The 72089-nt window shown below is 39.4% G+C and overlaps 1 protein-coding gene across 4 annotated transcripts; it reads right to left on the bottom strand.

Annotated features, from left to right (window-relative positions):
• Positions 1 to 25370: 25370 nt before the first annotated feature.
• On the bottom strand, positions 25371 to 59736 carry PHF6 (PHD finger protein 6). 4 transcript variants are annotated; one of them, XM_043974214.1, is made up of 11 exons: positions 59550 to 59736; positions 55105 to 55288; positions 54799 to 54900; positions 42110 to 42243; positions 41795 to 41838; positions 34416 to 34585; positions 34115 to 34258; positions 33248 to 33352; positions 31029 to 31162; positions 28862 to 28991; positions 25371 to 28569 (listed from the first exon to the last, which is right to left on the bottom strand). In XM_043974214.1, the coding sequence occupies exons 2-10, from the start codon at positions 55240 to 55242 to the stop codon at positions 28862 to 28864; spliced, it is 1101 nt and encodes a 366-aa protein (XP_043830149.1). In that variant the 5' UTR covers positions 55243 to 55288; positions 59550 to 59736; the 3' UTR covers positions 25371 to 28569. The 4 variants fall into 4 exon arrangements, with proteins under 4 accessions (XP_043830149.1, XP_043830151.1, XP_043830150.1 ...); XM_043974216.1 differs by lacking the exon at positions 59550 to 59736 and adding an exon at positions 59401 to 59422; XM_043974215.1 differs by lacking the exon at positions 59550 to 59736 and adding an exon at positions 58072 to 58133.
• Between the last annotated feature and the right edge of the window lie 12353 nt (positions 59737 to 72089).

Below are 72089 nucleotides of genomic sequence, written 5' to 3'. Positions count from 1 at the left end.
TGGGGAACACTACATATAAAAAGGAGCAGAGGGGCAGCTAGGTGGCACAGTGGATAAAGCACCGGCCCTGGAGTCAGGAGGACCTGAGTTCAAATCCGGCCTCAGACATTTGACACTAGCTGTGTGACCCTGGGCAAGTCACTTAACCCTCATTGTCCCACACCAAAAATAAATAAATAAATAAAATTAAAAAAAAAAAAAGGAGCAGAGAAGAGGGGAGAAGCTTTCAGGGATATAGTTAAGAAAGTCTCATGAGTTGAAAGTGGAGCTGCAGGTTTTAAAATGGAGGTTCTGGGAATTACCAACCAGAGGAAGGGGCAACTATTGGACTTCCAATTTGAGAAGGCCAAAGGGAGGAGTGAACTTCTAGGATGAGGAGGCTGCTGAGCACATACTAAGAAAATGAACAGTGTTAAAGCCGTCCATAATCTCTTTTCTTTTAGATCTTTTTTTTAATTGTCGGAATTTCTGATAAGACTGTGCAGAAGGGTTTTATAATTTCCACAATTCTGATTTCCATGGCAGCAGCATCAAAGAGGACCCAGAGACAAGGGGTCTCCTTGTGCTGCCTTCCTCTTTGTCCATTCTTCTTTTGGGACTATTTGTTCATATTATTTGAAAGATTTTTTTGGGCGTGAGGCAATTGGGGTTAAGTAATTGCCCAGGGTCACACAGCTAGTAAGTGTCAAGTATCTGAGGCCGGATTTGAACTTGGGGAGTAACTTTTGGTCTTATATATTTCTATTATTTGCTTCTGTATCTTGGATACTAAGCTTTTATTTGAGAAATTTAGTACAACAATTTTCCCCACTTGTCTACTTTCTTTCTTGTCCTACATGTATTGATTTTGTAGGTGCAGGTGCTATTCAATTTCACACAAGGCAGGGAACTCATTGCCACCAATAATGCGAGAGTCCCATGCCAATGGGCTTTGGGACAGAGGTTACATTCAATTTATCTTTCGTAATTGCTTCTATCTCTTATGCTCTGGGCAACTTTAAAAGAGATATAATCTGCTTGTCTTCTAATTTTCTTATGGTATGATCTTTAATATTTAGGTTCAGTCACCAAACAAGCATTTATTAAACATCTACTATGTGGCAGACACCGTGCTTAGAGCTGGGAATACAAAGAAAGGCAAAAGACAGTCTCTTTCTTCAAGGAGCTCACAGTCTAATGGGGGAGAGAACATGCAAAAAACTATGCACAAACACACTATACATAGAATAAATTGGAAATAATCAATAAAGGGAAGGGGTTAGGGAAGGCTTCCTATAGATTTGCACATACATTTTCAGTTTATTGTGGAGGAATAGAGGATTTTCAAGCATTCTTTTTTTTTTGGGTGGGGCAATGAGGGTTAAGTGGCTTGGCCAGGGTGACACAGCTAGTAAGTGTTAATTGTCTGAGGTCACATTTGAACTCAGGTCCTCCTGAATCCAGGGCCGGTGCTTTATCCACTGTGCCACCTAGCTGCCCCTGGTTTTCAAGCATTCTTTTTTTTTTTTTTTTGGGTGAGGCAATTGGGGTTAAGTGATTTGCCCAGGGTCACACAGCTAGTAAGTGTCAAAGGTCTGAGGCTGGATTTGAACTCAGGTCCTCCTGAATCCAGGGCCAGTGCTCTATCCATTGCACCACCTAGCTGCCCCATTTTCAAGCATTCTTGATGAAAAAACCAGAATTGAGTAGGAACTTTAAAATGTAAGCACAAGCAGCAGCTAGGTGGTGCAGTGGATAGAGCACTGGCCCTGGATTCAGGAGGACCTGAGTTTAAATGCGACCTCAGACACTTGACACTTACTAGCTGTGTGACCCTGGGCAAGTCACTTAACCCCAATTGCCTCACAAAAAAAAATGCAAGCACAAGAGTCTGGAGAAATCTAGAAAGCTATTTTTCTGAGCAATTTGTAAAGGTTGTACTAAATTTCTCAAATTCTAAAGGGGAGAAGAAATAGGTGTCCTTTCCTTACCATAATATCTTTAAAGGGTAATGAAGATGTCAAAAAAAAAATAGAGGTGGAGGTGAGAAAGGAAAGGAATTGTTATTGATCTGAACTTTTTGTGGAAAGGAAAGCAAAGGAAAGTAAAAAGAATAAAGTAGTATAGAAAGGAAGAAGGGGTGGGATATTTGTGAAATGCATAGCACAGTGCCTGGCCCATAGTAGGTGTTTAATAAATGCTTATTCCCCTCCACATCCCTTCCCTCTCTCCCCCAGCCCTATTTCTTATAATCAGGGTGCTTGAGAAGAAGATTATAGCAGTATGGAGGAAGGGGTAGCAAAGGGAATCTGTCACTTATCTGAAATGGACAAAGGAAGGTAGAACACAGTTTGTTAGTAGAAAAACATCAAACTTAATGGGGAAAGAAACAGGAAGGAGGAAGTGCTAAGAGAGAGGAGAATACCGGGGAGGAGATAATCACAAGCAAAACAAACTTCTTAATCCTGAAGAGGGGAGGGGCCTGGGATTGAAAGGAAAAAGAAAAAGAAAAGCAAAGAACTAGAATTTAAGGCGATAGCCAGAGAATGGAGAATATTTGAAACATGTTAGTTAGAGAATAACTCAATGTAATGCAATGTAGTAACATTACTATATAAAAATTACATATAAAAAGGAGCAGAGAAGAGGGGAGAAGCTTTAAGGGGAGAGCATAAGAAATGATGAGACAGGTCTAGAACATCCTGAATAATAGGAACATCCTGGATAATAGTAGATTAAAGTTGCAGAACCAGCAAACATTTTATATAACAACAAAATTACAAAGAAAAACAATTTTGAAAGAATTATATAAACTTTGATAAATGCAACAAACAACCACGATTCCAGAGGACACAAGCATGTTCCTTACCTCCTGATAAGGGATGGACTCAGGGTACAGAATGAGACGTAGTTTTTTTTAGACATGGCCACTCAGTAATGTTTTGATACATATTTGTTACAAGAGTTTATTTTTATTTTTTTTTAAGGAGAGGGGGAAGTGTGTGTGTGGGAAAGAGAAAATAGATGTATGTTAAGTGAAAAAATGACATTGACTTTTTTTTTGCGGGGCAATGAGGGTTAAGTGACTTGCCCAGGGTCACACAGCTAGTATCCCAGTTACAGTTTTTTTTGGGGGGAGGGCAGGACAATGAGGGTTAAGTGACTGGCCCAGGGTCACACAGCTAGTTAAGTGTCAAGTGTCTGAGGCTGGATTTGAACTCAGGTCCTCCTGACTCCAAGGCCAGTGCTTTATCCACTGTGCCACCTAGCTGCTCCCATCCCAGTTACATTTTAATCTAGTTCCGGCTGCCCTGGGAAATTTTGGAGGCCTCAACTGCTGGATGCTGAATTTGAGACATGTCTAGAGGACATATGATGAAGCATGATTTTCATCGCCTGACAAAGGTGGTGGACTCAGGGAACAGAATGATTCATACGTTTTTTGACATAGCCACTGTGACTATACTTATCCATTCATAAGAGGCTTTTTTTCTTTCTTTATCTCACTTAATTGGGGGAGCCAGGGGTTGGCAAGGGGGAAGACAGGGGATTTTAGCAATAGTAATGCAAAAAAAGGTCATTGAAATAGTTTTAAAAATGCACAAAATAGAACAAAAGAAAGCACATAAACGATAGTTTGAAAGTAGTGTGTAGATGTAAAACTTTTTTTGGGGGGGTGGGGCAATGAGGGTTAAGTGACTTGCCCAGGGTCACACAGCTAGTAAGTTGTCAAGTGTCTGAGGCCGGATTTGAACTCAGGTCCTCCTGAATCCAGGGCCAGTGCTTTATCCACTGAACCACCTAGCTGCCCCTGATGTAAAACTTTTTTTTTTTTTTTGGTGAGGCAATTGGGGTTAAGTGACTTGCCCAGGGTCACACAACTAGTAAGTTGTCAAGTGTCTGAGGTCGGATTTGAACTCAGGTCCTCCTGAATCCAGGGCCGGTGCTCTATCCACTGCGCCACCTAGCTGCCCCTAGATGTAAAACTTTTTAAAGGTAAAATATATGAAATAGAGATTTACAGTTTCACATACAATTCTATTTTTCTGTTCTGCTGTATATATGGAAATGATCTCTTTTTTTTAAAAGGGGGCATTTAGGTGCAGGATTTTTTTTTAAAAACCCTCTGCAATTTTGCTACAATTTACTTTTCCAGCGTCATTTCATATTACTCCCCTTTGCTAATTCTCTGAATTATCAACTGTCTCTGAGACTCAACATTCCATATCCCCCCACCTTTGTGAATTCACATAAGCCATAGAATTTTCTCTCTGCTTTTCTGTACCCTTATCTTCATTCAAGATGGCACCTTGCATACCATTCTTTGTGAAGCTCTTCTTGATCCTAATGGTTTCTCTATCCCCAAATTACTTTTTTTGGGGGGTGGGGTGGGGCAATGAAGGTTAAGTGACTTGCCCAGGGTCATACAACTAGTAAGTGTCAAGGGTGTATATGTTCTAAATCTTCCTATATCTCCCCTAGAATTGAAGCTTTTTGAGGAAAGATATTGTTTCATTCTTACATTGGTACCCCCAGTGCCTAGTGTAGGCCTTGCATGTAATAAATGCATAATAAATTTTGGGTTGAATCATTAAGTAGCAGAATCAGAATCCCTGGACTCCCTTTCTCCCAGGGCTAATGGAAAGAAAGTGCTTTAGCAATGGGTCTGACTATTCCTAAAGGTGAAGCTATTTATTTAGCCTTCTTTACCTATGACCAAATAAATATAAAGGTCATTTTCACTACAAGAGATGATGGATGAGTCCCAGTATTTCTATCCCTCTCCTAGGGAGTCAGCTGTCTCTGTCAAGTCCAGGCCCTGCCAGATGTGCTCTTTGGTAAAGTCACTAGATCTCTTAGCAGCTGTGGCATGCATATTATTTGCCAAGTTTCATATGACACTCCCAAGGCCCTAATATCAAGGAAAATATATCAAGTAAACCAAGTAAATGAGCTTATGGCAAATGTTCAGAAAAGTAAAATTCTAAGCATGAAATACAAGACATCTAATTGACTTTTATGTCCATTTAAATGTATGTTGTACTCCAAAGCTTGACAGCAAAGGGCCATAGATATCTTCTCCTCCCGTTTCTTCTCTTTTCATCTCTTATCTTGTGCATATGCTGATATTCAAATGCATGGAAATGTTCACAATTTCCCCAGCTTCAAGCTACAGATGCACTTAAGATCCCTTCCTTTTCTCCTGGGATCACCATCACCTGGTTCCAGCTCTTAGTCTTGAGAAGGAAGAACACTTCTTCAATGCCAGGCTGAGCAGAAGCTGTCCCATGAGCTCAGTTCACAAAATTTCCAAAGTTCTTTAGATGTCATCTGGCCCAACCTTGAACCTTTTACATTATCTCTCTCTCTCTCTTTTTTTTTTTTACATCATCTCTTACAAGTAGTCATTCCATCTTTGCTTGAACCCAGTCAGTGATGGGGAACTCACTACTTAGTGAGGTAGCCCATTTCAATTGCTGAATAGTTCCTCCTTCTTGCCTGCCTAGTTACAACCCAGTAGAGCTGTTCTCTAGAACTTCACAGAATAAGAATAATCCCTCTTTCACATTAAGCATTTTGTTAAGAAATAACGCTGGGGCAGCTAGGAGGTGCAGTGGATAAAGCGCTGGCCTTGGATTCGGGAAGGTCTGAGTTCAAATCCAGCCTCACACTTGACACTTAACTAGCTGTGTGACCCTGGGCAAGTCACTTAACCCTCATTGCCCTGCAAAAATAAAACAAAAACAAAAGAAATAATGCTAAGACCTCCCTTGAGTTGTCTTTTTGTCAAGTTACACGGTTCCCTCAACCATTTATCATAGGGCAAGGTTTCTAGACCTTTCAATATTTGGATATTTTCATATGGACATGCTTGAGTGTGTCACTTAAATACTCCAAGGATCTATGACGTTGGGGCAGGCACCTTCTCCACCAAAACAGGTTTTTTAAAATCTTTTTTGTGTCATGAACCCCTTTATCAGTCTGCCTGGTTAAGCCTATGTATGGACCCCTTTTTAGAATCATGTTTTTAAATGCAGAAAATAAAATACATAGGATTATAAAACTATTTTCTTTCTTTTTTGGTGAGGCAATTGGTGTTAAGTGACTTGCCCAGGGTCACACAGCTAGTAAATTGTCAAGTGTCTGAGGCTGGATTTGAACTCAGGTCCTCCTGACTTCAGGGCCAGTGCTCTATCCACTGCGCCACCTAGCTGCCCCCAGGATTATAAAACTCGTAAGGAGGTTGTAGCTTCCAATCTCCATCTAAACCCAAAGGACAAACATTGAGGAAAAGAACTGAGGTCCATATTCACTGGCCACATGTTAGCTTAGGATGGGGAGGGCCTTCTTCTTTTATATTATTGCCTCTCTTTTCTCACCTGGCAGGAAGAAGACAAACCAAAAAAAGGAAAAGGTTCTATTTCACTAATGTCTTTTGAATGCATCCTAGTTCTGCCTACACAATTGCACCCACTTAAAGAGGCTCCTTTTTACCACATGATTAGCAGACTGTAACTAGTTACAGAAATTCTACTCCAAAGACCATGTGAGGAAGGACTGTGCTAATGGCCAGTCCCGTCCCAAAAAAGATTCCCATGATCTGACATATGGAACAGATTCACAGTTGGTTGGCATGCATAGGTTTTATTTAAACATATAAGGAGATGGAAATGTTAGTCTCCTGATGACACTAAGCTGTAATAACTGCTCTGAAAGGCTCCCCTATTGTTGGTGCCAGGAGTCTGCTCCTCAAGGGTTGGACCTTTTATTAGAGTTGAGGAACTTGCCCTTTTGGAAGGGTGTGCAGCTAAATAGGGATCTTACACTAAGCATCACATGCAAAGGAGGCTTAGATTGAGTTTAACCTGATCCAGGTGCTGTTAATCCCACAGTATCTTCTCTGCTCTGAGTTCAAGTACCAGGCATGTTCCAAGGCTTGGGCAACATGGGGAAACTGCCATGGCCCCCAACCTGTACCTACTTCTACAACAGCCCATAATAGATTTTTGTTTGATTGAAATGTTCCTTAGTGAAATGAAAAATCAAGAGACATGAATTTGAAAAAAAAAGAAACATGAATTTGTGTCCTGTGCTTCATATCAAGGACTATGAGTTGTAAGTTCATTTTTTAGTACCTTGGTTCTTCTGCGGAACTGGTGAGAGGGAACCTGACAAAAAATGTTTTTGTAAACTGGTTTTTGATACAGATTATTTACAAGGGGCTAACCAGGAGATTTGAACATCAAATTGTACTGTGGAAGGGCCAAGGAGAAAATGGCTAGGATTTTCTTACAGGGAATTTTACATTATCTCTTTTGATAGTTATATCTTAATTCTTTAAAAAAAGATGGTTTTCAATTTTTCTTTTCTTTGTTTATTTTGAAAATTTTCTTTTCTTAAAATTGCCATCCAATAGCATTACATGTAGGGGAGGCTCTTAGGAATTTTAATTTGTCTCTTGATTTCATATGTGCCAAGTATTCAGGCTTCAAGGACTTAGGATTTGTCCTTTTTGTTGAACAATTAATTGTCTTGCTGTTTGTGCCAAATGATGTATATTCAGATCCTCATTTTGCTCGCTAGAATACTCAAAAGCATCTGTCTGTGTCTAAGTCTGGAACCATGGTTGGTACTGAGTTCCACAGAAAAGTTTAAAACATCAATTTTCATATCAGTGATAATTTTTTTTTCTTGTACAATGATGGATGTTGTATTAGGATGTTCAAAAATTAATGGCAAAGGACAAAATGTCCTTTACCAAATGTTTACAAAACCTTTCTGGGTTGGGTCTCACTTTATAAAAATAATAATAGTTCGAGCATTTACATAGCATTTTAAGGTTCACTGAGCACTTTACATGTTATTTCATTTGATCCTACCAACAACCCTGTGGAGGAGCTATTATTATCCCACATTTTTACAGTTGAGGAAACTGAGGCACAGATAAGTTTATCAACTTGCCCAGGGTCACATAGCTAGTAGATGTCTGTGGCAGATTTGAACTCCAGTCTTCCTGACTTGCTTTATAAGTAGTTTCAACCTCAAAGATCAATTGAACATTTCCTATATATTTCCCTTACAAACTTTCATTTCTTAGACAAACTTATAAAGTTGTTACTCTAATACAAGAGTTTTTAAGCTGGGGTCCTTGAACTGGTTTATAAAATACTCTGATAAACATATTTCCATATACTGTAGTTGCTTTTCTTTGTAATTCCGTGTGTTTTATTTTATGCAATGAAAAACCCTATTCTGAGAAGGGGTCCATAAGCTTCCCCAGCCTGCCAAAGGGGTTCGGGACTCCAAAAAAAGCTAAAGACCTCTTCCTTAAAAGCTAAAGGGTCCAAAAGAGGGATTATTTTGTCATTTAAAGACCATTCTTTATACCAAGTAAACAGTATAGAATTTCACGTTTTTTGAGCAGCTACAATTTCCTTGAGCAGTAGGTTTCCAACTGGGGTTTGCATTTTCACACTCCATAGGAGGGAGAGGTCACTCCCCAGTGCCCCAGACCGCAGATGCTATTGCAGGGATTGCCCTAAGCCTCCTGCCTTTGCCCTGCAGTCCCCCTAGCAGAAATGAATAGAAATCTTCTAATCTTCTGCTTTCCCATAACTGTTGCCTCAGACCTCCTCACCCCTTGGCCTGCCCCCTCCTTGCTTTTTGGGCAGGGGGAAGGAGATGAAATGCCTGAGAAAAACCCTGCCAAATTGCCATTTTTTTTGGTAAACAGTTTCTTCTTTCACAACATGATTAATATGGAAATAGGTTTTACATGATTGCACATATATAACCTATGTTAAATTGCTTACCGTCTGAGGAAGGGGAAAGGGGAGGGAGAGAAAAAATTTAGAATTCAAAATTATATAAAAAATAAATGTTAAAAATTATCTTTACACATAATTGGAAAAAATAAAATACTATCAATTGGAGAAAAAAACCAACAACTTGCTAGGTAGAGGACTGTTGATGAGATTTTTGAGCAGAGCACAAAAATCTTAGCCCCCTTCCCAGCAAACGTTAAGAAAATACTCTTCTTTCTTCAGTTCCCTAACCAAGAATCCATGGAGATGAGGGCTTAAAGAAATGTTTTCTGCTAATGCTAAATCAAAACTCAATTTATAACCTATGCCTGCTATGCAGGACTTAAAAATAGGCCTCTTTATTGAGGGTGTAGTGGAAAGAACATTGGCCTAAGAGTCAGTCAATGGCACTTTGAGATGAATCACTTTCCAACTCTGAAAAATAGGCAAATAATCTTTTATTACCTAATGTATAAGGTGATTGCAAGAAAAGCACCCTGTAAGCAAGCCCCAAAGTGCTCTGTAAAGGTGAGCTCTATGAACCTTCTTAAAGAATAGGAATATTGGGGCAGCTAGGTGGCGCAGTGGATAGAGCACCGGGCCTGGATTCAGGAGGACCTGAGTTCAAATCTGGCCTCAGACACTTAACACTTACTAGCTGTGTGACCCTGGGCAAGTCACTTAACCCCAATTGCCTCACTTAAAAAAAAAAGAATAGGAATATTTGGAAAGCAGCTTTTTTAGGGAGCCATCTAGGTAGGCACCTTTAGCATCATATCACTTAAGAAATACAGCAGAACAGTTATACTGGGAAGATTTGTTGCCTATTGCTTTAAGAAATGAAGCATTAAAAAAGGCTACATAATCAATCAGCTCCAAAGATTCATTTGGGGGAGAATTGGGAAAAAAAACCCAAATGCTGATTAGGAAGGTGTGAAATTGTCTCCGATGCCATCCTATTATTCTTGAATTTGAAATATGCTCACTATGGAATATGGGTAATTTTGTATAAATTAGACCTTTGTTTCTGTCTGACTTTCTTGGAGGGGGGGTGGTGTAAGCTGGGTAGTAGGATTGCTGGGTCAAAAGGGTTAGACAGTTTAGTCATTTATCTTGCATATTTCCAAACAGATATCCAGAACAGTTAGACCAATCGAGAGCTCCACAGACAGTGTGTTAATTGCCTGTCTCCCACAGCCTCGACAACATTGACTATTCCCATTTTTGTCTTGGCTAATTGGCAGTGTGTGAAGACGGCAAACCTCAGATTTGTTTTAATTTCCATTTCTCTTACTATTAGTGATTCAGAACATGTTTTTGAATGGCTCTTGTACATACAGGGTATCTCAAAAGTCTTAGTGTGATCTTAAACTAAAGTTAAGCTTAAGGCCGCACTAAGACTTTTGAGACACTTCCTATATACAACCAAGAGCCATTCCCCAATAGATAAGGGGTCAAAGAACAAACATAGGTTTTAAAATATTGCAAACCATAACGATCACTCAAAAACATGCTCCACATCACCAGTAATAAGAAATGCAAGTTTAGACAATTCTGAGGTTTCATTTTATGTGCTGTCAATTAGCTATTAAAGCTTAAAACTGTCCTAAGACTTTTTTATAACACCCTGTGTTTATGTCTACCACTTACACATCTTGTATGTTGGCTTTTTCAGTAATATTTGATGCAATTATTTTTACCACTTGATAGTATTTATTCTTCTTCTATCTCCATTGATTTTGTATACCAAAACCTTTTAAAATTTTATACAATCAACATTATTTTGTCTTTTATAATCTCTATCTCTTGTTTGGTTAAGAATTCCCCTCCCCCCTTCTTCCCCCTCAATCCTCAGCCACAGCTATAAAAGGTACCTTCTCTAATTTTTAGGTGAATTCTTTTTTTTTTTTTTTTTGCAGGGCAATGAGGGTTAAGTGACTTGCTCAGGGTCACACAGCTAGTAAGTGTCAACTGAGATCGGATTTGAACTCAGGTCCTTCTGAATCCAGGGCCTGTGCTTTATCCACTGCACCACCTAGCTGCCCCAATTGGGTGAATTCTTATATTCAGATTGTGTAGCAATTTTGAGTTTATTTTGGTATACGGTTTAAGAAGCTGAGCTAAACTTAATTTCTACCAAACTGGTTTCCAGTTTTCCAAGCAGTTCTCATCAAGTGAGTCCTCCCTCTAATAATTTATGTCCTTGCATTTATCAAACATCGGGCTAATATTTTTTATTGTTTCTATTTTTTGCTTATCGTTTGTTCCACTGATCTACTTTTTTTGTTCCTTATTATATGTATCAGGCTTTTGCAAAAATGTCCAATTCATCATTTCTTATGGCACAATAATATTCCATCATATTAATATACCATAACATATATATGCACATATTATCAAATATATGTAGAAATTATTTTTTTTGGCAAACATTTATTATCTCTCTCTTCTACTATCCCCCATTGAATAATCTTAAAAATAAAAAGGAACCCTTCATTAGAAATATGCACAATCCAGCAAAACTAATTCCCACATTGGCTATGACTAAGAATGTATTCTCATTTTTCATGTTAAGTCCATCATCTCTCGGTAGGTAGGTAGGTAGGTGCTCCATTTTCAGTCCTCAAGAATCATGTTTTTTAATTGCATTCATCAAAGTCTAATGGCTTTCAATGCATTAAAAAAACCCCGCTGTTATCATCATATAAATTGTTCTATTTCTGCTCATTTCATTCTGAATTAGTTCAGCCATCTTCTCAGGCTCTTGTGAAAACAGCCATTCCATCATTTCTTATGACATAATAATATTCCACTATGTTCACATACTATAATTTGTTTAGTCATTTCCTAAGAGGTAGATATCTCCTTAATTTCCATTTTTTTTTGCTTCTTTGAAAAGGGCTGCTATAAATAATTTTATGCATGGGTCCTTTTCCTCTTTTTTAAAAAAAATCTTTTGGAAGCATGAGCCTCAAGGTGATATTTCTAGGTCAAAAGGTATTATGGGCAGTTCAGTGATTTTTGAGGCCAGTTCCAAATTGCTTTTCAGAATGGCTGGACCAATTTCCTGCAGTACTTCCAACACTTATCATTTTCCTTTTCTCATCTTTGCTAATCTGATGGGGATAAGGTGGGACTTCAGAGTTGTCTTCATTTATATTTCATAAGTTTGGCTGTTGCATTCTTTTGAAAATGCCTGTTCATGTGCTTTGGCCATTTATCTATTGAGAAATGGCTTTCATTCTTATCAACATGAATCAGTTCCTTATATATCTTTTTATTTATTTATTTATTAAAAAAATTGGTTTTTGTGAGGCAATTGGGATTAAGTGACTTGCCCAGCTAGTAAGTGTTAAGTGGCTGAGGCAGGATTTGAACTCAGATCCTCCTGAATCCAGGGCTGGTGCTCTATCCACTGCGCCACCTAGCTGCCCCCTTATATATCTTTATCAGAGAAAGTTGCTACAAAGATTTATTTCTCCATTTACCTATTAACCTCCTAATTTTAATCTCATTACTTATGTTTGTGCAAAATCTTTAAAATTTTGAACAATTAAAATTTTCCATTTTATCTTTTGTTATTCTTTCTGTTCCTTGCTTGGTCATTACTTTTCTGGTTTTTTTAGCCAGTACAAAATAAGTACTGGTGATTATGGCTATATGATATAGTTGGAGGTCTGGTAATGCTAAGTTCCTTTCATTCATACCTTTTCTAATGATTTCCCTTGAAATTCTAGAACTTTTCCGGAATGAATTGCCTAACAAGCTCTGCCATGGAGGGGTGGGCATCATCTACCTCCCCAACCATTTGCTCCTCTCCTCTCCCCTCTCCCAATCACCTTGAGCAGGAGAGTAGGACCATTTTGCACAAGGCAGGTCCTAGCTTGAACCTAGGCCAAGGCCGGGTCAGACCACCACTCATCATCGTCTTTAACTCCTCACTTCTCACCTCCACCTCCCAGGTGAAGAAACAGACCCAGACTTTTTGCATCACCCCTTAAAAGACTGTGAGCTCTCTCCATCTGCCACCCACTATTATCCTTATGGTTCTTCCTGTTCCTCTCATTATGCCTATAATAATTAAACACAGGCCATTTAGGAAAGAAAACTGTCTCCTGTCTCCTTCCGTTCTCTCACCACCCCCCTCAACCCAATCTCACTCATGTCCCTATCCAACTGTGCCTACGCTCTCCACTGCACCCACTGGAACTCCCATTTTATAGAGAATGAATCCCCTTTCATCTTGGGCCTCTTTCACTCACACTCACATCCTCATGGAGAATGGACTCCCCTTCTGAGGATAATGCATCTTTACCTATCTTCTCCAGCACTGTCTGCACTTCTCTCTTCCTCCCTGTCTTACACTAGTCCAGGAGAAACATCAGAATACTCTTTGTTCCCCACTATTACTCCCAGACTCTCCTTTGGCCCCAGTCAGTAATCCTTCCTCATTTGAAGTCCACACAATTAAAATTTTCAGCCCAATCCGAATTATGGTAGTTGTATAATGACCCCCAGGTTGTATACCAACTCCCTTCTTTCTCAAGGAGTTCAGTGCCTGACTCATCATTTTCCCCTCTTCCTCAATTCCAGGGAACTTTAATATTTATATAGATGGTCCCATACCTCCCCAACCTTCCATTTCCTTAACGTTGTTAAGCCCTATGACCTATCCCTATTCCACCTCAGTCACACATAGGCATGCATGATCATATGCAAGATCTGGAGATTACTCACAAATGTTCCATTTCCCTAATTAGAAACTCTGACATTCCCCTATCTGACCATAACCTTCTATCATTCCACCTCTCCCTCTGCTTCCCCCCTCCTACACCTGTTCTCCTCTGTCATCGAGACATCTATTCTTTCCACCCCTTAGTACTTTCTCAGGCCATTGCCCCTGCTCTGACTTCCGTCTCTTCCCTCTCCAAATCCAAGTTAGTAGTTTGCCATTTCAACTCTACCCTTTGCTTTGCTCTTGAATACCTTGCCCCTTTGTCCTATTATCTTTCTTCTTTGCCATATCTTGGCCCTAGGTTATTCCCATTATTGACCACTTCCACTTCTACTCATGAGCCACTGAATGAAGCTGTAGGAAAGGCCACAACCATGTTGACTGGATACACTGGAAATTCATAGTATTCAAGTGAAAATGGGCCCTCACTGCAGCAAGACAGTCCTTTTATTCCCTGACTACCTATTTCATTCTCTACAGAAGCTCTTCCAGTTTCTTCCCTCCTGAAACCCCAATATCTCCTCCTTGCTCCTTTTCTCACAACTTAGAGCCTAGCCTCTTCACTGAAAAAAAAGAGGCCATTCAATGTATGTTCTCTCTTTGCCTATTTTCTTGACCTCAAAACCCTTTGACACTCTCCTTTCTCCCAGATGCTGACAAAAAGGTGGCCTTATTCCTCTATATGTGCACTTGGGCCCATTCCCACCTGTCTTCTTCAGATGACTATATCCTAAAGTCATCTCCTCTCCCCAGGCCCCTTGAATCTTTAGCCTCTATCAACTGGTTCCTTCTCTGCCTTCAAACATACTCATCTCCCCCATTATTTGAAAAAAACACTTCAGAGGCAGTTAGGTGGCACAGTAGATAAAACTCTGGCCCTGGATTCAGGAGGACCTGATTTTTTGCGGGGCAGTGAGGGTGAAGTGACTTGCCCAGGGTCACACAGCTAGTAAGTGTCAAGTGTCTGAGGCCAGATTTGAAGTCAGGTCCTCCTGAATCCAGGGCTGGTGCTTTATCCACTGAACCACCTAGCTGCCCCAACACAATCACTTTTTTTTAAGTGAGGCAATTGGGGTTAAGTGACTTGCCCAGGGTCACACAGCTACTAAGTGTTAAGTGTTTGAACTCAGGTCCTCCTGACTCCAGGGCAGGTGCTCTATCCACTGCGCCACCTAGCTGCCCCCCCCAACCCAATCACTTTTAACCCAATCTCTCCAAAGTTACCAAGGATTAATTAATCTCCAAATCTGATGGCCTTTTCTCAGAACTGATTCTTATTGACCTGCCTGCAACATTTGACACTGTTGACTATCTTCTTTTCCTGGCTACTTTTGCCTGTCTAGGTTTTTGTTACACTGCTCTTTGCTGGTTTGCCTCTGACTACTCCTCAGTCTTGCTTTCTGGTTCATCGTGAACTTCACACCTAATTGTTGGTGTCCTTCAAAGTTCTGTCCTGCGCTCTCTTCTCTTCTTACTTTTCTCTTAGTAAGCTCATTAGCTCTCATGGGATTAAGTATCATCTCTATGAGGAGGACTCTCAGTTCTGTATATTCAGCCCCAGTCTCTCTCCTGAGCTTTATTCCTATGTCACCAGTTGTAATTGGATATTTCAAATTGGACATCTTAAACTCAACATGTCTAAAAAACTCATCCATCATCTTTGTTTCTAGGCTATCCCCTCTAAATAAATAAATAAATAAAATGAAAAAATAGTGGGGCAGCTAGGTGGCACAGTGGATAAAGCACCAGTCCTGGATTCAGGAGGACCTGAGTTCAAATCCGGCCTCAGACACTTGACACTTACTAGCTGTGTGACCCTGGGCAAGTCACTTAACCCCCATTGCCCCGCAAAATAAATAAATAAATAAATAAATGAACAAACAAATAAACAATTAAATAAATAAACAAACAAACAAACAAACAAATAAAATAAGCCATCCCCTCTTCCAACTTTCCCTATTTCTGTCCAAGGCACAACCATCCTTTCAGTTTCTCAGACTTGTAATCTTGGCATTATCCTGGACTCCTCACTCGAAATTTCACCCCATGCATTCACTCACTTGCCAAATCTTGGTATTTCTGTCTTCAATATCTCTTGAATCCAACCCTTTTTCTCTCCTCAGACATCTACCTCTGTAATTCAGGCCCACATCACCTCTCACCTAGATTATTTTTATTTTTGTTGTTGTTTTGTTTTTTGGGGTTTTTTTGCTGGGCAGTTAGGGTTAAGTGACTTGCCCAAGGTCACACAGCTAGTATGTGTCAAGTGTCTGAGGCTGGATTTGAACTTTTGAACTCAGGTCCTCCTGAATTCAAGGCTGGTGCTTTATCCACTGCGCCATCTAGCTGCCCCTCACCTAGATTATTGCAGCAGCCTATTTGGTCTCTCTGTCTCAAGTCTCCTAACCACTCCAAGCACATCCTACACATTGCTGTCAAAGTATTTTCTTTTTTTTTTTTTCAAAGTATTTTCCTTAAGCTTAGATCTAACTATGCAGTTCATCTGCCCAACCAACTCGAATGGTTTATTGCATCTAGGATAAATAGAAATGCCTAAGCTTAGCTTTTAAAGCATGGCCCCAATCTATCTTTCCAGCCTTAATGGTCATTATGCCTCCTCCCACAATTTCTTGGTCTCCTCTCTACTCCTTGTATGTGACAGTCCATCTCCTGCCTCCACCTGTTTGCACTGGCCCTCCCTTACACCTGGAATGCAGTTCTGTATCACCTGCACCTACATTCCCTTTCTTTCTTTAAGGTGCAGCTCAGATACCATCTTTTGCATGACACCTTTTCTGATTCCCCCAAATTGCTAGTGCCCCCCTCCCAGACTACCTTATATCAAAATACTTTGTGGTTATATAGATGTATACTTATTAACTTTATATATGTACTCATCTCTTCCATCAGAATGCAAGCTTCTGGCCAGTAGGGATTGTTTCATTCTTATTTTTTTTTTTTTTGAGGCAATTGGGGTTAAGTGACTTGCTCAGGGTCACACAGCTAGTAAATGTTAAGTGTCTGAGGTCGGATTTGAACTCAGGTCCTCCTGAATCCAGGGCCGGTGCTCTATCCATGTTTCATTCTTTATACTAGTATTTGCAGTGCCCAGTATGGGGCCTGGAACATAGTAGGTACTTAATAAATGCTTTCTGATTGAAGTGATGAAGTGATAATCATTTGCTTATTTATAAGTAGATAGCTAAAACTAACTAAATGAATAAAAAACACTTTTATTTTAAAAGGCAAGTCAATGAAAATACTACTTAAAGGAATTCCATTTTCCTCCTGGACACTCAGGTTAATTCTCTGCTAAAACTCTTCAGCTGAAAAGTGAAAAATTTAATCAGCCAACTGTTTTTTAAAAATCATATTCTTTTTTAAACTGACCAGTTGTTAGACCTAATTGTAACCTTAGGAATAAGAAACATCACCCTGCAGATGAGGGTCATTTGATCCTCCCACTAGAACAGTACATAACACTTCAAGTGTACTGAACAGTCTACTACATTTAATTTTGCACGTATGGAGCAAAGAGTCTATATGGACTCAAGGAACAGCTGTTGGGCAATTTGTTCCACTTCAGAAATGAGGGGGAAGGGAAATGCTCCAGCAGCTCCCTGCTGCCAAACCTTAAAATATTGTTGTTAATAATAAATAAGAGGGAAAACCTTCTAACCTTAACCCTTTCATAGATGGAAACTAGGGCTTCACTAGTTCCTAAAGCACCGAATAGTTGGAAGGTTGAAAACTTTTTTTTTCATTCCTGAAGCAGGGGAGACAAGCATTATCATTCCTCTTTAAAGAGGGGCAGCTAGGTGGCGCAGTGGATAAAGCATCCGCCCTGGATTTAGGAGGACCTGAGTTCAAATTTGACCTCATACAATTGACACTAGCTGTGTGACCCTGGGCAAGTCACTTAACCCTCATTGCCCTGCAAACAAATAAATAAATAAAGAGGAGGAAAGAAGCTCGGAGTAGGGAAACAACTTCATCTCATTCAGTTTGGCCAAAATGCTCTGGCCTGCTCTTCCTGAATCCTAAATGCCATCTACTGTGCTCACTACTTCCAGAGCATGTATGTCCGAGGTCCCACAGCTAGAAAGTGGCACAGTTCTATTCTACTTTGAGTCGCATGCTATGGAAATTTGGCTTTACGAGAATTTAGACCGGGCAATTAGGATGCCATCAATTTGCTGCAGTGTTTTTGACAAGATGGTAGTACCCTTCCACTGCCATTTTGCCAATGTCAGCTGAAAGGACATAAGATCTGGTGAGAGCTTCCCATTTCTTTCTTTTTTTTCTTTTTTTTTTTTAGTGAGGCAGTTGGGGTTAAGTGACTTGCCCAGGGTCACACAGCTAGTAAGTGTCAAGTGTCAGAGGCCGGATTTGAACTCAGGTCCTCCTGACTCCAGGGCCTGTGCTCTATCCACTGCGCCACCTAGCTGCCCCTTAGCTTCCCATTTCTTGGTGATTTTCTGAAATAGGTATTCATGATTTTAGAGCACTTGTCTTACAATCACAGGATGGGGGAAGTAGGGCAAGTTTGACGACCCTCTCCCTCTCAAATTCTAGTTGATGAAACAGGATGGGAGAGGTAGTTAAATGGCCAAACTGGTCCTGGAATACAAGTATTCTGGGTCCACCCCATGTTACTGCTTCTCTATCACAATCACCATTAAAAAAATATAAAAGCACCCTAATGTGCTCGATCCAAAAGAAAACATCTACTTCAGGGGATCTTAACCTTTTTCCTTTTGGGCGTCCTGCACCCCTTTGGAGACAGTCTGACAAAGCCAATGATGTCTTTCAATAATTAAAAGAAATGTTAAATTTCAGTTAATGAAAAGATATAAAAAATATATATTCAAAGTTCCAAGTTCATGCATCCCTTAAAATTTATCTGTGGACCCCTAGGACCTAGAACTTCTGCTCTGGTCTAAATTTTTTTTTTTTTAAGTGAGGCAATTGGGGTTAAGTGATTTGCCCAGGATCACACAGCAAGTAAGTGTTAAGTGTCTGAGGCCGGATTTGAACTCAGGTACTACTGAATCCAGGGCCGGTGCTCTAGCCACTGCGCCATCTAGCTACCCTTGTGCTAAATGCTTTTAATGATTATGTTATAACCCTGGCAGGGAGGTGCTATTGTTATTATCCCCATTTTGCAGATGAGAAAACTGAGGCAGAGATGAAATGACTTACCCAGGGTTATACAGCTAATAAATGTCTTAGGCCAGATTTGAACTTAGGTCTTCCTGACTCCAGGCCCAGTGCTCTATCCACTCTGCTACGGGGATGAATTTACTTAGACAGGGTCTTTGTACCAAAAGATGTTACCTGTTGCTAGGTTCATTCAATCCAGTTTGGTAGACTCATTAGAGCTTGTGCTCCACAGGCATACACTTAAAGAACCCAAGGATGAGGTGTTGAAGTAGGGTCACTTAAAAGGTAAGCCAAATCAGCACATTGGATACACTGAGAAAGCTTTTACCCTCCTAGAGATGGAAAAACTTTGAGAACTAGAACTAGGAAGTGCCATCAAGCTTTTTATCACCTATAAGATGGGGGGGAATGTGCTAGATGACCTTAAAAGGTCTCTTCTAGCTCCATGATACTTTGTGCTTTTGCTTTGGAATACCCCTTACTGGTCACTGGTGACTTTAAAGAAAACCAGAGCTTCCAGTAAGTCAAGTTGACAAGCATTTATTAAGAACCTACTATGTGGAGCAGCTAGATGGCATAGTGGATAAAGCACCAGCTCTGGATTCAGGAGTACCCAAGTTCAAATCCGGCCTCAGACACTTGACACTTACTAGCTGTGTGACCATGGGCAAGTCACTTAACTCCCATTGCCCTGAAAAACAAAACAAAACAAAACAAAAAGAACCTACTATGTCGGCAGCTACGTGGAGCAGTGGATAGAGCACCGACCCTGGATTCAAGAGGAACTGAGTTCAAATCCGGCCTCAGACACTTACTAGCTGTGTGACCCTAGGCAAATCACTTAATCCCAATCGCCTCATCAAAAAAAAACAAAAAACAAACAAACAAAAAAAACAAAACCGTACTATGTGCCAAACACTGTGCTAATTACTGGTGATACAAAGAAAGGTAAAAATTTTGTTGGATAGAAATTACCTGTCAGATCTATGGATAGTGGAAAAGTTCACAATCACAGAAGAGACCAAGAGGGGTACAGGAAATAAAATGATAATTTGGTTATATAAAATTAAAAAAAAATTTTAACTAACAAAACCTATGCAGAAGAACAGGATATTTTGGGGGAGATCATTGTAGTCAGTTTGTCTGATAAAGGTCTCATTTCTAAAACATATAGGGAATGGAGTCAAATGTACAATAAGAGTCATTCTCTAATTGAGAAATGGTCAAAGGATATGAAAACAGTTTTCAGAGGAAGAAATCAAAGCTTTTAATTTCCACATGAGAAAATGCTCAAAATCATTAATAATCTGAGAAATGCAAATTATAACAACTCTAAGGTATCACCTCACACCCATCAGACTAAGATGACAAAAATGGAAAATGACAAATGCTAGGAGGGGATATGGAAAAACAGGCACACTAATGTACTGTTGGTGAAGCTGTTAATTTGTCCAATCATTCTGGAAAAAAATTTGGAAAAGGTTATTAAAATGTGCATATCTTTTGATCCAGGAATACTGTTACTTGGGTTATAACCCAAGGAGAACAAAGAAAGAGGAAAATGACCCATACACACACACACACATTTTTTGGGGGGTGGGGTAGGGTAGGGCAATGAGGGTTAAGTGACTTGCCCAGGGTCACACAGCTAATAAGTGTCTAGTGTCTGAGGTCAGATTTGAACTCAGGTCCTTCTGAATCCAGGGCCAGTGCTTTATCCACTGCGCCACCTAGCTTCCCCCCCCCCAATATTTTTTAACAGCTCTATTTGCAGTGGCAAGGACTTGGAAACCGAAGGGATGTCCATCAATTGGGGAATGGGTAAACAAATTGTGGTATGTGAATGTGATGGAGTTCTATCATGCTGTAAGAAATGATGAAGGGGATGGTTTCAGAGAAACCTGGGAAGACTCATATGAATCAATGTAAAGTGAAGTGAGTAGAACCAGAACAATCTACACAGTAACAAAAATATTGTAAAGATAATCAACTTTGAAAGACTCAGTAACTCTGATCAACCCAGTGACCCACTATAATTCCTTAAGTATTAAAGAATCAATTTAATATTAAAGAGAACATGTAGACACAATATTTTTTAAAAAGCATACAGTGTAAAAAATCACTTTATTTTCTAGGGAATCCCAGGTATTAGTGGCTAACAGCTTCCAAATCTAGCTCAAATAAATAATGACCAGCTATAATTCCAAAGGACTCATGATGAAACATGCACCTCCAGGTAGAGAACTGATAAGATTTGAGAAAGCAAACTGATGCATATTTTTTCTTGTTCTTTCTTTCTGAACATGGTTAATTTAGAAATGTTTTACATGTTTACAAATATTTGGAATGAGTTTTGTCTTTTTTGCCTTCTCATTTAGTGGAAGAAGGGGGAGGAAGAGAATTTGAAACTGAAAAAAAGAAAAAAGTCTTTGTTCTTTAAAAAGGAAAAAACAAAAAAAAATGGGGAGGGCAAGTGCTGCTCTTTGGGAGCTCACATTATAGTTGGGGAACAACATACAAGTAACTCCATATATATGATACAGACAGGGCAAATCTGGGATAATCAATAGAGGAAAGCCATTAGCACTGAAGGAAATCTGGAAAGACCTCTTGTAGAAAGTAGAACTGGAGCTAGGTTTTGAAGGAAGCCAGTGAAGCCAAGGCAGAGGTAAGGAGTGGAGAGGCAGTAAAAATCCACAGTCAGGAAAGGAATAAGAAGGAGGCCAGTTCTACTGGATCAGAGGAGGAAGAGGGAAATCAAGTATGAGTACTGGAAAGGTACAAAGGGGCCAGGCTATGAATGGATTTAAATGCCAAACAGGACTTTATACATGGTCCTGGAGGTAACAGGGAGCCACTGTAGTTTATTGAGTAGGTAGGGATGACATGGTCAGATCTGTGCTTTAAGATCACTTTAGCAGCTGAGTGGAGGATGGAATGGATGAGATAGGGACTTGAGGCACTGAGATCAATCAGGAAGCAAGTACAACAGTACAGATGTGAGATAGGCACCAGGGTGAGGGTGGTGGCAGTGTCAGAGGACAGAAGGGGGGGCATACTGGAGAGATGTTTTGAAAGGACAATCAATAGGGTTTGGTACAGATGATATAGGGGACAAGTGAGAGTGTGAAATTGAGAACAATACCTAGGGTGTGAGCTTGGGGGACTGGGAGGATGGTGGTGCTCTGGAAGTAGGAAAGTTTAGGAAGTAGGGAAGTTTGGAAAGGGGCAGGGTTTAGTGGGGAAAAGATAATGAACTCAGCTTTGGACAAATTGAGTTTAAGATGTCTGTGGGACAGGGGCAGCCAGGTGGCGCAAGGGGCAGCTAGGTGGCGCATTAAATAGAGCACTGACTCTGGATTCAGGAAGACCCGAGTTCAAATCCAGCCTCAGACACTTGACACTTACTAGCTGTCTGACCCTGGGCAAGTCACTTAACCCCAACTGCCTCAACAAAAACAAAAACAAAAACAAGATGTCTGTGGGACATCCACTTGATGGACAGAAGTCTGTGTTGACACTCAGTGATGTCCAGTGAGTGGATGGTGATACAGGACCATTCCTCAGGAAAGAGACTTGGGGATATATGCGAAGATCTGGGAATCATCTTCATAGGGATAATAATTCAACCTAAAGGAGCTGATGAGATCACCAAATGAGATAGTATATAGGGAGAAGGCAGCTCAGGATGAGAGGATAAGTCTTGGAGGTCACCCCTGGTCACTGGGTGTGAGCTGGATGAATAGCTAGTAAAAGAGAATGAGGAATAATCAGACAGGCAGAAAGAGAAATGGAAGAATACAGTGTAAGAAAAATTCAGAGAGTATCTATTAGAAAGGGGTGATCAACAATGTCAGAGGCTGTAGAAAGGTCAAGAAGGGGGGCAGCTAGGTGGTGCAGTGGATAAAGCACCAGCCCTGGATTCAGGAGGACCTGAGTTCAAATCCAGCCTCAGATACTTGACACTTAGTAGCTGTGTGACCTTGGGCAAGTCACTTAATCCTCACTGTCTCTCAAAAAAAATAAATTAAAAAAAAAGCAAGGTCAAGAAGAATGCAGATGAGGAAAAGACTTCATATTTTGTAATTATGAGAGATCATTGATAATTTTGAGAAAGCAGTTTCAGTTAAATGATATCAGAAGCCAGACGGAAGAGTTTAGGAGAGGTAGTAGCATTGATTGTAGATGGCTTCCTCAAGGAATTTAGCAATGAAAAGGAGGAAAGATACAGGGCAAAAGCTAGAGGGGATGGTCGAAATCAACTGTTTTTTTAGGGGTAGAAGAGACTGGATGTGTTTGTTGGCGGAAGGGTAGCAGCCAGTAAAAATGAATGTGTGGGAATGATAGAGGGAGCACTCTGCTGGAGAAAATCAAGTGGAATTGAATCAAGGGTTTAAACAGAGGGGTTTCTTTGGGATGAAAAAGTTTGGAAAAGCTGCTGTGGTGAGTGGGACAGTAAATCTGTTTGGGAGGTGAAGGCCATTTTTTGGGGAGACAGGTGAGGAGAGAGTGGGAGAAGACATCTGGGTGATGTGAGATGAGGGGGGAAGAGGGAACTCTCAAAGAATAGCTTCAATTTTCAAAAGGGAAATATCAAGCAGTTATTGGCTGAAGGAAGGGGTGTCATGAGCAGCTTGAAGAAGGATGAAAAGGTCTCTGAAAGCCAACGTCACTCCATTGAGGATACTAGGAGGATAGTGAACTAGGGAGGGGAAAAAAGGATTGCTTTGTTACAGTGAGGTCGTAGTTGAGATTACGCAACATAAATTTGAAGCAGACTCAGCATGGTTTCATGATTTTTTTTCTATCTCCATTTAGTAGTGTATGAATGGAATCAAGGGAATGTAGAAGATGGTATAGAGTTGAACATGATAACCAAGGGGTTGATAAGAAAGGGATGATACTGTAGCCAGTGCCAGGGATAATAGCCTGGGAAAACTGAGTGGTATAAGGATTAGAGGTCATTGTGAAGACAAAGAGTACAAGGTATATAATACATAGAAAAATATGGAATAACAGATTATGATCAGATACAAGAATTTCAATGTTCACAAACACATAAGGGAAAGATGGAGGAAACGACCATCTCTGTGTGTAGCTCAGATGAAGTGGAGGACTGGTAATGGAAAATGATCAAGTTTAGTAAATTAGCATATTAAGATGTTTGATGGAGCATCATTATATATGTTGAAGTCCCCTAGTATGAGGACAGGAGTTTGGATGGAGTGAAAGGTGTGTGAACCCACTGAAGAAGAAAGGAGAATGTTCTAGGGTTTGGTAAGTAACAGCTACTAGAAGCTTGATTGGGTAATAAACATGGATTGAATGAAAATCAAAGGACAAGAGGTTGCTGAGTGATGGTGGTAGAGGGAGAATCTGAAAATCCAATGGAGTATTTTGATGCTGCCCCTCTCCCCAATCAATAAGTTGATAGGTATGAATTGATAGTGGAAAGGGTAGCCAGGGATGCTATGTCATTAAGTGCTAGAAGATGGAAGGAGTAAGAAAGGAAAAGATTTAGGATGAAAATAAGTTTGTTAACTATGGAGCAGACAGATGCTCCAGTGGTAGAGGTGGGTAGATTTCCAGGTTACTGAAGGGGTAGGGTTGAGGGAGATGGGAATAAGGGAGTGGGTACGTGATAGGAAATGGAGTTTGTGCAATGACCACTGGGGGAGTCCTGAATCACTGGAATGAGGAAAACATGATGGGGTTAGAATATACTAACTATTGAGGAATGAGTTCAGGCACATTATCAGTGACTAGAGAAAAGTCCTTTGAAGGAGGCAGGTAATTAGACAGTAGGCTCATTCAAAGTTAGCAGGGGGAAAAAATCAAATGTTTAACTGTGCATATTTAGACTGCTCATTAAAATATGATCAAAATAAGATTTTCACATAAAGCATCAAGAAATCTTCATGTGCTAAGACATACCAAGACACAGCAAGACACTTTGTCATGTTCTTGTATTAATTAGGACCTGTTTTGTATAATTTACTGTCTTGATCAATGCCTGCACACCCGCCTGGGGTCAGTCAGCGGGTCAGGTTGGGAAGAATCAGAGGGAACATAAGTGAACACATAGAACATTTGCTGCCTATCTGAGGTATTGTTGCTTTGAGCAAACATACCCTTTGCACATGTTGTCAAGTCAGCTGTAGGTAGCATCAATGGAAATTTAGAATTGATAAGAGTTCACTCTGCCTTCCCCCTGCCTCCCTTAACATTGGGAAGACTGAACTGATAGCCACCATATAACCTGGGTAGTATCAGATTTTTACTGTATTATAACAATTATAAGAGAAATGTCCCCATGAGCAGTCAGTATATCTAAATCCATGTAATAATCGGCCAAGATGTAACGGAGGTTGGGGTAGGGAGGAGAGGTAGGAGCGGAACTTTTAAAAGAATTAAATTTTCAAAAGGAATAAAAAGACTTTATTTGGTCTAAAATGATATGATTCTAATGCTAAAGGATAGAGAAAGAGCAAACTGATCTTTCAATAATGCTTTACATTCTTAACCTTTGCATTTTCCTTCCTCCCACAAAGGATCAGCAACCAGTTATTAAACTAACTATCTCACCACAAAATAATGCAAAACTAAGAGGAATTCAGCACATAATGGCTCACGGAGCTAAACCATAAGCTTCATCATATGCTCTCATAAAAAAGACATATGCCAATAAGAAAGTTTTAACTCATTTATTGAATATATGCAAGAATACCAATAAAAAGAAACTAATACTGCAGACTACAATTTTGGAAATAAAAGCCAACAGAACAAGAACAAAATATACATAACAGTTGAGAGGAATGTTTTTTGTTTGTTTGTTTGAAACCCCGTAACACATTCCTTGTCTTAGCATTTAGTGTAGATGTACGTGAGAGCAAAACCTACATACAGGCTGTGGTCTAAACAAACTTCAGTGCTTTTCAAGAAGCACCATGCCAGGATGGATCCTCTCTAGTTTGTTTTGAGATAAGATTGATATTTCGCTGAGGATTATTTCATGTGCATCTATTTGTGTATACAAAGGTTGACTCAATGGAAGATCTATATTATTACTTGCCTAGTAATAGGATGCACTCCTGAGCAAGAAATGACTGAAATCTTAAAATTATTAGAGATCTTAGAAATAAATTCTTTTCAGTTGTGGTCTTTAAAATTGTGAAAGTAAAACACACCCATTAAATTGTTTTCTTTTCCAGGAACAAATAGATCTTATTAAAAGTACAGAAATTCAAGCCTATCTTTCTACTATAAAGAACTTTCTTTACTAACATTTCTGGTAAGGCAGTAAATGCTCCAGAATAATCTTCAATATATGCTTGCAAAGATTACACTGTTTAAAACAAAAAAAAAAGGAAAAAAAAAAGACACTCTTTAAAATTCCAAGCTAAAATACGCGTAAAAGACAGTAATGGCAGTATTGTTTGCTTTTAAAATTATGTTGATGCTGTATACTGATCAAATAATTTTCATGCTTAATAAAAGTACAGTTAAGGACATAGGAGATGTATAGTAAATACACTGCTGAGGTACATTTTTCTAAATATTGACACCACAATGTAATTACTACCCAGAAGATGATATTGGGAACATAAGTACTGTACAATTTTTACATTGTAAGGCACTTTGACTCAGCATATGACAAAAATATGAAGAGAATTAGAATATTGTAGGTTTATGACCCAAAGTGATTTTTCATGTGACTTTAGTCTACATTTCATTACGAACGAAAAATCATTTCGCCAAATCATCACACCACAGTGAAAGAATAGGTAGCCAGCCACTTGTTCTGTCAACCAAAGGTAAAGTGCTATTCTGGTTGCTAGTGGCACTGAATGGATTGAAGAAACCCATACACACTTAAATTTTACTAAAGACCAAATCCAGCAATTGACGCCTAGAGCATTGAAAGTCCTTGTTTATACAATAATTATATTAGACTGGCCATAATACCCCAAACACCTGGCATTTTCCTTAATTCAAAGAAATACAGTAGTTGTCCAGAAATGAAGGTGTTCTTTTCCATGGGTAAGCCATGCCTGTGGCACACAATATAAAAAAGTGATCTAGACACAGTGATTTCAAGATTTAGACTAATCCATTTTCAAGCTGTTGTAAGAAACTGAAGTACAGATCTTTTAGGGGAGAAGTCACATACCTTGGTAAACAATTATCTAGAGATCTGTCATTGCAATTCAAGTCATGTTTAATTTTGAAAATCATATTTACAAAAAAAAATCAATGGCGTATTTAGAACAAAAAGAAAACATTTATAACCTACAGGACAAGCTTCTACTAAACCTACATTATCCTTCTAGGAAAAAAAAAAAGAAAGAAAAACAGTTTGATTATAGCCATAATTGGGTCCCTTGTTTTAAGTATATGCGTGAAAATCAATTTGACAAACGTGGCTTTAAAATACTAACAGTAAAAAAAGCAACAAAATCTTAAGCACAGTGTAAGTTTTCACCTGTTACATCAAAAAAGAACTGTTTATATCAGCTGCAGAATAATCTTCTCAATGTACAGTCAAGTTGTCAATGCGTCTTGCTTGTCGATTTGCTTCAAATGTAGAAAATCAGAATTCCTACCTTGCTACTGAGGTGCTATGGTAGTATCAGGCAGACCACAAAGGTTTTTTGGTTTTATTAGAAAGAAATGTACTCATGTGCTTCAATAAGTAAATGCAAGAACCTATCCTTACCACTTACTAGAAGGGCCAGTGGGAAAATACTCTTTTAAGAAAACTGAGCAGTTAGCCACTGATTAACCCCCACGTAAGGAACCACCAATCAGGAGCACACGGAGCCAGCCCTACACACACAAGATAACAGTAGGGCATAAAAATCAAAGCAATGACTCAAAAAAGTCAAAAATGTTAAATACGGTTTCTAAAATAGTGGTCACATACTCAAAAGAAATACTGCTGCTTTATGAAAAGAGTCTTTATTACTCCTATAGCACACAAGACCTACTTTCAAACTTGGGACCAATATGCGAAGTGTTCCATACAACAGGGCACTTGAGAGGTGTGGGTTTCAGACACGGTGGCTAAATTCCTCAGTGAATAATGACCCTCTAAATTTCAAGGAGGTTTAATTTGCTGCTTCCATGTTAGTACAAAGATTTCAACCATTTTTGCCCAAAGCTCTTGGTATATTTTGGAAAGAGGAGAGGTGTACGGGCAAGGGCGGGAGGCAAGGGGAATTAGAAAAAGAAAACACACAGCCCTTTGGCGTAAGCACTGGAGCTCACCAGTTGCTTGGAGTCCATGCTGGTAAGTGGGAACAACTTCAACTGGAACAAACTGAAAAAATCTTTATTTAGCACACTTTGTGGTAAAGAAAAATTCTTTTATGCATGTGCTTTCCAAGCAACGAGAGGAAGAACAGGAGGCCATCTTCCTTTGTAGCCTCAATTGTTTGTGTGTGTAGAGAAATCACAAAACTCATAATGAACTGTGCTGTCACCCTGGCCACGTCTGCAATGTGAAGTACAACTGGCTTCAACTTTTCCTTGATACTGAATCCACTAAACATTTTACACATTCCAATTCTTAGAATTTTATTCAGTCCAGAAATAGAGCTTAGTTCATTTCAATGTCTGCCTTAACTTTTGACACTGTACATATCATTGAGTGTTTCTATTTTTTTTCCAGACACTGCAGACTACAAACTACATAATATCAACAAGTAAAACTCTGCCACTTATTGAAGGCTCACACACATGAACATCTCAGGCAGCTCAATGAAGGATCTAATAGCGTCAGGCAGTAGAAAGTTCCTAACCCTTTCTGATTTTAGAAAACAGTGAAAAAGAATAGTAGTTATGGATGTCTTATTCATTCCCAGTTTTCTAACTCTCTGTCCCTTGAACCTGTTCAAAAGATGATGAAAACAATTGTAAATTTAAAATAGAGAAAACAGGGGGAAAAAAAAGTATCTTACAAATTTGACATTACATCTACATTTATTGATAAGATGGCTCACTTGCTCTCTTTTAAAACTGTTACAAAATCAGCTAAGGTTACAAAACCTTCCTTAAGTCTATGGGGTTCTCTAACAACATACTGTCAACTAACCACATTAGCATTTTTGAATCTACCTGCATTTAGTCATTTCAGTAACACTGAATGATGGGCAACTCTGTATCAGCAAAACTTCCATACCTAGTTTCCATTGAGTTGCTGCTGAGGGAAGCCACTAGGATCACTTCCTATTTTTCCCCGGCTTTTGCTTTCTCGTTCTTCATCTTCTTCATCTCGCTCATCATTTCCACTATGGTTTTTACAGTATAGTCTTGAGCAATGAAAGCAACAAGGGAAAATTCGTCAGGAAACAAAATTCAATGAAATGGTAGTTAACATGATCTCTACTGTTGAGAACCCGTGATATGTTAGTATTAATGGGTGAAGTTAGCTTGCTCTTTTACACTGTGGAGTGTAGATATACTTATAAATGGGATGCATCAATTACAGGGGTGCTTGTATGCCTTTTAGACAGTAATAAATGAGCTATTTCTATCATGTGCAGCAGTTGACCATTTGATAGAACTTAATTTCATTCTTCAGATATCAGTATGGCAATTAGTTCTGAAGCTAATTTGAATAATTATCTTATTGAAAATAATTGCTAAGGTGATTTGGCCTGCCTCTCATGTACCTCTGATGAGATGATTACTCACTCCCATTAATATTCTTCCACCCCAAAAAGGCACAGGGATGGTCTGAGTGCAGTCTTTAGGGCTAATCGCACAAAGGAGCATAAAAAGGTATACAAATCCTTCAAGATGGTGGTATTGCACAGTTCACAGAATGCCCTCTTTGGTTATGACCCAAGATAAGGGATGATCAAATATGATAAGCTTATAAAGTCTTAGAAGGGAGACATAACAGAAGAAAAATGAAAAAGATTCCACATACCAAATTGCTCTGAAGGGAATGGAACTTAGAAGTTACTTAGGTTAAATATATTTGGAGCCAAATTTCCTCATAATTCTAGGAGATAAGTCGGGGGAGATTGGATTTAACTAGTTTGATTCATTATAACACTTTTTTTTCTCTAAAAATATACACGTACACATAACATATATGTATATTTTTTATGAACTTTTAGCAGCCACTAAGAAATTATCCCCACTAAATACTGCACCTAGGAGGTATTTCAAGACACTGCTTCATTTCTTAAGATCCCTGATGCAGATACAGAGTTCCTGTCATCTCCCCTAACTTAAACCTAGGTAATGCCCACCCTTCCACTAGACCTACAAAACTTCCCTTGTATCCTGGTTCTCTTTTGGGATCTAAGTATTTTCTGTGAAAAACAGAATTCAGAATCCATTTAAAGAACACAGCAGGCTTTTGGAAGCCAGTCTGAATGGGGGACCAAAAAGGGGACAGTCAAATTGCAATTCCTAGTGTCCAGTTTGGAAGTCAAACTGAAATAAGTTTGGCCAGTCAATCCAAAGGAGTCAACGTAGGTGGGATACGGTGCTATTTTCATCAGTAATTCTAGTAGATCAGATAAACAAAGATTATCTTCTACTAAGAGGAATCAAAACACCCAGTACATTCTAAGTTTCCATGTTAGCATGTAACATTATAAACAGATCAATTTGGGGAACAAGAATTAGACCCTGCATGGTGCCTAACAACCTGCTTGCCTGAATAGCTTGCTACCCAGGCAATCAGATCCTGAATAAACAGGGATATTTACAAGCCAAGCCTTTGCAAGCAAGAACATACTTGCTGTTTTTCAGAAGCAAACCATCAACCAGGCTGTTCAATGAAAAGATGACAGCTAACTCTACTTTGGGTAGGATAGGGCAGAAGTCAGGGCAATGAAAGAATGCCCACTTTTCCTTATATGTGGGCAAAGCAGCTGCATAAAAATCTGACAGAATAGGTAGGTGGCAATGCTGCTACAATCTGGAAACCCACCACCAGTGTATGGGCCCAGAAATGTCAGAAGACCCAGAGAAAACAGGGTAATGTCATGCCCAGATGGAACTCTCTCCCCAGCTGTGTAGGGCCATTGTAGAAATGGCTTGTGTAGCCACCTCTGACTCTGTGCTACCAAAGCTATGAGGAATACAAATGGTAGGGGAGGTGCCCTTCTGAAGCACAAATATTTGTTGATATCTAAAAGAAAACTCAAGAACTGTGGTTTTGGGGGCAGCTAGGTGGCTCAGTGGATAAGGCACTGGCCCCGGATTCAGGAGGACCTGAGTTCAAATGCAGCCTCAGACATTTGACACTTACTAGCTGTGTGACCCTGGGCAAGTCACTTAACCCTTACTGCCCCACAAAAAAAAAAATAAGAACTGTGGTTTCTTACTTGTAAATTCCTCGTGACATATTTTCAATATATTTAGCTTTGTCTTGCACGCCACAGTGGTAATGGTAAGTCTTGACGCAAGCTTTTATTTCACATCCAATAGTAGCACCAGGCTGGCTACAAAGTGTACACTTCTGTTACCAGGGACAGAGAGAAGCACTTATAAGTTGGCTTGACAGATCACTCAACAGTTTACACATAAAACAAATACATATAACAAATCCCCACGTGGAAAGGTACAACTCACTCACTATCAAAGGAATCAAAACTAAATTCAACTTTAAGATGTCATTATATACATATTAAACGAGTGAAATAAATGACAGTTATAAACCTCAATGTTGAAACAAGTATGGGGATGGGACAATATTGCTGTCCTGGGGATGATCCTACCAGCCAAAAGAAGTGGGGAGGGGGAAGATAGGTGGTACAGTGAATAAAGCACCGGCCCTGAATTCAGGAGGACCTGAGTTCAAATCCTGATTTAGACACTCGATACTTACTAGCTGTGTGAGCCTGGGCAAATCACTTAACCCTCATTGCCCTGTAAAAAAAAAATTAGGGCAAGGGGAAGCTAATGGCTTCATAAGACACACACACACACACAAAAAAAAGGAAAAAAAAAGGAGGGGAAACTGAGAACAAACTAATTGCTCAACAACAGGGAAATGATTAAGCAAACTATATAAAGATGGTGGAATACTGTAAAATCGTGTTCTATAAAACAGAGTGTGGTCTTATTTCTATTCACTGTCATTTTCTGATGTATATCTATATGCCTTTTTCCTTTTGGAGACGTGTCACTTTTGCGGGGGGATGGGGGGTGTCTCCTACCTATGTATGCAGACTATGTCAATATGGTATACAAAAGAAGTGCAGACCCTTATTCAATAAACATCCCTTTTCCCATAATTGTAAAGAGTGTGGGAGAACTGGGAGTGATGTCAGTAGTGTATTGTTCATTAAAGCTAACTTTGTAATAAATAAGACTGCAAACTATAGTTAAAATGTAAAGGTTCATATGCTCTTTGAAGAAAGTGCCTTAGTTTTCAGACTCAAACATTTAATTTTACCATCCAGCTGGCATCTCATTTTTGTACAAATGAATATGGAGCACATTTTAAACTGTGCACTGTACAAACGCATTTACATTAGTTATGAGCTGAGACAGAAGTTGAGGCAGTGTGGTGTAGTGGAAAGAGCGCTACAAACGTTTAGCCATCTGACCAAGGATAAGTCCACTTCCTCTTTCTGCCCCTCAGTTTCCTCCTCTGTAAAATGGTCATAATATTATTTGCACTATTTCTCTTACAAGGTTGTTGTGAGCACAGCACTAAGTCAAGTCTTTTGTAGGCATGGCAGACAGAGAGCTGGTGGCTCTGGATTCCTGCCCTATCATATGTGTCAGCTGTGTTAGCCGAGGCTAGTCCCTTCATGTAACTTTTTATCTAAGGTTAGAAAGTTGGAGAGAAGGTGCTGACCTTATTGGCAGAGAGAGTGTCTTCCCCTGGGAGTTCCTTATACCAATGAAAATTCTAGGACTAGTTCTCCCTACTATTATTGCTACAATTTTAAGCCATATTTCATTTTGATAAATGTCACCAACACTTTAAATTCTCCACTGACATTTCTGATAATGAAACATTTATTAAAAAGCCAGTTTGCATTAATTTCTCCCAGAAACTGTCACTCCAAGGATCTGTCCCCTCAAACATCTGTCACTCAATAGACACATAGGAAAATTAATAATACCCAGTATAAGGTATCATACTATATGCCCCAAAGGATACTATTAAAATGGATTAAAATTAAAAAAGGATAATACTTAAAATGGATGCCTCAGCTTGTTTTACATATCTGAAAAACAGCCCCTTCTGCTTAAATAACGCTTAGAAATCCTTGAGATTGTATCATTGAATGTGTTAGTTCATGTTCATTGCTCACAAAATAACGTGAAATCAATCAATCGCAGTTCTTTTAATGACACTGCTCAGTATAGGATTTATGCTGAAAGGAAGTCGTCAATGCCATCTACTTATTAACTCCCCAAACAGGTCAATATCATCTGTCTACAAAAATGTACTTTGTCATAATAGTAGAGCAACTTTATATTCAGGTTTTTCAATGGCTGGATGAATTTGAAATATGCTCTAAATATAAAGCAGAAAAATAAATAGCAAACACTCTGGGTATCAAAAGAGGGATAGAAAAGAACATACCATTCGTTTTCCACGCTTAATCTCCTGAAGGACAGTTTTAATATCAAAATCACCAAATTCTGCTCTTGATGTTGTTGTGAGCTGAACTGTGCCAGAAGAGAACAACTAGAGGAAGAGAAATCCAAGGACATTAAAATCTAGAACCTCTTTTTGATGAAGGGTAAGGAAAAAAACATCCTATTACTTTTGTTTTTGGATAAAATACAAGCATTTTAGTATTCTCACAGGCAGGCCTGCCAAAAGGAAGACCAAGGATATAAACACTAAGGCTCATTTTGGCAGTGAGTAATATTTTGATTTGGAAATATTTTTAGGCTCTGAAGGCAATGGCCATGTTGCTTCATCTTTTCTCCACATCTGAAAGGTTTGCCTAGATGATAAAACTCTCAGCGTATATGATGTGAGTAGCTTGAAAAATGTAGGATTTATGAGCAAGAGCCAAGTCATGATCTTTGGTCACTGGAACACTCCCTAAGTGTTCCAGTAGAGCTTTTGGAAGAGGGGTTAGAGGGTGATGGTTTCTGCAAATTCTGACTAAGCAAAATAAAGAGAGATACACTCATGAGCTTAGAGACCATTTTATTTCAGCAAGACTCCACACTACAGAACAGCCAGTTAAAAAAAAAAGCATTATAAGAAAAATTCCTACATTTGGCAACTCACCAAAAAAAAAAAATCACTGGAAAATCTTATCAGAATCTCCTGAACATCAAATTTCATAGCAATTAATACAATTTATTTGATAGAAAGTGCTAATTCCAGTAAGCACCACTGAGCACTCAATTCTTTTCCCTTAGCCAAAAGATACATTTATTGAACATTTTTCAAGGACCTATTTACAAATCACACATAAGAAACCATGCTTACCATGCACTTATAGTGTGCAGCTGCCTTTTTGGCATTAAATATATGAAGCTTTCCTCTTGCTTCATTCTCTTCTTCACCTACATGACAAAATCCACATTTAGGCCTGGTATCACTGGGACTGCTTCTGTGTGGAGACCTCTCTCTCTGAAAGTTAATCCCCACACCCAAAAAAATCAGTTTTTAGAAAATCCATGTCAGTGACTCAAGCTTTTGTTATTTCACATTAGAACATCTTCTCAATTGTTAAATCATAGTATTAAAAGTGACAAAATGAACAAGGATATACTTTCATTCTACTTACATAGGAACTACTCTCTATTTCATCTGTGCCATGAGAGGATGTAGATCTATTATCTTCTGACTGCCCCTTTAAAATCATTTTTCTCGGCCTTCCTTTACGACTTTTCTTTTTTCCCATGGGTGATGAAGGCTCCAATTCATGTTCATTGATACTCTCTTCTACATCAGTGGCTTAAAGTTTAAGGAAAAGGATACCTAAGTGAATCTAGCAATAATGACTATTTGTCCTTAGAGTTTAAATTTTGCCTTAGCATGCAAGTTACTTTCTAGGAGAGGGATTAACTTTGAAAAATTTCAAAGTATTAAAAAGCATCAAACATGCCAGGGGCATTTAATAAAGAAAGTTCTTATCTAATCACACCCTCCTCCAAACAAACTGGATAGAAAACATGTGTTTATATTCTTATGACCTAAACACACAACTCACCATAGAATATTTTCAAATTTGACTATCAGTTAAGATTTTTTAAAAAAAGATCATATATAAATTTCTAGTTATTTTAGGTTCCTAGAGAGCTTTGCTTCGTTGTTTTTTTCTTTATGAAATTATATGCCTTCAACCATAACAGCATACTTACCTAGATACTAATTTATATGAAAAGAACTACATAATTGAGATGAGGAAAAACATGAGTATTGATATTGCTTTAACAACTGTAAAATAAACTTATGTCTGCCAAGAAAGTCATGTGACTGAATTTAGCAAACTAGGTTGCTTTCTTTTAAGCTCTAAGGCTCTCTTTTGATCAAACAAATCAAGCCAGCTGTTTATATATTACATGCATTCCTGACCCACTTTGAAAAGGAAACAAGCAGTAGAAAATCACAGTTAACAATGGCCTCTATACATTTTACTCAATTAGAAAAACTTAAAAAAAAAAAACACTTATGTAACTTTGACCCAGTTAGGCGTGGGCTAAGGAACCAGTGACTGTTTTCCTAGGTAGTTTTTCAATATTTCACAATTTTAGATCTCCCTTCTTGGACTTGGATGGCTACCATTAAAGAAATATAGCCATTCATTTATATATTTAAATATCTAGCATATGTCAGATGTTAAGTTATACTGAATGCAAAAGCAGTATAACTATAATCCATGGATGCAAAAGCATTTATTAGCCACTGTGTGCAAAGCACTATGTTTGAAGAAAACTAACATTGTAACTGAATGCTCACTTGCATAATATTTGGCCTATAGAAAATGCTTTTTTTTTTTTTTTTAAAGAGCCTAAGCAACTGATCATTTAAATATCAAAAAAGGAAAGAAAGAAAAAGAAGGAAAATCTGAGAGTACTGTACACCTGCAATCTTTTTCTTACCATCCTATTTTCTTTCCCACAGGCCACTGCTAATCTCCTGTCTTACCATTTAACTGATTAATTTCTTACCAAGAAAGCACTGTGATCCCTATTCTTGTAGATGCTAAGTCCTTTCCAAATATTTAACAGGTATTATGTATCAAGTGAGAGGTCTAAGATGCTACATACAACTGGATTTGTCAAAGAGAAATTTCTGCTTCACCGAAACATGAAAATGCTGAGTTCAAAAGAATTCATCTTGCTTTCTAGAAAACAAAGGAAGCTCAATGATCTTTAAAATACAAATAATTTCACTATCTCATCCTCTCTTAGATGTTTTTCAATAGTGAACAATATCAGTTTCATGGTTCAAGAAGGACCAATGCAGCAAAGTTAATGTTAAAAAAAAAAAACTATAAACATGAGATATGGAGATTGTCTTTAAATTTTGAACGAAATTCTACCATCACTTACCTTTTCTGTGTGTAGGATTCTTATTAACTGAAGAGAGATCTCCTCGGGCCTGAAACATTGCAGCAACAGTTGCTCCAGGCAAAACCTCAGTAGCCATGGCTACAAATTCTACAGCTTGTCCAAGACTCACTAGAGGTGCTCCCCAAAGTAGAAGCAGTCCTGACTGCCTTCTTATCAGTGGCCATGACGTGAACAACTCTAGTGGGGTGGTTCCTCTGGCCTTTTGAAGTAGCAGCTGTAGCTAGAGGGCTTGGCATATCCCAGGGTTCCCCTCTGGAGAAGCCAAACTCCAAATTCCTAATCACCAGCTCAGTGTAAAAATTCTTAACTAGTGACTACGAAAGAATACAGGCCAGGGGGTGCTTACAGCAGTATCTGAATTGTTGTATATGCCACCTGTTAGAGGACTGAGTCCAAATAGCCATTTATTTAAAGCATTCTTTTCTCTTGCCGCCGCCACCACCGCTGCCACTATGCCAATGACAAGAGCCAGCTGGGGAGGAAGCAGTGTCCTCTCCTCTCCCCTCTCCCCATTGGCAAAAAGTGGTGTTCTAGCTCCTTTACGTGGAGGCACTCTCTCTAGTAATCACTGAACACTGATCTCACACTTCACATTCCAGTATGTACAGAGTGGAATTAGAAAGGGGAAATAAACAGTGGGAGAATTAAGCCATAAGAAAACTCTATGTACAGGCAGAACTGACCTACATACTTCTAAATGTCATGGGAAGAATAACAGTAGCAGCTCACATTCATCCAGGGCGTGAAAGTTTACACAGTGCTTTCTTCGTGAGGTCGTTGTAGTACAAATATCATCTGCATTTGACAGATGAGGGAACTGAGGCTCAAATTGTTAAGTGAAATGACTTGCCTGGCTAGCAAGCAGCTGAATTGGGACTTGAACCACACTCAGAATTATAGTAGTTATAGCAATTAAGGTCAGTTAAAAGGGAGTAGGAGAGACAATTTAAATAACTGGGTGGAAAGAGTAGTTTTTCTTTAGCCGACACGGCCACAATGACCTGCAGAGTCCCGGCTAACATTCTTCTTAGTGCTCGGTATAGAGCCCTGTGGTTTTTCCTACTGAACTATTCTCCTGGCTCTAGGGAGCTACACTACAAACAGAGACTGTATTTACCTCCACAAGATTCAGATAACTAGCAATAAGAGAGAATCCAATCCTTCGTCTAACTGACTGTACAGTGTTTAATTCAGAATTCCTAATCACTGCTCCTTTACACGGCTACAGTTCCTAATAAATTGAGCCTTGTAACATGGGCGAGGAGGGAGAATTCTAGGACCAACCCAATACTTTCATCTCTTCCCAGAAATTTCCCTGAGTCTTGTTATTCCTGGCCTCCTTAAAATGAAAATGAGTGAAAAGGGCACATGCTCGTTTTCACCTGGGGCACTTTATCAGTGGCCCTACATTTTGTCAGTGTCCAATGAGTGGGCTGACAAATTTTGTGTGATTATGTGCAGTAACTAAATAACCTAATGTGATACTGAAGGTGAATTGAACTGCTAAGTGAATTCCAGAGTGTCATGGTTCTTCACATTGCAAGGATGACACAAAATAGCCTAACTTTATTGGAATATTACAGAACAACCATATATACAACTTAAATTCTGCCTGTTTCCAGTGCAGGTCACACAGAGATGGGTAGTGATAAAGATAGGGAATGATGGAATTTGCTATTGTAGGTGATGGAAGTCTTAAATGGTATAACATAAGAGTTAAAGTTAAGACAGTTTAAAATGGACCTTGGTTTGTAATCATGACCCGCTACAAATCTGGAGGGTGAACACACAAATTACAGCACTCACCATCAGAGATGAGAAATTCATGATGTGCTCAATCTCCCTTCAATCACCAGCATAAAAGCCTGCAATTCCTATGGTGAGTGATGTAAAATGAAAAAAAGGGCAGCTATCTAGCAACCAGCACAGTCCAATGCACTCATTACTGTGTCAGGGTCTCTGTAGTTGCTCAATATATAATATGTTTGATGTTTTTTCACACTTTATAATAAAATGCTAATTTAAAAAAAAAAAACCTGACAATAAGACTGAGTTATTACCAAAATGGTACTTTTTCCATAATAGGGTGACACTGGGAAAAAAAAGGCAGAAAATGATGAGAAAAATAAATGATACCACTGGCTTGAATAGCACCTTGATGTAAATAATCCTAGTAGCACAGTGCATACTTTTGATTACTCTGCTGCTCATTTTTAATAGTATGTATTACTTCTAACTAAAGGATAGGTAGAGGGGCAGCTTAGGTGGCGCAGTGGATAAAGCACTGGCCCTGGATTCAGGAGGACCTGAGTTCAGATCCGGCCTCAGACACTTGACACTTGCTAGCTGTGTGACCCTGGGGAAGTCACTTAACCCTCATTGCCCAACCAAAAAAAAAAAAAAAAAAAAAAGGCTAGGTAGGGCCTTTGGGGAAACGGTGAAGTTTGGGTAACGGTGGCCTCACATTTTGGTCTTTGCATTGCTAGTGTCTTATAAGTGCTTAATGTTTACAGAACTGATAGATATGAATCTGTCCTTCATGATATATTTCCCTAACACCTGGCCACCCAGGGCTCCTAACTGTGGCATCTCATCCAGGACTACATTTCCCTCTTCCCTGGATCTATCTTTACCTCCCACCCTAATGCTCTATCTAATGTCTAATCCAGAAGGGCCTTGCTTTTTTGCTGGCTTGCACAGGCCAGTAGGTAGAAGTGGAGGAGTGGGAAAGATAATGATGTACCCTTCAAGACATGTCATACTGGAAGCCATCTACATAGGATGCTGTTCCTATGAATAGGTATTGACAAAGCAAACTAATGGTAGACCAAGCAAGTGAGTCACATACATTTAGTTTCCAAGCTTGGCACTGTCAAATATCCAGGATTGGTATACTAGAATGGTAGGTTCAAACTATTTCCACTATTCTAGGCCATAACTTTGAGAAAAAGATTACTTTAAAAAAAATTTTAAACATATGACTCATGGTGACATAATTAGAGGGCTTTATAATTTTAAAATTCTATTATATTAAGTGGAAAAATTAACACAATCACATATCAAACTGACCTGATATAATAAGCTAGAATGGCCTACATATGAGTCATTGTAAGTACTGGCAAAGTGTATATTTTTCCAACAGCGAGTACACAGTTATAAGGCTAGTGCATTCTTATATCCAGGCAGTACTTGTTCATTCATGCAAAAGATCCCTGGAAACTAGACCACAAAGTTTTCTTTTCTGTTTTCTCATGGGAACTAATGTTATGTCATGGAAACAAAGCTACAGTCAAGAAACACCGTTAGCAACCTGCCTGCAAATTCACCGTGTTCATTTTTAGTGTGTACCTTGGTCCTTTTTCCTTTCAAAGATCTTACTTTAGGAGTGTGGTCTATATTTAGACCAAAGAGATAATAAAATTAAAGTCCAAGTTTTATGAAATAAGCTTAATTCTAGTGTACATCAGCACCTCTTTTGTGTATGTGTTCTGCAGTATTCATAGACTGATTTCTTATTTCACTACCTCAAGTATCTTTGATTTCATCAATGTGAATATTCCCCTAAAACAGATTACAGTTTCTTTACTGAAAAAATCTATCAGCCGGTAGCCAACCTGGTGATGAGTCTCTCTCTGTCTCTGTCTCCAAACTGGGGTAGGCTGGACCCGCACAGTACCTAACTATACATATCTTTGCTGTATCAAACCTCATATTCTTACCAAAGTAAATAATAAGCATTTAACGAACAACCATTTTTCTTGCTTTCTTGGAAATAAGATAGACTTCGGAGAGGATAAGAATGGCTTAGGTATTCTCTTACTAAAAAAAGGCTGTCCCTTCATGTGTGAACACATGCCTTCCTTTACTCTTGGATAAATTTTCCTGCTGCATAGAGAGGCATTCCAAATCATTCCTCAGACCTTAAATCTGCATTCCCCAAACAGTAAAAACAAAACAAAAACAGTTCCTTTTTTCTTTTAATCTCATGAGGGTGACACCTTACATCAGCAAACCAAGAAATAAACCCGTAAAAAGGTGGAAAAGAAACCAATCTCTGTGAGGCAATGTTTCTGAATAAATGAAGGGATGAAATTCATAGCAGCAGCAAAAATGGGTACTTTCTATACTCATAACAAAAAGTTTTAAATTACATTTCTAGTTTTAAACTAAAATTCACAAAACTTATAAATCTAAATTCATTTATGCTGCAAAATCACTCTGTACCAATTACTTATCTACAATCTACCTTGCAGGGAGGGAACAGTTTATACAGGAGGCCTTGATGACCAATACCTTTGGATATCTAGGTATCTAAATAGTCAACATACTTCCTTATGTCCATAAAAATCAGTTATTGTAAATCAAATCAGACTTCTGATTTAACTGGCATATTTGTATTAAATTATAGTCACAAATGGACGGAACAAGATCCAATAAATCATTTATAAAAGACAAACATTCCAAAGAGAGTACTTAAATCTTTTTTTTTTTTTGCAGGGCAATGAGGTTTAAGTGACTTGCCCAGGGTCACACAGCTAGTAAGTATCAAGTGTCTGAGGCTGGCTTTGAACTCAGGTCCTCCTGAATCCAGGGCCAGTGCTTTATCCACTGCACCACCTAGCTGCCCCTACTTAAATCATTTTGATTTGTATTGACACAATCAGCAAAGAGAACTATCAATTGTTTATATCACTAACCTAAATGGTGAGAGGAAAAGAGGTGTAGTGGCTAAGGGGTTGACCGTGGAGTCAGGAAGTCCTGGGGTCATATCCTGCCTTGGACACATACTTGCTATATGACTGACCATGGCTAAATTATTTAACCTCTCAGTGCCTATAGGCAACTCTTTGAGACTATAAATTACAGATAAATTGCTTGTCTGCATTAATCATAGGAATTTCTATACACCAATGCTATCACAGGCCTGAAACACCCAAAATCTAGATGGTAAGAATAAAATAAAATAAATAGAATCCCTGATTAAATTTAAGAGCGTTTTATATTGACAGTATAGAATAAATCAAAGCTGTCACTTTCCAAAAATCATGCACAATTTGCCTAAGTACATAGGAACCTGACTATCCAGTTTTATACAAACTTAAAAAGGAAAAAATCATTATATACTACTGAAAATTTACTCATTTTCTATCTATCATGCTGATAGTTAGAATGCTTTAAAAAAAGTTTCATAATGGGATTTTTAATTTAAAAGGTTTGACAATCATAGAAACTATTCATCTTCTCAATCTCAACATATTCTATAATAACTGAAATATTATAGTCAACAGTAATACTAATTACTATTTTAAAAAACCTACTAATTCACTTACCAGCACTTTTAATCATCCACCAAAAAATTTCTTCCTAAAGAAAAGCATATTACCTTCAACAAGAACCTCAGGACAGATGTTTACTCAAGAATTCTCATCATTTCACTCTGTATATTAAATTCGTCCTAATGCTTCACTTAATTCTTCCAACTCTATGTAGGATTTTCAGACATTTCTTAACAATATGCATTAGTTCAATCCAATTCACTCAATTAATACATCTTCTTGAAACCACAGAAATGGTTGAACAGTTTTACCTTCAGAGTTATGTGGAGTTTTCTTGTGTTTTCGGCAATAAACCCTATAAAATGAAGCAGTTAAAAATGATCAAGTAAGCAAATGATATTGAGCTCATTTTCAGTTAATAAAACTAGCAGGATGTTTCACTCTTCACAATAATGAGACAGTTAGGTTAAGAGCTAAGAATCAAACTTCCCAGTTTTCCTCTGTGCAGTAAATTCCATTTAGTTAAAGCACCTCCAGAGGATGATATGCTTAGCTACTATACTGAGAAGACTTTCAGATTTTTGGAGATTTCTTTACAAAGAGGGTAAACGTGAAAAAATAATTACATGTAAATTCCTTGTGAAGGTTTCTCTCGGATTTGAGCTTTGTCATGCAATGCGCAGTGGTAATGATATGTCCTGCGACACGTTTTCACATCACAACCAATTGTTGCTCCTGGACAATGGCATAAAGAGCACATCTAGAGCAAAACACACAAAAAACACCCCCCCCATAAATATGATTAGTGTGTAAGATTTTATTTAGATCATGACATGATTAAACTAGAGGCATGTCAATTTCCACCAAGGAAAATAGGTGAGTCAATGCAATATTCAAACTAATGTTATTTTATTTTTTTGGTTATTTTCTTTCTTGGTCCTTCCCTCCTGGAAATAATTTCTAATTAATCTCAATTGTAAGGTCATTTTCTGGTTTCCAGTTAAGAACTGACAGTCTACACTGTTATTATGAAGCTTCATATGGAAACCTATGTGGCCTGAGTAATAATGATTACAAAAGGTGTTTATACCCCCCAACTGTCCTACAAGCAAGGAATCCTTGACATTAGCAGTTAACCTTTTTTTGGTGCCATGGACCCCTTTAGCAGGCTTATAAAATCCATGGAAGCCTTCTCAGAATATTGTTTTTAAATGTATAAGACAAAATACATAGGATTATTTTATACAAAGGAAACCAATTACACTGAAATACAGTTAGTGAAATAATTTTAAAAATTAAACAAGTTCCAAGGTCCTAGGTTAAGAACTCTTTCTCTAGATAAACAAAACTGTAGTTTTTGTTTTTGTGTACAAAACAGCATGCAAGGAAAATTACCTTTACCACAAAAATAACAAGAACGCAAACTTAATCCTATCTTTGGGTAAAACTACCATTGAAGTTAGGGAGTTTTCAGAAAAAGACATCAAAAAAGTTGTGGAAAGCTAGTAAAGATATCCATTTTCAGAGGTGGCTGTAAGGGAGTGGGTTTACTATTTAATACCTCAAAGCTATTTGGAATTTAGTTAGCTACATATATAATGAAATGTCTTCAATTTCAAGCATCTACAATGCTTAATGTTCACATCATATAATAAGATCAAATGCATAAGTTTACATGGTTAATAATACCTCATCTTCTGACTGTTCTCATGAATAGTTCATTCCTAATTGCCCCACTTTTTAAAAAGATTAAAAAAATTTAATTACAATTAAGTATTTTGGAACTGTTTTATTTTACTGAGGATTTTTGTTTTGGCTAGATGAGATTGTAGGCCATTAAGTGAACTCATGAACACTTCTTTTCTTCTTTTTATTTTGTCTTGGATGGTAACATTCCTAGCTCAGAAAGTTCTTTCTATTCCTTTTCTTTAATTCTAATGTAAAGAACATAATACCCATTAATATTGCTGCCATGCTGGCAGCTAGGTGGCACAATGAATAAAGCACTAGGCCTGGAGTCAGGCAAACCTGAGTTCAAATCCAGACTCAACACTAACTAGCTATATGACCCTGGGCAAGTCACTTAACCTCTACTTGCCTCAGTTTCCTTATCTGTAAAAGGAGGATAATAATAGCACCTACCTCCCAGGGTGTTTGGGAGGATCAAATGAGATAATAATTGTAAAGTGCTTAGCTCAATGCCTGGCACATAGTAAGCTCTATATAAATGTTATCTTTTATACTGTATTTAGGAAAAACTACTCCCTTAAGCCATTCCTGTGAACTAGTAATGATGATGCATTAAATAAAACCTATTTTCCAATCTTCCCAACTCTTATCCAACCCATCATTTCCAAACACATTCATGTGTTAATATATGTTATGACAAAGCAATTCCTTACTATATGTGATCCATGGAAATTTGGGTGCCTCTGAATTTGTTATATTAGGTCCTGTCAACAAAATTCAGGAAATGCTGTTTGCCAAAATACTTGCAGGAACCTCAGAGTTACTTCAGGAATTGGGGGGGGGGGCGGCGCCGGAAAGCCACTATAATGTGATTGCTGATGGTTTCTTCGGTAAGTAGCTTGTGAGTGAGGCATTCAAACTGGTTTAGTAACGATGTCTTAGAGGATCAAAGAATTACGAGCTAGCAGGGACCTTCAAGGTCATCCAGTCTAAAGACTCCCATTTTAGCAAGGGGTAACAGAGGCCCACTGAGTGTAAATGACTTGCTCAAAGGCACTGACTGCTGTTGCCCATATAAATAATGTGATGTACTGAGATGTGTGTGATCATTTTGAAAAAAGAAATGATTTAAAACAAACCAGAAAAACAACAAAACAACAAAAAAGAAAAAAGAAATGATTTTGCTGCCATGCAAACATAGGGAGAGCACCATAAAATAGGTGAAACATGGCAAATGCTTTGAGTACTCATCTCTTTGTTGAAAATAATAAAAAAAAAGATAAAGAAAGCATAAAATGTGCTCAAAGATTTCAGGCCTCGTTATGCATCTAAACCTGCTACAATTAAATGGTTTCAATTACTTGAAGCAAGTGAATGAAAAATCTGCTGCTTTTATTTGCGATCTATCAGTTTATCTTCTGGAGTGAGGAGGATAATGATTTTGTTGAAAGGACTGCTATATATCTACAAAGACATTTTATTCAACCAGTGTTCATGAGTATTGGTTTTATGCAGTATCCACAGTCAACTCACGGCTGGTGAAGAAACCCAAGAGCGTACCAACAATTTCTTCACCTATCTAGCCTCCCCACAGCTGCTTAAAAGAAACAAAACAGCCAAAGGAAAAGGAAAAGAAATTTAAATTTCCAATTTACATCTGCTGAAATAGCTGCAAATGTGCTACAGACGTTACTGAGATCTGTATAAATGTATTCCCAGTAAGTCATTTTACCCTGTTCAAAAGTCTGAATTCAGCTACTACAATGGTAATTTGTGGCAAGATCAAGTCTTAACTCTTTAACCTGAGATTCAAATTCCTTCTCATCTAGCTCCACCCATAACTCTTACTATTGTGGTAAGATAATGGAATTTGGCACACTGATTGGGATGGGCCACACCTGGCCTGCCCTGAGTGATGTATGCTGCTGATATCAGCAGGAGAAACCACTCTCCACAGGCAGTTTGAAGGACCTCCCCTTTTTGGGGAGGGAGAGTAAATGCTCGCTGAGGGGAGCTCAGGTTCCTTCTGGAGTCACTTTCTTTCCGGTGGTGAGAGCTGCAGGAGCAGAGAAGGAGGAGGTTCTTTCTTAGCAGTTTTTTGTCCTGAGGACCCTGGCTGTTTCCCATTGAAGCTACAGACCCCAGGTGGTGAGTTAACATAGGAGCCCTGCTCTTTTGAATTAGCTGAACTGGAAGGGAGTTTGGGGATTGTATAGACTTAGGTTAGATTTAGGGCGATTATCCGTATTTCTTTTTCCCTATTCCCTTGTCTTTGCTCTACTCACCCCAAATCTACCTTATACTCTGCTTGGCGATGGCAATGTATAAGAAATACATCAGACATACCCATAGTCAATGAGACCTCCCCCCCCTCCCCAGCATACTTTCCTTCTCAGGAAGTATTTATGCAATGTAAGTGCCAGTTATTATCATTTTTGGATTCTAAATGACATTGAGTCGACTTCCATTGAGCACAAATAACTGAGAACTTGGTATAGATAACTATGAGGTATCAATTTCATCTAAAAATTATCTGAGATTCCAAGAGTCAGATAGCTTGGGTTGAAACCCTAGCTTTGTCACTTTGTGTGTGATCTTGGGCAAGTCACTTATCCTCTCTGGGCCTCAGTTTCTTCACTGTTAAATGAGAGGGGTGGACTAGATGGCCTATAAGGTCCCTTCCGGCTCTTAAGTGGGGAGGCTAGGTGGCACTGCAGTGGATAGAGTGCCAGGCCTGGAGTCAGGAAGATTCCTCTTCCTGAGTTCAAATCTGACCAAATCTGGTCTCAGACACTTACTAGCTGTGTGACCCTGGGCAAGTCACTTAACCCTGTTTGCTTCAGTTTCCTCCTGTCGAATGAGCTGGAGAAGGAAATGGCAAACCGCTCCAGAATATTTGCCCCCAAAAAACCCTAAATAGAGTCACAGTCAGACAAGATTAAAAAAAAAATGACTAAACAACAAACAAAAGCTCTTAAATCTAGAATTCTATGAATTGTAAGATTTTTTAAAAAAAGGCAATGAAGGAAAAAAAAGGGCTATAAAGTATATATGTTTTTAAAAATGTTAGCCAGCTATAATAAATGACCCAGTTTTTATTCTTATTGGACCTCTCAAAGCTTGTCTCTGCCTTCCTAGCTATTCCTTTTAAATTATCTTCAGAAATCATAAAGGAATGTAACTTTCAGCATAAGTGGATAAGCAAAACACCTGCAATTAAAAATGTATGTTAAGTGGATAAAGCACCGGCCCTGGATTCAGGAGTACCTGAGTTCAAATCCGGCCTTAGACACTTGACACTTACTAGCTGTGTGACCCTGGGCAAGTCACTTAACCCCTCATTGCCCCGCAAAAAAACCCAAAAAACCAACAAAATGTATGTTAAAATCAAAATCAAAAAGCTCCATTTGATGCTATATAGTTTCAACTAAGTAAACTGACCTTAAATTATGCCTATCCTAAAATCTCACTCTCCAATGTACTTAAGACTTAATTAGTTAGCTTAAAAATATATACAGTCCAAAACAAGAATTAAGGAGTTTGTAAGAGGAACCAGAGTGACCTCTAATGATTCTGTATAAAGAGAGGTGAGTGCTTACTGAATGAACATGGGATGATGAGTTGTTATTTACTTTACATGGCACCTAACTGCTGCAGTTATCTCTCAAAGTGACTGATGGCTAGATGAGAAAAGGCTAAAGAAACCTGCAAACTCTTTTGTTTCCAACATTCAGCCCTCAAAAATGCCTTTTTCCCTCCTTGATTGTTCCTTCCACTTATTAACTTTGCTTCTCTTTCAAATTTCTCAAGCAAGTAAAAATCGAACTAGTCAGAATCTTCAGTTAACTTGAATTGTTGAGGAGGGGAGAAATTACAAGAAAAATGGATTTCTAGGATATACAGTGGACATATTCCGGTCAATTTCTTATACTTTATATGGCTACAGCTATAGTAATAGCAATGAGATATGATGTTAAAATGAACCAGAGATGAAAGGTTCACTGCAATGTACTTATTAGGGCAGGAATAGAGATGAATATTTCCTTAGAAAGACTTACAACAGAGTTAAACCACAAAAGGGTCTGTGCCGAACCTTCAGTTAACCAGAGCAGTCAGCTTCCATCCTAGCTTTTCAATAGGAAGTATTCCTCAGTGTAGCCCCAACTAATTGCTTTTCCTGCCCCTAGTCTTCTCCTATCTTCAACACATCCTTCATGTAGTTGCCAAAATAATCTTCCTAACACATGGGGTCTGATCAGATTGCACCTTTGCTCCAAACCTTTAGTTATTCTAATATTGGCATTCGAAGTCCTCATTATAAGACTCCCAACCTACCTTTCCAGACTTAATTGCAGTCTCCTCAGCATGTAATCTGTATTTCAGCCAAACAAGGCTACTCATCAGTTCCCTCATCTCATTCTTGCCTTTCTTGCCTCTCTACCTTGGTCATGCTGTGTCCATACCTAGAATGGCATATCTCTCATATTCTGTCTTTCTCTCAAGGCCCATCTCAAGTGTCACCTCTAGCTCTAAATAATCACTCCCTTCTGAAACTTCTCCTGATGATCTCTTTGTCCTTTTATGCATTTCTTAAATATTAACTGGTGTTTGTAATTTGTGTATTTGTCTTATTTCTCCCCCCCTCTCCCCAATTAGGCTGCAGACTCTGTCAAGAAAGGGCCCATGCCTGGTTTCACAGACCAGTGCACACAGAAGATGCTTAATACTCAGCAAACAGCTATAAATTATGGAGAGAAACATATTTAGGCTGTATGTAACAAGAAGCTTTTATATAATGAAGAATATTAGATAGAGGGAAAATTACAATCTCAGTTCCCAGAAATATTTAGGAATGCCATAGACAATAATTTTATCTAGATTTGATCAATCTAATTTATGCCTAGAGGCAAGGGGGCAGAACTGAACTAACTTCTGAGCCCCATTTTTGTTCTTGTATTACAAGGTTCTGTGATTTTTCTCGTCTTGATAACCAGTTTGTCATTTATATAAGGCAGGCATAATAATGATCCTATTGCTTTGCTTCATCTAGGGAAAAAGGTTCTTCTGACATACTGCTGAAGCAGACCCTGCTTCCCAACAATCTCAGAGAAGTGAAGAGAGCAATAATAGAGAATATTTTACTATCTTTCTCTGGAACCCACATTTCTTAGCCAGGGTCAATGTCTGGGCAAAAAATCCCCACTGGGTATTTCTAGGTGACTGCCGCTGCGGCTAGAGAATAATATGAAGAATGCCCAATTTACCAACAAATTGCATTCTGAAAGTTCCTAAGTCCATTGTTCAGAAATTTGAATTCATTTCCCCAGCAAAACAATGTTGGTAAGGTAAGGAAGGTTCCCAGACCAGCTCACAAAGTCCATTTAATCCAGAGCATCTGTATTTGAAGCAGTCTGGACCTATGATTTCATTTGTATGGGCAGCTTCTGATGTGGAAAATGCTTTCAGGGATACCAATAAACACCACATCTGTGACTTCTAGCCTTAGAGTTACCTGGAACACCGAGAGGTTAAATGAATTGCCCAGAAGCCCTCCAGCCAGTGTGGCTCAAGGAACACCCTCTTCATTCCTAATAAGCTGTTGCAGAAGGATAATAATAGAGAACACTTCACCATTTTTACTTTTCAGGAACTTGGTGATTCTATTTGACTCCCACCCCTTTATCCCCATCACCTATGCCATGGGATGAGGCACTATGCTGAGGCAGCTAAGTGGCTCAGTGGATAGAACACCCAGTCTGGAGTCAGGGAGACTCGATCTCAGACCCATACTAGCTGTGTCACCCTGGGCAAGTCACTTACCTACTTCTGCTTCAGCTCCCTCAGTTGTAAAATGGAGATAACAACAACAGCACCTCCCTACCAGGGTTGTTGAGGATCAAATGAGATACTATTAATAAAGCACTTAGCACAGTGCCCAGTACACAGTAGGCACTTAATAAATGCTTGTTCCCTTCTTCCCTTATCTCTAGCTCCAAACCACTGCTGGCAGAATCTATGGCCTGGGTCAAATCACCTTCCCCACACCCTGAGGCAGGGGGGGGGGCAGTGTGTAATACAGTAAAGAAGTGGGGCTCTGTGTAAATCTATCTTGGACTGACTCTCATATTCTCAGGGCCTTGGGGATTGGCCTACCTGGTATACTTAGGTTATATGTATCTTTGAATAGACAAAAGATCACCTACATTTTCAAGACACTACCAGATTCAGAGGGTTCCCAAGGGGAGCTGGGGCTGGGGATCTTAAGTAACTGTTCTGAGAAAGAATCCTAGACAAGGAAGGGACCATAAGAAATCCTCTAGTCTAGAGGTTCTTAACCTGGGATCTATGAACTTGTTTTATTCTTATTTTGGTAATTATATTTCGCTGTAATTTGTTTCCTTTTTATTCTATGTATTTTGTTTTATGCATTTATAAACCTTCTGAGGAGTCTACAGGCTTCATCAGACTGCCAAAGGGTTCCATGACACATACAAAAGTTAAGAACCCCTGATCTAGTCCAATCCCCCCATTTTCTATAGATCAGGAAACCAAGACCTTGAGAAGTGAAACAATTCTCACAAGGCCACTCGGTGACAGACCTGGGACTAAAAGCAAGGCCTGTCCACACCTAGTTTAGTGATCTTTTTAGCCCATGGCTAGTCCCTAAGAGATCACCACTGGGTTCTGTCAATGATATGGGTGCTCAGAAGGAATGGGGAAAAGGCAGAGTAGGGAAATCTTGCTTCAGAAGTTCTTCTCTCCCCTTTGCTTGTCCTGAAGACCCTACCCTGCACAGAGTACCAGAAGGAGTGTGTTGGCTTTGGAGCCAGATGGTGGCTCTGCTTCTTCCTACTTCTGTGACCACAATGAAGCAATTTAACCTCTCCCGTGTAAAATAGGTGAGCTCCAAGGTTCCTCCCAGCTCTAAATCTATAATCCTCAGAAGCAGGGGCTGGAATAACAGAGAAGGAAAATAAGGACATGCCAAGGAGCAGCAGCCAAGAAGGGAGAGAAGTCATTCTGGGGATACCATTCTTAAGGGACTGCTCCTCTTAAGCCTCAGCGACTTTCTCCACTCTGGGTCCCCATCTAGCTTCTTCTCCTTCCCAAAGGTGCCTGAGCAATACCAGGTGCAGGCTGTTTTAGAAAGCAGCTAAGCTCAAAAGCCTTTGTTCTTTTCCAGAGGTAATTGCTTTCAACTGGCACCCATGCGCCTAGAAACACAGATGAACAGGCAGCCTGCTGGGCTGACAATAGACATGAGATGAACAGGCAGCCTGCTGGGCTGACAATAGACATGCTCACACGGTGAAATGTCTCTCTCTCTCTCTCTCTCTCTCTCACACACACACACACACACACACACACACACACACACACACACACACACACACACACACACACACACACACACGTCAACTTGGGGGGCTGGGGGAGAGGAGGCTGTTGTTTAGCCAGTTGATCAAATTACACAGATGCTCGGTCCTTCTGACTGATTTTAGCCTTTTAAAGTGCTCAGTGAAGACTAAACAAAGCAACTGTAGTTTGGCAATTTTGCTACTTGCTGGCACTTCAAGGTTTGGTGGAAGTAAAAAGAGACTTTAAATTATATGTGGATTTTAGTTTCCAGTCTATCCCCTGCCTTCCTTATTCCCATAGATGCTTGAGAAATGACTGTTCTAATGACTATAGGAAGAAGAAAAAGGAGGGGGAAGGAGAGGAGGTGGGGGGGGGGGGAGAGAGAAAGTAATATTTTATTCTTACCACATAGACTCAACAGTATTCTCCGTGATATTCAGTAGCTACTGGTGGTACTATATAAAAATCAACCAACAAGCATTTATTAAGCACCTACTACATGCCTGACACTGTTAGGGGCTCAGGTTGCAAAGACAAAAACCAAATAGTCCCTGCCCTTAAAGAAATTTACATTCACTCGGAGGAAACATATAAAATTCAGTAAGTACCAGGTAACTGGGGTGGAGGGGAAGTTAGTGGCTGGGGTAGGCAGATAGGTAGAAATCAAGAAAGGCCTTAGGTGGGAGGTGTTATTTGAGTTGAGTGTTGAAGGAGGCTAGTGAGAGACTGTAAGAGGCAGAGGTGAGAAGGGAGTGCATCCTAGGCATGGGGGATTACTTATGCAAAGGCACAGAAAGATGTGGGAAATTGAGTGTTGTGTTTGAGGAAGAGTAATCAGGCCACTGTGGCTGGATTGTAGAGTGAATGAAGGGAGGAATATGTCTAAGCCTGGAATGCTAGGAGAGCTGAATTACAAAGGGTTTTACATGCCAAACAAAGGAATTCATATTTGATCCTGGAGGCAATAGGGAACCACCGAGAGAGCAAGGGAATCAGGCCTTTGCTTCAGGAGTCTCATTTTTGGTACGGAATGGATCAGAGTTGGGACAGCTTAGAGGAAGAGACTCTTCTGACAGTCTAGACGAGAGGAAATGAGGCCTTAACTAAAGTTGTGGCCGTGTAAGTGGAGAGAAGTAGGTAGTTGCTCGAGATAATGTGGGGGTAGAATCAATAAGATCTGAAAATCTGAATAGCCTTTACAAGGTCTAACACCTTGCCTTTCATGCAGCACCAAATTATTCAGCATCACAATATACTTGTTTGGTGGGCAGTGGGCAGTCAGTCAGTCAACAAACATTTATTAAGCATTTACTATGTGCTAGGCACTGAACTAAAACTGAGGATACAAAGGAAGGCAAAAGGCAGTCCCTGCTCCCAAGGTGCTCATGGTCTTGGGGGAAGATGACATGCAAATTACCCAAAATCTGGATGTGATAAATCAGAAATAATCTCACAGTGAAGGTGCTAGCATTAAAGGAGGTCTTGTAGAAGGTATGAGTTTAGCTGTGACTTGAAGGTAGCCAGGAGGCAGAGATGAGGAAAGAGAGAGCTACAGGCAGGGGGGGACATGCTGGGAGACAGGAAATGGAGTGTTATTGTTCAGGGAATAGCAAAGAGGCCAGTGTCGGTGGATTGCAGAGTATGTGGAATGGAGTAAAGTAAAAGACTGGAAAGGTAGGAAAGGCCAGGTAAAGAGCTTTAAAAAACAACAAAGGGTTTTATATATCCTCCTGGAGGGAATGTGTGTGTGACTTGGTCGATATTATCCTCAATTCATTTACCCTCAAAATGTAGACGTTTAATGACTTATCCAAGGTTACAAAAGTGAGTCAGGAATAGAGCTAATATTTGAAGCCAGACCTCTTGAAGAATGCATAGCACAAGGTCTTCCTTAGCCTGTGACACTATATTCCCAAAGTCAATAAGCTGACTTTGATTTTTTTTCCTTTCATCTCATGAATAGATAAAGGGAATTAAAAAATTATTTATGGCTCACTCCACTAGGAGCTCCCCCACCCCCCATTTCTGATGGTATAATGTCAAGACCCTTATACTGATTCACAGCATTTACAAGATTATGGTTATTTTGTCCTTAAGAACCTCTAATGTCTCCTTCACAGAGAGAAGCCTAAGTAGCTCAAATTCTCATTAAACTTATCCGAAGTGAAACACATGGTACCTCAATTAACAACGATAGGAATGCAATGCCTATTGCAGTGACATAAGGGTTCCTGAAGTTCAAATAAAGTCGTGGCTACTTAGTCCTGCCTATGGAGGATACATCATCACAAGTCGGTATTTATGTCCCTAGTCCAGAAACATGTGTGATGTTAAGAAAGAAACACCAAAGTAACATCATTCAAGGTTCAGCCCTTTTATGCTGCAGCTGAATGTGACTGAAGGATAAAGAATGTTGCTATGTTTCCTCTTTCTTTAAGCTGACTTTAGTGAAGGGCATTTAAAAAAACCCTAAATGTGGGGCTTTCCATTCAACTCTGAAGCTCAGAGGGGGCATGAGAAATGTCAGTATTTTAATCTTCTTTCTTTGAAAAAAAATATTCTTTTCAAAAATGGAATCAAATTCTAGAAAATGTTTTGCTTTTTGCCTAGCCAGGACCATTAGTATCTGTACTCTGATTCTAACAGGAGGGCCTAAGGAGAAAAGAACCACCCTCCTTCTCTCCACCATAAGTAATTTCCTCTGACTACATTTTCTAATCCCTTGCTGTGGTGTTTCTGTCTGATCATCATCGTGATTATCTCCCTCCTCCCATCACATTTCATTTGAAGCCTATTGGTTTAGATTCGGAAACAGATCTTAGATGACAAACCAGAGCATCCTTCTTTGTAGCTAACTCCATCTTTAAAACAGTGAGATGACAGCAAGCTAGAGAAGTGCCTTCAATAATTCAATGAGCAGAGGGGACACAGAGTACAAGATGAGACTGTCCTCAAGGAGCTTACATTCCACTGGAGGACAAAACGGAATCACTGATAAATCAATGCAAAGTGATGTCACAGGGTGGGGGATAACAAGAGGCCTTGGTTAGGAGGTGTCACTGGAGCTAAGCTCCAAAGGGAGCTGAGGATCCCAAAAGGCCGAGGGGAGGGGGAAGAGAACATTCCAAACAGGAGGGCCAGCCTGTGCAAAGGCACCAGAGTGGGAAAGATGGAATGTCATGTACAGGAAATAGCAACGGGCCAGTCTGCTTGGAACCCAGGGGGAAGGGGGGGGGGGAGTCCAAGGAATAATGGAAAATTGGGCTGGAAAGGAAGGCTGGAGCCAGCCCATGAAGGGCTTTAAATGTCAGAGGATCTGGTGTTTTATCCTAAAGGCAACAGGAAACCAATGAAGCTTCTGGAGCAGGGGAGTGACCTGGGCAGAGCAGAACTTCAGCAACACCAATCTGGCAACAGTATGTAAGACAGACTGCAGAGCGGACACTGGAAAGGCACAATCATTTCACTTTCAATCAACATATTTTAATAGAGATTAAACCAAGAAATATTCAAACATGAAACAGCAGATCTTTTAAGTAAAATTGTCAAGATTATTAGAGAAATGACTTGGAAATGTTTCTTCATTTCAGAAATTTTAAATAAGATAACACTACTTTTCTACCACAATGGGCAAAAACAACCCTCCACTCCTGTTACTGACAGCAAAGACTGCTTGTTTATTACACTAGCATGGCTTTGGAGAAATTTCCCCAAAGATCCCCAGAAGTTATTCAAATCTCAAATAGCTACCTTCACAAATATTGCTCGATAACCTCCTCTATCACTAGAAAATCCTAAGTTTTTTATTCAATGATAAACATCATCTTAGTAAAACTAGATTTCTTTCTCATTTGTATTGGTCACAATAATTTTATGAGATCAAAATACATCAGCATTTCATGATGAGAAAAAAGAAACCACACATTGACTGCTTGCTTAGTATAAAAAATTTTGCACATTACACCAAACTAATCAATTGGCTAATTTATAAGTATACTTAGTCTATCCCCAAATTCTTATTCTTTCTGTGAAAATGGGAACACTATGTCCATCTGAATGAGCCATATATACATACACATGTGTGTATACACACACACACACACACACACACACAGGTTCAAAGCTCTCTTGCACTGCATTTATCATACTTTGGGTTTCAATGGCCCATAAAAAGGCTGAATTTTTAAAGGGCACACCACAACTAACAAATAATTGTATATACTATGAAATGAGTAAATTTCATCTTTGGCAGTGCATACTGACTTACCAGTTTAGTGCCTCTTTTTATTTCCTTTTGAACATCTTCGATAGAAAATCCACCAAGACTCTCATTATCAGAGTGTGAGGTCACCAATGCAGACGAAAAAAGCTATAAGTTATACAAAAGACAACATTTTAAAAGCTTCTTATATATTAAGGCATTATAGCAAAACCCATCATGGGAACATTTCTAATCAAAAGAGTGTGTTGTCAGTCATCTATGATTTCCGGAAAGAGTTAGTTGAGATTTTAACACTAATTAATATTTTCCTAGTCTAATGAATGGCTTCTTTTTGTGTTTTACTGTACTTACCATACATTTGTGATGTGCTGCCACCTTCTGGTTTTCAGATATCAATAACTGTCCACATTCTTTGTCTCTATTAGATTTACAAAAGCCACATTTGCGCTGTCTTGTAGACCCTTTTTTCTGTCCAACTGAGCTTGACATGATTTTTAAATTGCCTTTAGAATGCCACTTTAAGTCTCAAAAAATGCTACAGAGAATAAAAAAGGCAACAACTGTTCATTTCATCTTAAAATTGCCTCCTTGTCTAAATTCTTTTGTATTTGCCATATAATTTTTAAAAACCCACTCATTTTGAGAAATCTGTCTAATATATACATAAATTCATATTGAAGCACAAGATGCTACCACAATCAAAAGGCACTACAAATGAACACTTCCCAGATAAAGTTTATAGATAGCTCCTGAACTAAGATTTTAGAATCTTGAAATCTGGAAGGGAACCTATCACTTAGCCCAATGGAAATTGGAATATATCATCATTCTGTGTACAGCATATCTACTTGACCTAAATGTGTATGATGTAAAAAAATAAGTCAATGTCTTTTGACAGAAGTAGTAATTTTTTTTAAAAAGTAAATTGAGGTGCCCCTGGGAGGAAAAAAAGAATTCCAGGTCATAGTATACAATGACAACCCAAAAAAGTATAATTGACTAACATTCTATACTCACAGTAAGAAGAGAGTTAAGCTTCATGTCTCAATAAAACAATGAAAGTGAAATAAATTTATCTTTTCTTTATATAGACTTTCAGAGATAAGGAAGCAAGTCACAGTGACATTAATTTGAAACTATTTTTAAAAGGTGTGAGGTGAAATGGTACAAGAATACAGATCTATAATTTTGTAGGCAGAGAGACCAGCAGAGCCTTCACTTATGATCATACTGTGAAAAAGAAATTAATGGTAAACATCTCATTACTCCTTTTCCCAAAAAGGGTCCTCATTATACTATGATTATTACATGGTGACTAATCATAACAACTTTCCTGCAATTATTTTGTTAATAACTCAAAATTTCAATTCTAAAGAAAAAGCTTGAATATTTATTTTGCAAATTATTTTTACACCATTGTATTTCTTTTTCTATGGTAAAGAAGTTAATAATGCTACACTAAATGATTTAGGATTTTAGAACTTGCTGATTTATATATCAATACTGTAATCTCTTTCAGTGACTCACAGCTTTATTGTTAATTAGGTAGGCCTTAGGGGTAAAATATGACAGTGACCTAAATGCAGAAACCTCAATAATAATAAGTGGAAAAATTTTCCAAATGAACCTTAATTTTAATTAAAGTAAAATAATGATAGTAAGTGGCATACTTAGAAACAAAGGGAAGAGAGGAAAAGTAAACCATTTAGTGCCACAACTTCATCATGGAGAAAACATTCCATATAAGTTTTGACTTTGATTTACATTAATTTTCTACAATCTCAAATCTCACAGAACATACAATTTTACATTCAACTGAACAGTTCAGGGTCCATGGTTTGCTAAATATATAGCATATCCTATATAACTTCATTCAAGATTTTTTTAAAAAATCACCATTAATATATCTTATTCTTTGTTGAAAAGCAATTTACCTGAGAACAAGAGAGGGTTTTTTGGAGGGAGTGTGGAGGGGGGGGAAGGGTGTAGTGGTAAATTTATTTACTTTAATAAACTTTGTAGCAGTTTCCAACATTATAAAAAAACTAAAATATTGTAGCAAAGATTGAAGTATGACAGAAAGAATCATTGTTCTTTTCTCATGGTTTATTTGTAGTTTTCCTTTACATTTGAAACTTAGAAGGAACTAATAGTTTCTGTTTTAGGAGCTTAAATCAAACTTACTAACATCACAATTTTTTAAATGGCATTACTAATGATTTATAAAAGTGGTTTATTCATGGCACCACTGATAGACTTTGAAACTTATGGAAATCAATCCTAAAATAAAAAAAGAATATAAAAGAGAAACAAAAGTATTTGTACATTTGCTCATGTAAGTATGTATACAGTTGCTTTAGCCTGTTTATGTATGGCTGCCAAAATCTTTAAATTATCTATCGTATGTTTTTGTAAAACAGCAAAATTTAGAAATTACCCCAAGATTTTCTATCTAATGGTCAAATTCTAAATTAACTTTTTTTTTTATCCTAAGCAATCATTCTAAAACCACCATCCTGATTTCTCCATATTCCCCTCCCAAAGAAAGAATGCTACATTAAAGAGAAATTTAATCTGTACAATATAGACATCTTTGTTGAATTTAATTTCTAAAGTAGTTGCTATAAATTCCCATCATTAGCTATAAAATGGCTTATGACAAATAAAAAATTATTTTGGGTTGTGAGGAAGAAGAGTTGGAACTGGAAATAAGTGGATACTTTTTATTCTCAAAAAAGGTAACTTTTATCTAGTCTTGAAATCCTCCCAGCTTATGAAAAGGTCAATTTCCTCATAATTTAGATGGCCTGCTGCTCTTTGTATCAAAGACTACAAAGTCTGAAAGAGTAAATTGATGGCATAAATTCAACTGATAGGAAAAATATTCATAGATAAAAAAAGCACAAGCTAAAACCAGTTCAGATTCATAAGGAAAAAAAAAAGGCAAAGTATGGATCAAACCAATTAAGTTATTTTCCTGAAATATAGAGTAAGTGGGATTTTCCACCCTAACTTGAATAATGCTTATTGTACAGACTTCATTAAAATTTTAAAATTTTCGTAGCCACCTTGTAAAACCTGAAAAGGAGTTTATTGAGGAAACAATGACTGCTCAGCAATATGCCACAAAATACAGATTTTGTGCTCACAGCACTACATTTGTGATCTCTACCTAGGAAGGTCTGGGGGCTTGCCAAGAACCTATATTAAGGGGTTCATAGCCAGATGGGAATTTATTTTTAGTCCCAAAAGCGTGTGTGTGTGTGTGTGTGTGTGTGTGTGTGTGCGCATATAAAGCTCAAAGTTGGATGTTCTCACCCTGTGACTGAACCTTTTTCTTTAAAAGTTTTGCTCTTCAATGTCCTTTTAACTGTTTGCCTTACAACTGTTTACTGCAAAACATCATTTAAATGTCTGGAAAATAATTAAGAGCTAGATCAGTTAGACTGAAGCAAATCAGTGCTTTTGTGATTTCCCTAGATCATTGTGTAGCACCCTGGTACCGCAAGTAAACCAAACATCAAGGAGAATATTCAGGAGTCCAGCATCAGCTCCAAGAGCACAGAATCAGTTTATTCAGTGCCCGGGAATCACATTAAGTCTAATCTTTATTTTCAGTGAAATTAAACAAACATTTATTGGACTTTTACCATATGATTTTTGGATCCAGATGAATTAGAAGTCTCATGAAAAATAAAGCTGTAGGGCAGATAGGTAAAAGCAACATGTAAACGTGATTGTAAGATTTTCAACTACGGAGAAGCTTAATTCAGAGGAAACTTGTGGGTACGAAAAAATGTGCTAAATGAATAAAATGTACCGGAAGGGCCTTTGAATTTGGAGGGCTGGTTAGTATCAGATTTTCTTTACTTGTCTTCTGCAGTTGCTCAGAGGACAAGTGGGAGGATTTTCCAGTTAAGAACCCAGAAATACAAAGAGAGCTCGAAGCAGCCCCAAATGTATGACTGAGGTTGACTCTAGAGTCAGTAAAGACCACCAAAAGGGGAAAGGGGGGGGTGCGATTTCTCGGAGACAACAATTACAATGTCTCACACAGAACAGGCTCCTTGACAAAAAAAAGAGACGCTCAAACGCACCAGGATCCCAAATCAGGCGCCTTTCACTCGATGCTACTTACCTGGATAGCGGCCCCTTTCACTAATGACACCTCTCCCCACATTGGGGCCTCGAGGAACTCTCGCAGACTTGCTGTGAGCCCGCACAGAAGGATCCCCCCCCATCCCTGCTTCAGCTCCCCCCTTCCCCCTAGCTTACATCCAACTCCCCTAAAACCCAGGATGATCCCTGAACCCTTAGCAAAAGTCAGGACCTCCCCGATTCACGCATGAAACTAGACCTTCCCCCCAATAGTTTCTTTTCATCTCTCCTTCCCCCGGGCCGGCCCCTCCCCCACCCGTCCCCCCTGTCCCCCGCGCACTCCCGCAGGCCGGGACCCTCCCCTCCCCAAGAGCCCAGAGCCCCCCAGGTTCTCCCTCCAAAAGGGCGAGCACCCCTCTACCTGGGCACCCGTCCTCCCCACCCCCCGAAACGCCCCCTTCTCGGCTCCCCGTCCCCCCGCCTGGGCCCCTCCTGCAAGAGGCCGCTAAGGCTCGGTCCCGGGGTCCTGCACAATGCGGCGGAGCCCACCGAGAGTCCCCCCGCAGCAGGGGCAGGGGCGGCGGCCGCCATCCTCCTCCTCCTCCTCCTCCAACTCCCGGGAGCGGGACTTGGGGCCTCGGGGTAGGCACTGCCGGCGCGCGGGCGGGCCGGGGGGCAGGCGCGCGCGGGCAACTCACCGACTGGGCCCAGGAACGGGGCAGGGCCGGCGGAGCGAGCGGAAGCGATCGGGAGCGGGCTCGGGCGGCGGGGCTCCTGCGGCGGCGGCTCGGGAGCAGTTCGAAGCCGCCGGAGGTTGTTTCCTTTCATTCGAGGAGAGACGGGGCTCCAGCCTAGCACTGTGACGTCGCCCCCCTCCCCTCGCACGCAGCCGACCCCGAGTAGCGTGGGCACGTTCTCGGCGCGCCGGGAGCTCCGATTGGTCGCCGAGGCACCTCCTCCGGGGCCGAGTGGCGCGGCGGCGCATGCGCGGGAGGCGCGGCTCGGGCGGAGGCAGGGCTCGAGCCCCCCTCCCCGCCGCTCGGCTGCTGCCGCGGCGCCTCGCCTGGGCCCGGGGGCGTTGCTTTGAGATGGGGCCCGGGAAGAGAGGGGAGAAAGGGAGGGAAAGCGAGCCCTTCCTCATTGGCGGCGGGAGGTGGGGAAAGAAAGCCTGGCTTGGGGCTCCAAACCGTGTGGGGCGGAGGCGGGCCCTAGCATTCAAAGCACTTTCCCTTCCATTTTGTCCTTCTCCTCACACAGCATCTCTGCGGGGCCTCCTTTTGGGGGCCGCCTCCCGCTGGGGAAAACGTCCTGTTTCAGGCTATCCCACAGCTGAGGGCAGAACCCAGGTGGCCCAGGCTCCCCGTAGGCCCCATTGCTTCAGGGATCAGCCCTGGGGCCCCACAGGTTGAGACTTCAAGCCAGAGAAAGCCCCACAATGTCTTGTGTCACTAAGGATGGCAGGAAGGAAAAGGCTTTGAGGTTTTGGGGCTTTGGTTTGATTTCCTAGCAGTACAGGGCTGGGTTTGCCCTGGTATCATCCTGTGTTTCGGTTCAATATTTTCTTTATTCTCCAGTTTGATGTTTAAGATTAAAGTCTTAGAGAAGATTCATGCCCTTTTAAATCATGCTGTACAGTACCTGAGATCAGATTAAGGAGTAACAGGGGTTTCGAATTTTAGAATTTGAAATCTGGAAAGAACTCTAGAGATGCCCTGATTAACAAGTAGTAATTAAGGGCCTACTATGTGCCAGGCACTGGAATGCTAGATCCACTACAAAACCAAAAGTGAAACAGCCTCTACCCTTCACGGAGCTTTAAAGGAGGGAACTGGGAGGCAAAGGAGGAAATTCTTGGGGTCATACATTTGGATAAGAAAGGAACCTCAGAGGCCATCTAGAACAACCACTTCATTTTACACTGGCTGGAAGTTTAAGTGACTTGACCAATCGTAATAATAAATGGCAAAGTCAGGATTTGAATTCTGGTATCCAGACTTCAAATACCCAGCACCACTAAAAGGAGCTGGAAGAAGTCAGACAACTTTGCTGACAGGTTCCACTACAAATTCATGTTATCTAATCTCAATTGGAGACTTGCTACAACCAAGCAATCCTTTTTCTCTTCCCTAATTGGGTCTTTATCATACTGCCTTCTGTGACTATTCTAAAACATTTTCACCTCAGACCTCCCACCCGAAGACCTCACCTTATACTTTACAGAAAAAATAAGAGGCCATTCATTGTGAGATCCCTCTTTTTCCCTCCTCTACATCTCAAAACCCATTGGCATGATGCCCCCCTTCTCTCCTCCAGTTTTTGATGAAGAGGCAGCTCTTAACACAACGAATTCCTTTGATCACCTTCCCTCCAGAAACCTTGGGCAAAGTGCTCCTCTCTCTAATCTTCAGTTCCTTCCTATATTTACTGGTTCCTTCCTTGAGCCTTACAATCTCAGGTCTCCTCCATCCTTTAGAAATCCTCTCTTGACCCTTCCATCCTCTCAAGTTATTGGCCTATATATTGGCCCTTCTTTTCTATCACAGCCAAAGTCCTAGCTATCTCTCTTCTCCTTACCTCCACTTCTTTCATTCACTTCCCCATCCTTTGTAATCTGGCTTCCAACCTCATCACTAAATGAAAATGTTCTTTCCTAAATTACCAGTAATCACAACTGCCAGATAGGATGGCCTTTTCTCAATCTTTATCCTTCTTGACCTCTTTGTAGCATTTGGCACTGCTGACCATCTTCTCCTCCTAGATAGTCTTCCCTCTCTGGGTTTTTCAGACACTATTCTCTCTCTGCTTTTTGGTAGTGAGATCAAATCTGAATTATTAGACTGTTTTGGGGTATAACAGCTCTTATACACAAGCCTAGTGTTACAGCAAGTACGGCTGCAGAGTCTTTAATAAAAAGACTAGAACATGTCTGTGTTCAAAACATTTATAGTACATTTGAAAACAGATTCAAAATATCTGTCCCTAAGCAGCAATTTCCACTGAGTTTTCACCCATGTGCCAATTTTGTGGTAGTAATGGCAGAATGCCTGAAGAGCTATGGTACCCGTGCAATGAATCACCTTTTTGATTTCTATAAAATTTTTGTTTGCTCATAGCTTGACTACTTTTATTCATTCTTTTGTTATGCAGTGTGGGCCAGTATTGCACAGAGAACCAAACCTGCAGTCAGGAAGGAAGGAAACATTTATTAAGCATCTATTGTGTACCAGGCACTGTGCTAATCACTTTACAAATATTGTCTCATTTTATCCTCACAACAGTGCTGAGAGGTAGATAATATTATTTTCCCCATTAACCAGTTGAGCTGAGGCAAACAGAGGTTTAGTGACTTGTCCAGGATCATATAGTTAATAATAACTGTCTGAGGCTGTATTTGAGCTGGTCTTTCTTACTCCAGGCTCAGTGCTCTATCCACTTCAGTGTCTATCTGCCTCTGTCATAATCAAGCTGTATTGACCATAGGAAAGTCACTTAGCCTTTTGGTGTCCTAGGCAACTCTTTAAGACTGTAAGTTGCAAGAAGTTGCCAATCTGCATCAGTGGAGGTTGCTTCTACACTGGAAAGTTTTTCCCACATTGATAAAATCACAGATGTAGACAAAACAAAAAAATTGCATTTTTCAAGTATGCCTACTTAGTAACTCACAGGGATACAAAGTACTACAGACCACAGTAGAATCCCATAAGAGAAGTACAAACTAGTGCTGTAGCAGTTGGGAGCAGGGGAAGGTCAATAAATCCACTTTGTTTTCAGATCTGAATCAAATGCCATTTAACTTCAGGTTACATTTATTAACCTAACTGTCATTTAGATGCCACTAAAAGTAGTCACATCATGCTAACGTGGCTTGGTGATGACTAACAATGCACGATATAATTTTGGATGTGTTGATTTCTTATTGGTCCCCAAGTTCACTCCACTGAGGATCTTTCAGACCCTTTACTTTTTCTTAAAAGTCCCATTCCCATTTTCTGTCCCTCACTAATAGGGCATAAACCTTATACCTTATACTGAGAAAATCAAGGCTGTCTTCTTAGAGCTCTCATAAACACAACTGTCTTAGCATTTCTCTTCTCATCCTCTATTTCTATTGCTTCAGATTAAGAGGTATCCCTTCTCTTCTCTTCTCTTCTCTTCTCTTCTCTTCTCTTCTCTTCTCTTCTCTTCTCTTCTCTTCTCTTCTCTTCTCTTCTCTTCTCTTCTCTTCTCTTCTCTTTTCTCTTTCTCTTCTCTCTCTGTCTCTCTCTCAGGACAATGAGGGTTAAGTGACTTGCCCAGGGTCACACAGCTAGTAAGTGTCAAGTGTCTGAGGCCGGATTTGAAGTCAGGTCCTCCTGAATCCAGGGCCAGTGCTTTGTCTACTGCACCACCTAGCTGCCCCCATCCTTTCTCTTCTCTAAAGCTTTATCATCATTTGATAATCTGGTACAACTATCTTAACCACAAATTTCTTGGGGTTAAGCAAAATTAAATACTTTTTTTGGGGGGGTGGGTAACATACCCTGTTTGACAGGAAGGTTCAGCTATCCAGAAAGCATTGAGCTAGAGCCAAAATGCTTAAGGCATAACTCTAGTGATCAAAATATCCAAATCACCATGCTGAGGAAAGTGTTATTTATTAATAGTAGTATTATTTTAAAATATGGTTTCTTAATGCCTTTTATCTTTACATCACAATTATCTTCCCTACTCCCACTGAACCCTTCCTTGTTTTTTTGTTTTGTTTTTGTTTGGTTTGGTTGTTGTTGTTGTTGTTGTATGTATTTTTTTGTGTGAGGCAATTGGGGTTAAGTGACTTGCCCAGGGTTACACAGCTAGTAAGTGTCAAGTGTCTGAGGCTGGATTAGAACTCAGGTCCTCCTGAATCCAGGGCCAGTGCTTTATCCACTGTGCCACCTAGCTGCCCCTGAACCCTTCCTTGTGATGAAGAAAAAATTAAAGAAAAAACATTCAATATAGAGACTGTATCCTAAAATACATACCACAGTCTATGCTTGCAATCCTATAGCTCTCTTTCAAGAGGAGGGAGATATGTTTCATTGTCTATTCTGAAGCATCTTCAATGGTTTTCCCATTATTCTGTTAGGAGTTTATCAACCCAACTATCATTTTTAGATCCCACTAAAAAAAGTCACATTGTGCTAACATAGGTTGGTGGTGCAATTAACAATACATGCTATAATACTGGATTGTTAATTACTTGTTGGGAACCCTAGTTACCTCTCTACTGAGGCTTTTTCAGACTCTTCTTTCTAGGATCTAATCCTGTTACCTTCTTCATCCCACCTTTATCATCAGTGACAGCAACAACTGCTGATCAATTGCCACCAACAGGCAGGAGCCCTGGGAGTGGTAGCACTTCATAGACCACCAGTCCAGATTCCAACTAAGTCTTCACAGCTGTCATCTGGGGAAGCAACTCCTGTGGAGGAGGGGCCAGTCATCCCAACCAACCTCCCTACACACACACACACACACACACACACACACACACACACACACACACACACACACACACACACACACACACACACGTCTCAGGCAAACCAGCCTAGTTGAAGAAGCAGGGTGCCTTGAGGAAGAGGTAGAAGACAGCATATTCCAGCCAAGTCAGACTACCATTACTACAATTTTGACTACCATCTCCTCTCATATCCTAATGGAGACAGCCCCAAACCATGAATCCAAGGGCCTTGGGAATAACAATGCTTCCAGCCCAGTGTCCTCAGCCTCCACACTGGGAAGCAACCCCTGGGGAGATTCAGCCTGGGAAATGCTCCTGCAGGTATTTAAAGCTACAGTTACTAAAAACTAAAAATAAAGTTCTTGTCACCAAAGTCCTTGGCTTTGTCAAATGGATCAACTTCAGAAACTGATATGCTTTTTTCAGGGGAAATGATATAACAGACAAAGAATTACCATCTACTTTACCACTGTACCCTAAGGCCTATGGGGCTTTTCTATTTCTACTATTTCACTCGGTGATCTCATCAGTTCCCATGGATTTAATTTGGGGGGGGGCAGGGCAATGAGGGTTAAGTGACTTGCCCAAGGTCACACAGCTAGTAAGTATCAAGTGTCTGAGGCCAGATTTGAAATCAGGGCCTCCTGAATCCAGGGCTGGTGCTTCATCCACTGTACCACCTAGCTGCACCCCCCCCATCCCCTCATGGATTTAATTATTGTCTCTACTTAGATTCTCTGTTCTACTTCTCCAGCCCTAACCTATCTCCTGATCTCCAGTTTTGAATCTCCAGTTGCTTATTGAATATCTCAAACTCGATGTCCTGTAGACATCTTAAACACAGCATGCCAAAAACTGAACTCATTCACCCCCCAAAAAACCTTTCGCTCTTTATAACTTCCCTAATACTGGCACCACCATATTTCCAGTCACTCAAGCTCAAAAGCTAGGTATCATCCTCACTCCTCATTCTCATCCCTCTTATTCAATCTGTTTCTAAGTCCTGCTGATTTTACCTTCTTAATATCTCTCATATACACTTTTTCATTTTTACATTGCCACCATGCTGGTATAGGCCCTCACCAAGACTATTGGTCTATTAAGACATACTGTTGGGGCAGCTAGGTGTCGTAGTGGATAAAGCACTGGCCCTGGATGCAGGAGTACCTGAGTTCAAATCCGGCCTCAGACACTTGACACTTAACTAGCTGTGTGACCCTGGGCAAGTCACTTAACCCTCATTGCCCTGCAAAAAAAAAAAAAAGACATACTGTTGGTTGGTTTCTCTGTCACTAGTCTCTCTCCATTCAGTTCATCCTCCACTCTGGTGTAAAATTCGTCACGACTGATCTGACATATAGGAGAAATATCAGAAAACTGACTGTTCAATTATAGTCTAAAACAAAGAAGAGAACCCCCCACCCCTACACCAATTTATCTCCAGTGCAACACTTACTTTATGCTCACCACTTCAAAAGTCACACTTGCATTAGAAGGTTGGGGACCTAGAGTAGTGGTGGACTATTTTCTCTTGTGGTTCTAGGGGGGTAATCATGAGAATGTGGTTTTCTAGTGCTGTCACTCACGAGCCCCCAAGTGTGTGTTTCCTATTAACTCAATGAGGGGGTTTTTTTTGTTTGTTTTTTGTGAGGCAATGAGGGCTAAGTGATTTGCCTAGGGTCACTAGCTAGTAAGTATGTCTGAATCTGGATTTGAACTCAGATCCTCCTGAATCCCAGGGCTGGTGCTTTATCCACTGCAGCACCACCTAGCTGTCCCTCTCTCTCTCTTTTTTTTTAACTCAATGAGTTTTGGGGATTTTGTTGTTATTGTTGTTGTTTTGGGTTTTTTTTGCGGGGCAATGGGGGTTAAGTGACTTGCCCAGGGTCACACAGCTAGTAAGTGTCAAGTGTCTGAGGCCAGATTTGACCTCAGGTACTCCTGAATCCAGGGCCAGTGCTCTATCCACTGCACCACCTAGCTGTCCCTCAATGAGTTTTTTAAAAGATAATTTGATTTTATTTTTATTCCAAATTTAATGAGCACAAAAGTGAATATTTCTATATACAAAGTAGAAGAGAAAAGAGGCTTATATATGAAAGTGTGAATCTAGTAAGCACAGCTTCCATTGATATATATGTGTGCGTGTATGTATGTATATATATGTATATAATAAATTCAATGTATTACTTCCTGAGCTTTTCTATTTCCCTGTTCCCCTATGAACTTCCTTCTGTTCCCCCTCTGTGCATTTTACAGATGCTTCAGTGATCTTGTTTTATTTCTTTTTGTCTTGATTTTTTTGGAGGCAGCATCTTTTTAAAAATTCATTAATTAATTTAGAATTTTCCCCCACCTTACATGTAAAAACAAATTGTAACATTGATTTTTAAAACTTTGTGTTCCAAATTCTCTTCCTCCCTCCCTACCCCACCTTAAGAACTCAAGCAATTCAATATAAGTTATACATGTGCAGTCGTGCAAAACATAGCAGACAAAAAAAAAACTTTAGAAAAAGGAACTAGCAACAACAAAACATATTTCCACCTGTATTCAGATACCTTAAGTTCTTTCTCTGTAGATGGATTGCATTTTTCATAAGTCCTTCAGAGTTGTCTTGGATCATTGCATTGCTGAAAATAACTAAGTCATTCATAGTAGATCATCTTACAATATTGTTGTTATTTTGTATACAGTACATTTCACTTTGTATCAGCTCATGCAAGTCTTTCCAGGTTATTCTGATAGCATCCTGCTTATCTTTTTTTTGTTAATGGTAAACTATATACAGTACTTTAAAGAGATATTTCCTTACAAAAAACCCATGAGGTTGATTATTGCAACAACAATAATGGCTAACATTTATATAGTACCTAATACCTGACAATGAATTTTCTTCACAATAGCCCAGCAAAGTACCATCATTGTCATCTTCATCATCACCCTCATCTTACATTGTTCTTGCCTCTGCTTCAATTTTTTCCCCCAGTTACCCTTGCTAACTGTTTTCCCCTCTATCCTATTTGCTCCCCATGATATTTACTCTATATTCTATCTTCTTTTACCCTATCCCTCCTCAAAAGTGTTTTGCTTCTGACAGGGGCAACATTTTCAATAACTACCTCCCTTCACTAGTCCTCCCCTTACTGTAACAGGGAAAACAAAATTCTAACATAAATATAATATGTAATCCCAATATAAAAGGGGAAACACCATATAAAGGATAGTCAAGCAAAATAAATCCATGTTATCCATGTCCAAAATTGTATATGTAATTCTGTACCTTGTGTCCATCATCTCTCCACCAAGAGGTTGGAGGCACGCTTCATCTTCATTCTTCTGGAATCATGGTTGGTTGTTGATTCAATTTGTCCCAATTATTGTTTTTTCCAATGCTGTTGTTACTGTATAAATCATTCTCCTTGTTTTGTTCAAGTTTACTTCCTTCTGCATTAGTTCCTAAACTCTATCTAGTTTTATCTGAAATAATTTCTTTCATTATTTCTTTTCTTTTTTTTTAAACTTACTTATTATATATATATATATATATATATATTTTTTTTTTTTTTGCGGGTCAATGAGGGTTAAGTGACTTGCCCAGGGTCACACAGCTAGTGTGATTTGAACTCAGGTCCTCCTGAATCCAGGGCCAGTGCTCTATCCACTGCACCACCTAGCTGCCCCCTATAAGTATTTTTGCACATATGGTTATTTACCTCTATGGGTTTTTTAAAGGGGCATAAGCCTTGTAGTGCTATAGCTGAATCAAAGGGGATGCATAGTTCAGTGATTTTTGAGGTCTATTTCCAAGTTGCCATTCAGAATGGCTGGATTAATTCCCAGCTCTACCATCAGTGTAATAAGGTGCTTGTCTTCCCTCAAGCCCTCCAACAATGATCATTTCCCCTTTATGTCATCTTTGCCAATCTGATGAATGCTAGGTGGAACCACAGAGTTGTTTAAATTTGAATTTCTTCAATTAATAACAATTTGGGGCATTTTTCATGTGACTGTTGATTCAATGAGCTTTTTGGCCAAGTTATTTATTAAGACGACACAGTAAGAACAGATGGTAAATGGCCAATGTGGGAATTTGTTTTGCTTGACTATATGTATTCGTAACAGGGCTTTTGTTTTTTTCTTACCTTCTTAATGATTAAGGGAAATGGAAGAGAACATGGAAAATAAAATATAATTTAATTTAAAAAATTTAAAAAATAGAAAATAGTGCAAAAAAAATCTCCCTCCCTCCCCCCAAATCTGGGTTATACTCTTCAGGAAGGATGAGGATTGAGAAAAGTCCACTGAAAATGACAATTGGTTATTAGTGAAACAGTTATTAGAGAACAGTTGCAGTAGACATTGTTGAGTATAGAGACTGATAACTGGTTGTAAATTTTTTTTTTTTAAGTGAGGCAATTGGGGTTAAGTGACTTGCCCAGCGTCACACAGCTAGTAAGTGTTAAGTGTCTGAGGTCAGATTTGAACTCAGGTACTCGGGACTCCAGGGCCGGTGCTCTATCCACTGTGCCACCTAGCTGCCCCTGTAAATTTTTTTAAATAGCTTTATGTGTAGTGATAAGAGAGAGAGGTAACATGGGTGGATTTCTTTAGGGTTTGGGAGAACTGAACATGTTTGTAAACAGATGGAAAAGAACCTTTAGAGAAAGGGCTATTGCAATGTATGAAGTAAAGGGATTATTGCTGAAGTAAAATATAGGAGGAGGTAAGAGGGAGTAGAGTAAAGAACATAGAGAGAAGATGAGCCTTAGTGAGAAATAGAGATTAAATAGTCCTTCTGACCAGGGGAAGAGGTCTTTGGGACACAGTTTTGTAAAATAAGTTGGTTGGATCAGATGATTTTGAAGTTCCTCTGATCAGTGTTTAACTCTGATGTTCTGTGATATCAGGAGTGTGGGCAATGACACAGTTACTTGATAACTAAGACTTTGTCTTGTCTGTCTCCTTGTGCCTAAATCTTTGCCTTTGGATCTCAAGTCCAGCTTTGCCCCCTGTAGTCCTGGCTCCAGGCCACAGTTAACATGACTATTCCCCATGCTCCTCCTGCTGTACATTCTGCCTGTCTGGAACTCTATGCTTGCTGTCTACTGCCAATCTTACCTGCCACCACGTACAGTGCCCCTGGTTCCTATGTTATAGCTAACTCTGACAGCTTTCCAGGATTCCCTAACCTTACTTCCTTTCTGTTCATTCACACAGCCTCTGCCCTAGTTCAGGCCCTCATTGCTTCTCACCTGGATTATTCTATTTATTTATTTATTCTGGTGGGGCAATGAGGGTTAAGTGACTTGCCCAAAGTCACACAGCCAGTAAGTGTCAAGTGTCTGAAGGTGGATTTGAACTCAGGTCCTCCTGAATCCAAGGCCGGTGCTTTATCCACTGCGCCACCTAGCTGCCCCCCACCTGGATTATTCTAACAGTACTATTTGGTCTCTCTGCTTCCACTCCCGCATCCATTCCATTCAACACAAAACTGACAAATTTATATTTCTAAATCATATATATGATCAAGGTCATCTCTCGCTGCTCCCCCCTCCATCCTATAATACTTAGAAATCTTATGTAAAAACACAAAATCCTCAGCTTTGCATTTAAGGACATCTATAATCTGACTCCATAGACCTTTCCAGTCTTACCTTGCATTATTCTTCATTCAAACACTCTCAATTCTAGTGAAATTGTACCGCTAGCTGTTCTCTGTACATGACCATCTCTTGCCTCTCTTCTTTTGCCTGGAATGTATCCTTTCCTTGCTTCTGCCTCTTGGAATCCCTAGCTTCTTATATGATATTGCTCAAGTGTCACCTCCTACATGAGACATTTTCTCTGCTCTCCCCTTCCTCAGTTGTTAATAATCTCTCCCACTTGAAATTTTCCCTTGGATTTCTTTAAATAGACTTTCTATTTACTATACATAATGTGCACATATGGTATCCCCATAGTAGAGTGTTAGATCCTTGAGGGAAGGTACTATTTTGTTTCATAACATCCTCAGTGTTTAGTACAGTGTCTGGTACATAGACTATAAATAATTGTTGAATTTCCTTTTGTAATAGGAAACTAAACTTGTAGATCAGGGGAATTCTGTAGATGGGAGATAGACTGAATTTACCAACTCCAGAATTGATTACAAAATAAATTCCAATAAATTCCTGCTTACAAAAGCCACATTTGAAACAACGATTTAGCTATTTGTTATAGGAGTTGGCTCTTTGGGAGGGGGATTGGGAGGGATACTGGGGGAAATTATGGTAATGTAGAAAATACATACTTAAAAAGTTTTTTTTGTGGGGCAATGAGGGTTAAGTGACTTCCACGGGGTCACATAGCTAGTAAGTGTCAAGTGTCTGAGGCCAGATTTGAACTCAGGTCCTCCTGAATCCAGGGCTGGTGCTTTATCTACTGCAGCACCATCTAGCTGCCCCCAAAAGTTATTTTTTAAAAGAAAAAAATGGGAATTTATACTCATACAAATTCAAATAGTATGGGGGGGACAGAATCTTTTAAAATCCATTATACTTTAGCTGAACAAAAAAAAATTGGAGAGACATCTGGTAGCACAATGGATAGAGCACTAGGCCTGGAGTCGGGAAGATCTGAGTTCAAATCCAACTTCAGACTCTCATTAGCTGTGTGACCCTTCGTTTGCCTCACTTTCCTCGACTGTAAAATGGGAATTGAAATTACACCTCCCTCATAAGGTTGTTATGAGGCTCGAATGAGATAATATTTGTGAATATAAAACTCAGCAAAGCGCTTGGCATGTAGGAGGCATTATATAAATGTTTATCCTCCTCCCCTTCCTTTTCCTTCATAATTTCTTTTCTTTTCTTTTCTTTTCTTTTCTTTTTCTTTTTCTTTTTTTGGTGAGGCAATTGGGGTTAAGTGACTTGCCCAGGGTCACACAGCTAGTAAGTGTTAAGTGTCTGAGGCCGGATTTGAACTCAGGTACTCCTGACTCCAGGGCTGGTGCTCTATCCACTGTGCCACCTAGCTGCCCCCAAATGCTTCTTTATAGGCAAGAAACAACAATGTTGGTAGCTTCCTGTGTACTCTATGTCTTTCATTCATTTGGGTAATTGTAAAGATGTGTTCAGTTATAGAATATTATTTGTGAAAGTCTTGTTCCCTTCTTAAATCTTTGTCAAGGATGTCCTGGATATGTGTAAATATTATTCTCACAAAATAATTTGTAGAGATGGTAGAGTAGGCATATGGTACTATAGTGATTATTATTATCTTAGTCATCCTTTTGGTATCTTTCCCTCTTTCAGATTCCTTGAAAATAAATTCTTCAATTCCCTCAAAACTACATTCTCTTCAACGTGGACCTCCTTGGCCTGTACTTGGTTTACTCCAGCTGTTCTTCCCATCATTGTTTTCTTTAGTGCCATTTTTGCTTCCTTCTATAGCACACAGGGGACATGATGTTATAGTTCTGCCATAATGAATTTAAAAAGATTTGTTATAAAAATTGTTACAGATTTTTTACACTTTTCATCTGATTGATGTGCTTCTTCTAGTTTCATCCTTAAAGGCCTTTGGAATGATTTGCTCAGTTAGGTCTCCCATCAAGGTTTCTGCAAATTTGTTTTTCCCTCCACCAATTTTTCTTCTTCTTCTTCTTTTTTTCTGGGCAATGAGGGTTAAGTGACTTTCCCAGGGTCACACAGCTAGTAAGTGTTAAGTGTCTGAGGCCGTATTTGAACTCAGGTCTTCCTGAATCCAGGGCTGG

This window comes from Dromiciops gliroides, chromosome X, assembly GCF_019393635.1.
Source record: "Dromiciops gliroides isolate mDroGli1 chromosome X, mDroGli1.pri, whole genome shotgun sequence".
Taxonomy (NCBI): Eukaryota; Metazoa; Chordata; class Mammalia; order Microbiotheria; family Microbiotheriidae; genus Dromiciops; species Dromiciops gliroides.
The sequence above is the reverse complement of the archived record's forward strand: the minus strand, read 5'-3'. Positions and strand labels throughout refer to the sequence as shown.

Excerpts from the sequence above, each read along its gene's own strand:
- PHF6 (XM_043974214.1), bottom strand. The coding sequence starts at position 55,242 with ATGTCAAGCTCAGTTGGACAGAAAAAAGGGTCTACAAGACAGCGCAAA. Across the intron at positions 34,259-34,415 it reads AAATAGAGAGTAGTTCCTAT|AGAGAGAGGTCTCCACACAG; the intron begins GTAAGTAGAATG and ends ATTAACTTTCAG. Across the intron at positions 28,992-31,028 it reads ATGTCACGAGGAATTTACAA|ACTATACTGTAAAAACCATA; the intron begins GTAAGAAACCAC and ends TCATTGCTCAAG.